The sequence below is a fragment of the Nelumbo lutea genome, chromosome 2 (assembly GCF_056320005.1).
Source record: "Nelumbo lutea isolate HS-2025 chromosome 2, American lotus-T2T, whole genome shotgun sequence".
NCBI lineage: Eukaryota > Viridiplantae > Streptophyta > Magnoliopsida > Proteales > Nelumbonaceae > Nelumbo > Nelumbo lutea.
Window position 1 is genome coordinate 87,456,971 of NC_142685.1, and position 72,089 is coordinate 87,529,059.

The 72,089-nt window shown below is 40.4% G+C and overlaps 2 protein-coding genes across 4 annotated transcripts; one reads left to right on the forward strand and one right to left on the reverse strand.

The window, feature by feature from the left end:
• Positions 1-10,417: 10,417 nt before the first annotated feature.
• LOC148871732 (uncharacterized) lies at positions 10,418-40,276 on the forward strand. Of its 3 annotated transcripts, XR_016107992.1 has the most exons (5): positions 10,462-10,992; positions 16,060-37,107; positions 37,418-37,487; positions 37,649-37,737; positions 39,344-40,276. XR_016107992.1 is itself a non-coding variant. In XM_088973099.1 (4 exons), exons 1-3 carry the CDS (start codon positions 10,803-10,805, stop codon positions 37,689-37,691), a joined length of 303 nt encoding a protein of 100 aa, XP_088829225.1. In that variant the 5' UTR covers positions 10,418-10,802; the 3' UTR covers positions 37,692-37,737; positions 39,344-40,276. The 3 variants fall into 3 exon arrangements, 2 of the variants coding, with proteins under 2 accessions (XP_088829225.1, XP_088829226.1); XM_088973099.1 differs by lacking the exon at positions 16,060-37,107 and having other exon boundaries at positions 10,418-10,992; XM_088973100.1 differs by lacking the exon at positions 16,060-37,107 and having other exon boundaries at positions 10,494-10,992; positions 39,397-40,276.
• Positions 40,277-42,388: 2,112 nt separating this feature from the next.
• LOC148871733 (calcium-dependent protein kinase 2-like) lies at positions 42,389-47,840 on the reverse strand. Its single transcript, XM_088973602.1, has 8 exons — positions 46,796-47,840; positions 45,942-46,085; positions 45,638-45,790; positions 44,880-44,995; positions 43,857-44,024; positions 43,634-43,761; positions 43,350-43,449; positions 42,389-42,827 (listed from the first exon to the last, which is right to left on the reverse strand). The coding sequence occupies exons 1-8, from the start codon at positions 47,484-47,486 to the stop codon at positions 42,735-42,737; spliced, it is 1,593 nt and encodes a 530-aa protein (XP_088829728.1). The 5' UTR covers positions 47,487-47,840; the 3' UTR covers positions 42,389-42,734.
• Positions 47,841-72,089: the final 24,249 nt, after the last annotated feature.

Sequence of the window (72,089 nt, forward strand, 5' to 3'; positions counted from 1 at the left end):
ATCCAAATATCATATTTGGATCAAGAAACTCTCTCCTAATTAGATTAGGAGGCTGATCCGAAGAAGCCTATAAATTGAGGGCGAATTCCTTAGTTTTATACACAGCATTCTGCATAGTTCTCCCCTATTCTTGCCGCCCCTACCCAGTTCGATCTTTACTTGTGGAAGTGATCAAGAAGTGTTCTTTATATTGTTTCTTGGTAGAAGAAGCAATCTAAAGTCATGCTCACCAACCCTTGTTCAATTCTTGCTAAAGAATCCTGGTTCTTGTTGAAGAGCCATCCTACTGATCCTATTTTAACACACATTGTCTCATTTTCAGTGGAAGCAAGTTTTGGTTTTCTCCTTGTGCGTGAATACCTTCATTGGGAGTTACTAATATTTCGTGTCAAGTATTTCCCTCACTTCTTAATGGTTTCAAATCTGGTCTGATTTTGTTTCAAGAATGATCCTTGAAAATGTAGTTTTCTAAAATAAGGAATGCGATTCACAGATGGGAGAGAGAGAAAAGTTTGAAATTTTGTCCAACCTTCTTACAGGGTTTGACCATCCATAAGATGGATCTCTCATCCCTTCAAAGATCCTGAAAGCCGAAGCGCACACCTCGTACCTAGCCGAGACCTTCGACACTTTGCGATGATTCAACATGAAACTCAACCCTAGCAAGTGTGCCTTCGGCGTCACCTCAAGCAACTTTTTAGGCATCGTCGTCAAACAAAGAAGCATTGAGGCCAACCCGGACAAGATACAAGCCATCCTGGACATGGCACCCCCTCAGTTAGTGAAGGAGACTCAGAGCATTACTGGCTAAATAGATGCCCTCAATCACTTCATGTCAAAGTCGGTCGACCGCTGTTTTCCCTTCTTCCGCGCCATCAAGAAACTGAAAGACTTCTAGTGGATGGAGGAGTGTCTGCATGCTTTCAACGAGCTCAAGGCATACCTTGCCTTGCCTCCCGTCCTCGCTTGGCCAGCCCCAGGAGAAACCCTATATCTATACCTATTGGTCGGGGACTAGGCAGTCAGCTCAATTTTGATAAAAGAAGATGGAACGCAGAAGCTAATATACTACATCAATAAGGTCCTCTGTGACGCCGAAACCAGGTATCCTAAGGTGGAGAAACTAGCCTTCACCCTCGTGGTCTCGACTACAAAGCTCAAATTGGATTTTCAAGCTCACACTATAGTGGTCCTAACGAACCAATCCCTTAGGGCTGTCTTGAGGGCTCGGGGCGTTTGACCAAGTGGGGGCCCGCCATCAAAGCACAAGCCCTAGTAGACATCATAGTAGAGTGTACCTTCAACCGAGCCCTCCACCAAGCCCCCGAAGATGCTGAAGGGGACAACCGGCCGAGGAGGCTCACCCCAAATGGAAACTCTTTGTTGATTGTTCATCCAACTTCAAAGAAAGAGGAGTAGGCCATATCCTCCTCACCCTAGACAATGCAATCATAGAGTAGGCACTAAGGTTCAACTTGCCGGCATCCAACAACAAAGTTGAGTACGAGGCCCTCCTCGCTGGATTACAGCTTGCTAAGGACCTCGGCTACCTACACGTTGAAGCCTTTAGCGACTCACAACTGGTGGTGAACCAAATCAATGGTGACTACGAGGCCAGAGAGCAAAGCATGTCCAAGTACCTCGCCAAAGTTCAAGAGCTAGCCCGTCACTTCCATCACTTCTCCCTGTAGTAAGTCCCACAAGCCAAGAACACAAAGCCAACGCCCTTTCTAAGTTGACAAGCACCTCGGATGCAACCCTCAACCGCACTGTCCGCGTAGAGAAACTACCTTAGCCCTCTATAGAAGAGGCTGAAATCCTCCCGGTAGAGGTCAAACCGTCATGGATGGACCTCATCAACAACTTCCTTTTGACTGATCAACTGCCCAACAATAGGAATGAAGCTAGGTGACTCTAGCGTCAAGCAACCCACTACACCTTATTGGAAGGAAAGTTATACAGAAGGTCATCACCTTGCCTTACCTTTGATGCCTCCGCAAGGAAGAGGGCGAGTATGTTCTCCGATAAATTCATGAAGGAATCTATAGTAACCTACTCGGCGGTCGAACCCTAGCCCAAAAAACACTAAGGCAGGGGTACTTTTGGCTGACCCTTAACAAGGACATAGCCAAGTTGGTATGGAGGTGCGACCAATGCCAGAAACATGCCAACTTATACCATCAACCGGCCATAACCCTATCAGCTCTCAACAGCCCTTCGCCCTTTGCCAAGTGGAGGATGGACCTCCTCAGCCCCTTTCCTCAAGTGACGGGGAAGGGGGCAAAAAATACCTTGTTGTCACCATAGACTACTTCACCAAGTGGGTAGAAGCTGAACCCTTGGCTACCATCACAGCTCGAGCAATTTAGAACTTCTTTTGGAAGAATATTATTTGCCGCTTCGGCCTCCCCCACATGCTGCTCACCGACAACGGGAAGCAATTTGATGACGCCAAGTTCCAGGAGTGGTGTGCCTCCCTTGGCACCAAGCAGCAGTACACCTCGATAGGTTAACCCCAGACAAATGACCTAGCCGAGGTCACCAGAAAAACTATACTGGATGCACTGAAGACAAGGCTCGACCGAGCTAAGGGCCTATGGGTTGATGAACTAAGTAGTGTACTTTGGGCATACCAAACCACACTTCGAACAGCCATGGGAGAAACCCCATTCGACCTAACCTACGGTACGAAAGTCGTTATCCCAATAGAGATCGGCCAACCGACACTCTGAATTGAAGCATACAACAAGGCCGAGAACAATGAAGCACTTGGAGTAAACCTAGACATGCTAGAAGAAGCCAGAGAGCAAACACAAGTAAGGGTGGCTGTCTAATAACAATGGGTGGCCCACTACTACAACTCGAGGTTAAAACAAAGGCACTACAAAGAGGGAGACCTCATTCTCAGGAAAGTAATGGTTCTTGATCCAAGTGTGGGTAAACTTGGCCCCAATTGGGAAGGCCCCTACAGAATCAAGCAAATTGTTGGCCCCGACACCTTTCACCTTGAACACCTAAGTGGAAGACCCGTCCTCGGATGTGGAACTCGAAAAACCTCTAGATGTACTACTAATGAATATATTTTCTAATAGACAACTGATGACCGAATAAAGCAAAGTTTCTCTTTGGCTCAACGCTTAGCGTGTGTTCTCATTAAGTCCCTAGGACCCCTTGGCTCCACAACTGACCGAAGTGCGTAGCCTCCCCCGAGGACTATGCGTTCATGCCAGACCAACACCAGGGCACATGGCCAGTGGTGAACACCCAAACTTAACACCTCACCAAATAGAAATACAATAGGACAGCCGAGGCATTGCACGCCTCACTACCCGCCTCGGTAGCGGATGGCCTCTTGGTCTTATACACTTAGCACGATCGAGTAAAGGCAGCAACCCCAACCAACTCGGTGGTTCGCCTCGGCCTGAAACCCCGACCTCCTTAGAGCGTCACCTTGGCCTCACCGAAGTAACCACTTGGGAGGAAGGGAGACAAGCGAGCTACCCCTCTACCTCGGACCCTCCCCCACAACTCAACAGACCTCCTTGGCCTTACCTAAGTAAACACTTGGAAGGAATTAGGTCAGGTGAGCCACACTTCGGTCACATGGCTCCACCTTAGCCTCTCCCTCCTAGCTATCTAAGGCGAGCATATAACGAACTAGTATGAGCTATTTCTTATGCCTTGTGATCTTTTCGAAGGGAGGGGCAGGGACCCCTTGGCAAAAAAATAAGGGAGAGAAAAGAGAAGAGAAGGAAAGAACACATTATACAAAAAATAGCTTGGATTTTTCATTCATGCACTATGAGAATTTACAAAAAATTCACAGCCTCGAAGGCCGAGCACATTTACATAAAAAAAAAAAAAACAACAAACAGAAAGATAAAAAAATAGGAAGAACCCCACTAAGTTTCACCGCCAACCGGGGGGAGGGTAGAGTCCTCAGCATCCTCAGTAGCTCGGGTCTCTTCGAGGGAGTCAGGAATCACCTTCAGCCCCTCGACGTCAAAGTCAGGCATCACCTATAGGAGGACCTTCTTAGTGTCCTTGATGCCATCCAAGTACGACGAGGATGCATACTCCCCGAGGGTTTGCTGGTACTCATGGGACTTCTTGAAGGCCTCCACTGCCTCGGTTGTCGCCTCAGCCGCCTGCTTCTCCATCTCAGTGGCTCGCTCCTCGGCCTGTGTTGCTCACCACTAAGTCTCCATGGCAATGTTGTCAAGGCAAACCCTTTCCTCCTTGAATTTCTTTAATGTCTCTTGCTCCTGGACGAGGCAGGCCTGCGCAGCCTTCAAGTCAACCTCCAGTGTCTTTCGGAGTTGCTACTCATCCTTGTGGGCCTTCCTGAAGGTGTCCCATTTGCTTTCGGCTATGGAAACTACCACCTAGAGCTTCTCATTGTCCTTGAGCCTACCCAAGTGCTCCAGGGTGAGGCCCATCCGGTCTCCCAAACCGACGAAGTGGTGGAGACCTGCATCAAGTATCATTAATAAGGGCTACAATGAAGAAAGAACAAAAAAGACGAAATACGAGGACAAAAGCTCACCTCGGCCAGATGGTAAAGCTCCTCGTCGCAGATGGACTGAGGCTTACTCTGCATCATCTTGAAGTGATCCCTCGAAAGGATCGCCCCGCACACTAGGGCTTGCCCGACCCCTTATTCAGTAATCGAATCCTCCTCGCTGATCGACCACCGGGGGTGAAAGATTTTGGAGGGCTACCCGGTCTCTCCAGCAAGCTCCTGTGTAGATGAGGGCCCCTTGAGATGCCTCTTGGTAGGGGGCCTCTTCGGCATAGCGTCCTCGGAAGGACCCCCCTTGTGAGCTACCTTCTTCAGCAGCTGCTCTCTTAGGGCCTCCTTAGCAGGCCTCTTCCTGCTAGCCTTGGCCCCCTTCATGGGCCTCTTCCTATTACCCTCGGCCAGCTTCTTATTCCCCTCGGTTGGCTTTCTCCCATTGTCCCCTCCGTTGATGGGGACTTATGGATCAGTTCCCCTGGTGGGGGCAAGCGCCCACTCATCCCTCGCGGGCATGTCCTCGGCAAGCCTTCTCGGCGTCTGCCCTCCTGCCTTCTTGCTGGCCTGGGCCTTCTGCTTGGCGTGGGCACTCTCTAGCAACACTTTCTTGGCATTCATCGACACCTTTGCAAAAATAAGAAGCTGGGTCAATACCATCAGATGACGATGAACGAAACCTGTTAAAAAGAAAAAAGAAAAAACTACGAAACCACTCCTACCAAGGAGGGGCAGGGCTGAGCCCCACAAACACCAGGGGAAACTCCTCCTCCACTAAAGGCTTGGCCTTGACTGTCCCCAGCACAAGTAGGTGAGCTACGACAATGGTCTCCTTGCCCCGAAGCAGAGGGGACACTTCTCGACTGTTGTGCAGGCCTCTCCCCACCTCGACCTAAATGACCAACCTTTGAGGCGAGAGATCTAAAAGAATTTGCCCTTCCAGTTGTGGATGGACTTGGGGTTATCGACGGGTCTCCCCCTCCATGGCTAAAGGTAATACATGTTGGCATTAGAAGAATGCTTCCTCAGCACAAACATGGCATGGAATAACTTTGGGGTCAACTCCACGTCCCAAAGTCGAGCCCACACCAACATGGCTACTGTGGTCCAAATGGCGTTGGGGATGAGCTGACTAATCGTAATGTCGTACCACTCCAGCAGTTCCGAGATTAAGATATAGAGAGGGAACCTAAGGCCGAACTTTAAAAAGTGTTGATAGATACAAATTTCCCCCTCCTTAGGGGTCCATGGCCGGTCACCGACATTAGGAATCCCAAGCTGGCAAGACTGAGGTATATGAAACCTCCTAGCTAGGGCTCTCACTTGGGCCACATCCAGAGTGCTATCGAACTCCGAACGTGGAAGGTCGGCCATGGCCACCCCTCGGGCAGTGCTTTCGGCCACCGTCCCCAGGATGGGCTCTAGCGTCCACTCCCCCTCGGCTTGGGGGGACCCCTCTAGCTCCCTTAGTGTCACAAATGCGGTGCTCTCACAGGGAGGGTCATCACTTCGGCAGCTGCCCTCGGTACCCCCGAAGGCTACCCTCTCCCTCAGCACCATCACCTCTCGCTGAGGGGGGACGATAGCCAGTGGACCTAAGGGAGAGAGGGGGGTAGGAGTTTGAGGAGAGCTCCCTTCCGAGCCAGTCGAAAGTTCATAGCACTCAGGCCAAAGTTAGAGTGAGACATGGTGTGAAGTGTTACCTAAAGACGAAGAAGAAAAGGAGGAAGATGAGGTGTGTTGAAGAGTTTAAGGTCTGGGAGCGGTGTTCACTCGATAGCAAAGGGTGCCTAGAGACAAATGACAAAGAACAGTCGTGGCTAAGGCCCCTATTTATAGAAGAATGGATGGCTTAGATCCCACCGGATCTAACGGTTCTAAGCCTTCTGCCTTTGCTGACCATCTGCGGTGTGACACTCGGCCCTCAACCTTGGGGAGACAAAATGACACCGAGCGAATTGGTGCCCAGCCTCAGGGAGACAAAATGACGTCGACCAAACTGATGGACCCATTCACCGCGACCCACCGGTTTGGGAGCATAGGCTTGGTGGACGCATGGACCGGTTCGCCCTAAGTGCCCGTCCCCTTACGGAAGGCTCTCCTCATGCTAGACCCGTATTGGGCATGACCCCAGCGTGTCAACCCGTGAATCATATTGCACATGTCCCTAAACCGCCCCACGTGAATACAAGGCATAGGCTCGGCTCCGTCAAGCCCCCTTCACCTCGGGCTCCCTAGCCAGAGCCAAGGCATCCACAATTTCACCCCTCTTCCACAAACTGAAATCAGGCCAAAGCAGAAGCGAGACGAATACGGCGCCACTACAGGGTACATTCCGCCGAATAAGCCCAATGGCACCTACCGATATTAACACTCCCCTTGGCCGAAGCCGGAGCCCCTTCCGAACCCCCACGTCGGCCTCGGGAGTGGGGGAAAGTGATGTAGGCACATTTGGCTAGCCTGTATGGGGCTGATGCATGTCAAATAGAGGGTGCCAGCATAGGCTCGCCATGAGGACGTCCGGGGTTACTCAATGCAAACTAGGCAAACCCAACCACAGCATGCCGCGTGGCTTTGACAGAGGATCTTAGTCTCTCCTCTAAGTACTTAGCGCTATCTGAGACCTAGTCTGGACCCCACGACTCTAGACTCACTGCTTATCTTGTGTACATACTAACTTGACCGTCAGAGTCTTTGCCTTGGGTTCCCACCTGAGGCCTCTGACACCTTCTCCCTTGCAGATTCGCTACCATGGGAGTCGTATCTCGTCCCTCTTTGGATGCCCTTCTCAGTACTAGCCCTTGGCCTCTACAGTATCTGAAAGAGCAATCTACCTCGGCCTCCAGCCCTCAGCCTCGGCTTATCTCCTCCGGACACTCAAAGCCTTTGACCTTTGATGAGATGAAAAAAAAACCCTATTTTTATCCCCTAATATTCACTCTTTTACATTAATTTGGCACTTAGATGGACTCATTACTCTTGTGTTTCGATTCAGGGCAATAAAGAAGGCAATTGGAAGAAAACAGGGCAAATCAGGTGATTTTGCACAATTTCGGTGACAGTTGGTAATCAGGGTATAACTCTCAATTCCGGACTCCGAATTGGACAATTCAAGAAGCATTAGAAAGATGAAAGGATGGCATACAACTTTTATGTTTTGGTTTTTGACAGATTCAGCCCGAATCGAGTACGAAAACAAGCCCAAATTTGGAGCAAGTTCGTAGTCAAGCCCATTTCACAACTGAAGCCCAACTCGCCAAAAGACCTTGAAACAACCCAAGTTATCAAAGCAGCCCAACTCGAAATCAAAAGTCAAGAGTCCCAATTTCGAATGTAACCTCTTGAGAGAGAGTCTTATTAGATCTAAAATCTTGAATGTAATCCTATCAAGATAAGAAGATTGGATTAAATCACTAGATAAGAGATAGGATAGGATTAGTTCAAAAATAGATTAGGACTTTCTAATTTGAAGTTAATCTCCTAAAAGGAGTTGGAAAACAGCCCTCTCCCTCTGCTATATAAAGAAGGGGGCAGACCAGCTCTAGCATGACTCACTCCAAGATCCAAAAGATCACCAAGCAACTCAAGAAACTCAAGAGAGTAGTTCGGCCATGGAGAAGCAAAGCATGGAGGTTTCGTAGATCATGAGCAGCTAAACTTCTTTTTCTGGTTCAAGGGAGGAGGTTCGATTGTGCCATTGTGAGGTTCTGTAGTTAATTTATTTTTTTGCTTTTTAATTCAAGTATTCATTGGTTCTTGTGCACATTTTTATTGGATGTTAATGTTAATTAGTTTGACAAACTGAATTAATGTTGATTTTCCTACTGCTATCCGTGATTTCGGTGATCCGTAATTGTCACAAATAGTGGTACAAGTAGCAATTAGGTTAATATATTTTTGGGTGAATTGTTCATGATAGCCTTTGACCAATGTATTGACATGGTTTAACCTAAAAGGAATCAATGGAATAAGATTCAATAATTGTAGCTATCTCAATTATTGTTGTTTTGGTTTAACTGTTTTCACAAATCTTAATGCTATCACTGGTTAATATGGAACGCTATCGTACCCAGTTGAGTGGTGATAAGTGTTGATCGAATGCTGGGTTTGGTCAACTGATTTAGGAAAACGCAAGGTTTATTATGACTATCTTAATAAATCTAAGGTTAAATGCTTGAATCGCAAGAATGCTGAAATTTACCTAGGATCGATGGCCAATCGATTCAACCCGAACCCTTGAATCAGAATTTGGCAAGACTAATTTTTTCTTGTTTGTTTAGCTGTTTTCTTATTCTTTTAATTTTAGTTACTAAATTTTCCCACTCAATTATAGTATCCATTCGGCTAAGAGATTATTGTTTAGCTCCTTGTGGGATTCGACCTAGTACCACTTTTACTACAAATATTTTATTATGGGACTAGTACTAATTTTGAGGGCTTCAACAACCTGTCAGCCTTCCTTTGAAGCTTGGGAGCGAATTTACTTTGTTGCCCTTGGCCAATCCAAGCATCAACAATATCCATGCATGTGGAAGAACTTTGTGGCCAATTTAAACCATTAATGATATATGACTTTGCCATATTTCCAACTATATTCTAGGTTTTTTGAATTATTAATAATTCCATAAAGCTTATTTATTCTTCAATTTAACAGTCATCAAAATAGGTGTTTTGAACTGAATTATTTTAACATTAATACAGGGCAACAAGAAGAAATATATGACTCTTGGCATGAGGATCTGCTAGTAACCTAACTATTAGGCTATGTTTGGTTTGAAGGAAAAGGTAGGAAAATGAAGGGAAACCCATACAAGGTTTGTAAAGATTTCCCCATCTTTCTTTTCCTTTCCTTAACTTTTCCTTCAAACCAAACATAACCTTAGCGGGTTCTTTCGTTGCATCTCCAATAAAAATGCATGTTTGGGCATGTAAATATAAGAGTTTGGATCTAGTCCCAACACATGGTCCCAATAGCCATTGGGGTTATGCATTGGGAACATCTCCCTTATCCTTCATGGCAAGATATGTTCTTCGATGTACAACTACAATGGCGATTGGGATTGGTTATTGGGACCACATTTGGATGCAAACAATGTGTACTTATATGCTTAAAGCCTAAAGGTGTATTCTGATGAGCATTTAGTGGTTGATCCTACTAATAGGTAACCAATAAGCCTTAACACCAATTTGTAGCCTAGAACTAAGGGGCTGTTTGGTATTGTTAACATTTCAAGTATAAATGCCACCACATCAGCACCACATATACATAAGGTTCAAAGTATCGACACGTATCGGCTTGTATTGGCCAATACGTATCATGCCGGTGGCTTCATGATACACCCCTATAGGAATTATATCGGGTCAGACCATGGTTCAAAGGGTACTCGAGACTTAAACTGATCCTCTAAACCGATTTAAAAAAAAATAAAACATAAAAAGTACCGATACACGTCATACACCTTTGCATAGACATTTGTTGACTTTGATAGTCGAGGCATTTTTAGTTAAAACATTAATTATAAAACATTTTGCATGAAAATCTAGGCAAAAAAGGTTTGAAAACAACAAATTGATTTTCTATTTCGGAAGTAAAGTCTGGACATGATGTGACACATATGTGGTGTTGATATATGCATTGTTCATCAGGTACGATTTATTTGTGTTTCAAGTCTATAAGGTGTTCAAACTGACTCCGGATCTCCAAAATGTTCTCCGTTGCAATCTCATGTGAGTCGACGTGGTAGAGTTAAATTGCAAGTTGAAACACCACCAATGATACCAAACACCTCTTAATTCCCCACGTGAAAGTTTCACGGATACGGTAAACTATACGACCCGAGTAAAAAACCCGCTCCGCCATTAAAATTCTGACATTATTCATGGGTTCATGAGTCGATGAGTCACGGCCTTGTTCTCTTTGTCAGTCAATGCGAATCATGGGCTAAAAGTCTAAAAACCATGTGGAGAAAACAAAACCACGTGAGCAGTGAGCAAGGGATCCTCATCGCCATTTCGTAAATATATCTGCAGTTAAGCTTTATCGTATAATTCCCACCAACTGCAGGAGCTGTGCTCTGACCTGCATACTCCATATCCATTTTATCCCTTTTCTCCGCTGCACTTTTGACTCAAAATATCTATTCTCAATACTAACTTTTTATTACTAATAAAAACGATCCTACTTTTTTTATTATTACAAAACCCTAGAAAACCAGGGGAGAGATAGAGAATCTCTGTTCCTTCAATATTTTTGTCCCTGACCCATAGAAGATCTCTTCGAGATCAGTCCATGGAACCTTACCCCAAAAGATCCCGTTCTGAGAATGGTGGGTTTCGATTGAACTATAGGAGGGGCGAACAGCAAGAGTGGGGTTATTTCCAGCAAAGTAATGGAGGTGGGGATCTCGAATGTAGGCGGTTCAATACGCCCGAAGGTTGCCCATTTGGATCAACATGCAGATTCCGACACGTCACAGCTGGTAGTTTGATTTTTCCCTAATTTTCTGATCCGTGTGTTTTCTCCCTTTTCTTTGATTTACTATTTACTTTTTCTAGTTTTATGGTGGATTAGTAATGGGAATTAGACTTCAAATTAGAGAATTATAATGATAAAACTATTGCTGATGGGTTTAATTGTAGTTTAGGCTTATATGCCATCTTTGGTGTTTCGAAATGGAAAGAATTCAGTATTTTATAGTTTCAGTTGGGTTGGTACCTGAGGATTGTGCAGCTTCTTTGATGCTAGAAGGAACCAGTGATTTGATGATTTTTGTTCATTTCCGCTGAATTTAATTTGTTTTATCGCTGATTATTTATTGTCTTTGATTTGTTGACAATTTGACATCCTATATTCGATTTTATTTGGAGAAGTTCAACTGTTGTGCTCTGTATAATTGATGTTATTAAGGACCATGCATACGATCTTCTAGGGTCTCATGGTCTCTTAATGTGTGATTAGTGTCTGTTCTACAATCTCATCTGCAAAATAGACTAGCTACTTTTATCCAGAGGTTGAAATCTGTCTTTGAATGGAACTATTATTTGTCCTGTGGATTTAGTATTTACTTTACTGGGACCTCACTGACTCAAATCCATGATCAAAACTCTGGCGGTTCCTTCTTGTGGATTTGTAACTTTTGTCAGTACCATAAACGAACAGAAAGTGGGGTCTTTCTACTTCTACGTCTTCCTCTATGTCAAGGCTAAGGACTATTGTTTTTTTTTTTTTTTTTAAGCATTCCTTTTCTTTTGGCTTGGAGAAGGGTTTCAAGGATGAGAAAGTTGCTGGTGTGAGGTATTAGAAGGTGGAGAAAACCCACCTTTTCTTCTTTTTTTTTTTTTTTTTTTTTATAACTTAAGATGTAATTTTTCAAAATTCAATCTGGAGGCCATAGAGTTACTCATACCATTATGTGGAAAACAGCGCTGATGAGAATAGAGGGAGTTGATCTGCTGAAAAGTTGGACCACTGTTCTCTCCAAAAAACAAGGAAGTTATCATTGGAAATTCCTATCTATCATCCTAAAGTCCAGACTCCTAGATCTGGGTTATAGTTAAATATAAAACCTTGGGCTGACAAGCGTGGAAATGTTGGTTCAAGTCCGAGAGTGGCAACCTATAATGCTAAAACACCAGAAGCTATGTTTTTACCTTGTCTACCCCTCTCAACTCGCAAGGCCTTTGATGGCCAGGACCTGCACCTAGTGGCCTTTCCTAATTTGTTGGAAGATCTGGAAGGTGCGAAGAAGGCTTATTTATAGAAGTGGTGGAACACTAAAAGGACATGGGTTCATTCATTCAGAAGTGACTTGAATAAATGGTAACCTACTTGCATGTTTGGAGCTTTTTTAGCAATTTGAGTAAGCAGATATGAAGGTACAGAGATGTAGCCTTGTGGGGTTATATTGGGGATTCTTTAGTCTACTTTTGGGTCCTGCAATGCAGCTTTTCTTCATTCCTGATAAATTGTGAAAGACTACCATGGAACTATGCCCACACAAATATGTGAGTGTTGAATACTTTTCCTTTAATGGGCTTTAGGCTGTATTTTACTCTTAATTTAGAGAGGATCATTATTTGGGAAGATTCTCATATAATTAATGATTGTATGAATGACAGTCCTCCTGGAGGTTAGATTATCAGGCCAAAGAGATGAGCTCATTGAATTACAGATTAAATCCTTCAGTCCATTGGGTTACAAGATATGCCAAATAAATTGCTAATATACTGCTAGAAAAGGTGTGAGATGGAATATTTTTATTTTTCAGGATATATTGCACAAGGGAAGCTACAACTAGGTCTTGGCAACTCAGATAAGTGTATTATTAATATAATTATCATTACTTACATAACAAAAGGATTTTATGCAATTCACAATGCATCATTGAACAATAATTATTTGCTTGTCTATCGGTGGGGGTAGGTGAAGGACTAGCCATTTCTGTTGTGTAGAGATGGTGAGAGATTGTAAGTCATTAGGTTTTTTAAAGCTTCTTTCACAAGGGCTTCTTGTGGAGGCTGTGCCAAGGATATCTTTAGGTGCATTGGATGATGCTATGCTTGGTTTGAAGGAAATGGTAGGGAAAGGTAGGGAAGGTTTGTATAGGTTTCCCTACCTTTCCCCACCTTTTCTTTCGAACCAAACACAGCCTCAGGGTGTGTAACTAGTTGGAAGAATGATCTTAAGGATGTGCTTTAAGAGTTAATTAGAGGATGGAAGATGGAATTTTGTTGAGGAAAAAGCAAAGGAGTTTTGGTTGCTTTCTTCGATAAAAGTATTAGAAGCTTGAGGGCATCTTCAAAGGAAATGGAAATCCTTATAACTATGATGTCATGATTGTCATTTTCTCTTATTTAAAGTACCAAATATTCTTAAGTTTTTTTTTATCTCTTTTTGTCTTTCTCTTATTTTTGATTGATGTGTTTTTTTTCCCTTTTTCTTTTTCTGGGAGGGGGGTTAATCTTGCTGGTTAGTTGGGATATCTAGTTGTTATAAATTTCATTTAGAATTTGTAATTCTTTATCATCATTAGTGTTAGAGCTAGCCGAATAAGGGTAGATTAGTCATTTTATTTCTGTTAAGTTATGTGCTTATGTGGCAGTTTTGATAGAAACTTCTTGTCCCATACTTAAGTGGGGGCAGTTTAGTCTTTGTACAACTAATTAGAGGCTAATTCATATTATGGTTGACCAATAGGGTTTAGTTATCAGATTTGACTATTCCTTTTCTTTTTCTTCTTCTTCTTCTTCTTCTTCTTCTTCATCTTCTTCTTCTTCTTCTTCTTCTTCTTCTTCTTCCTCTTTTTCGAACTGTTGAAGCCACTAAGCAAACATGGTATCAGAGCAGGACGTTGCTCTTTAAATCTCTGCTCGTGACTACTGCTCCTCTCTGTTTGTGACTTCCTTTTTCTTCTTTTTGGACTGCAAATGGAGAACATTGACTCGACCTAGGTCTGGGAACACTTCGGCCTCTCTTTCTCTGCTCAGAATTTGATTGTCTTTCAAAGAGAATAACTCCAGAAATAAGTGGATGGTCGACTGAAGCTCTCTATCAAGTTTTGTTATCCTTTTTTTTGTGCTGTTGGTGTTTCTGGGTTGGAAAACCCTCACAAATCTACTCGGACTGATCATAACCTAAAGAGCTAGGTTATTTGTAGCCTTGGTTCTTGGCAAAAGGTCCAAGAACAGGTCAGACACACCTGTTGATGTCTTTGGATTGGTAGTGACCTTTGAAAAAAAAGGTCAAACAGACCTGTACCATGTGGGACAGATATGGTTGTGTGGTGATCCTTGTGATGCTCACCCTTTATTGAGCAGCCTCAAGAGGGTTTGTATGTGGCTAGTGAATTTCTGAATTACTGTAGTGGTGATTTATGGCTCTGTGTAATCAGTAGTGGTGTGAACAAGAACAAAAGTTGTGTTTTTTTTTTTTTTATTTTTGGGCTAGAAGGAATGGCCAAATTGCCTACATCAATTTTCTACCTTGTTGGTGCTGTTTGAATGCTGGTTTACCCTTTGTTCTTAATTTGAATGGTAGTTTGTGCACAGTTGTGATTGATTGTGACTTCTTGTGAACCTATCATTTGAGTTTAGAGGCTGCTGTAGTGTTGCCTTGGCTGCTGTAGTATTTGGTTGGTGATTGAGAGTTCAACATTAGAGATAGCAGTGGGGGAATACAATGGCAGTAACGAGAGATGGTTCTAGTGATCAGAAACTGAGTGTGATGATCCCCTCTGACTATTTGGATGTGCAGATGACTTCCATTAAACTTAATGGTGAGAATTATGTGCCATGGGCCAAGTCAGTGGAAGTTTTCCTCAAGGCAAAGAGGAAAGTCAAACATGTGAAGGAAGATAAACCATCAACTGACTCTCCAGGGTTTGATGACTGGGAACAGGAAGATGCCCAAATCATGACATGGTTATGGAATAGTATGGAATCCAAAATAAGTGCCAACTTTATGTTCTTAGATACAACTAAGGACATATGGGAACATGCCAAGAAGCTTTATTCTGGGCAGGATAATACTACAAGGGTATATTAGTTCTATTAGGAGTATTTCGATCTATAGCAAGGGAATAAAACCCTAGAAGAGTACTATGCTAGTATGAAGAACCTCAGAAATGAACTCAATGTCTATCATCCCCTCACTCCAGATGTTAAGGTTCAGCAACAACAGAGGGAACAATTGGATGTTACTAGGTTCTTAGTGGGGTTGAAATTAGAGTATGAACCAGTTAGGGCCCAAATATTGGGAGTCTCTACTCTTCTTACACTTAGAAAGTTTTTGCACGACTTCGCAGGATTTTTTTTGGGATCTACAGAGAATCCCACACCGTCTAATACATCATTTGTGATAGTTAGAGGAGGTGGACGTGGTACTAGATGGGGAGGACATGCCTCCCGAGGAGGTCGTGGTGGTTCCATATTTGGCCATGGTGGTGATCGTGACTTGGGGGGAGGACGTGGTAAAGGAAAAAGTAACTCTACAAGGAATTGTATCCATTGTGGTAGGGACGAACATTCGGTGAATTTCTATTATGATCTCCATGGCCCTCCTTCTACATGGGCTAATCATGTAGTAGCTGGTGGGGTTGATGTCAGTGATAACCAACAGGTAGATCTAACACCTTCCACATCTACATTTGTTTCCGAGAAGGAGATGGTGAGTGTACCGTGTGATGAGTGTGAGAGGTTCCTGTAGGATACTTCACAGCATACTACAACCACCATTGCACACTTAGGTATAGCTTGTCTGGCATCCAAACCCTCTCCTTGGATTATTGACTCTAGAGCCTCTGATAACATGATTGGGACTCCAGGTGTGTTCTCTTCCCTCTCTGAAACTTCCACATCTCAAACTGTTTCCCTTGCCAACGGTTCCTCTTCTCCCATCTGTGGTGTTGGTAATGTTGAAATAACTTATCTTTCTTTATCATCTGTTCTATATGTACCTAAATTTTCATTAAATCTTATGTTTGTTAATAAATTAACTAAGACTCTTAAATGCTCTATTACATTTTTCCCTTTCTTTTTATGTTTTTTAGGATCTCAAGATGGGGAAGAAGATTGGTGGGGGCCATGAGGCTGGTGGATTGTATTACCTTGACGGTGGTGGATCGTTAGTTGCACTTGAGACTTCACTCACTCCTCTACAATGGTATTGTCGACTGGGACATCCATCTCTCAAGGCACTCAAGATACTGGTTTTGTCTTTGAGTCATTTGTTGTCTTTATAGTGTGAGCCGTGTCAATATGGGAAACATTGTCGGGTTCCCTTCAGTCTTAGAGTTGATAGTCGTATGTTGAGTCATTTTGCTTTGGTTCATTCAGGTGTTTGGGGTCTGATTAAAATAGAGTCCTATAATGGTTACAAGTATTGTGTCACTTTTATTGATGATTGTTCAAAGATGGCATGAATTTATTTAATGAAAGAAATGAGTGAATTATTTTCCATTTTTCAAAAAATTCCATGCTGAAATACGTACACAATTTGGTGTTCCAATCAAAGTTCTTCATTTAAATAACGGTCGTGAATACTTTCTTACTTCCTTTCAATAGTATTTAGAACAACATGGCATCTTTCATCAAACTTCATGTGCATCCACTCCTTAGCAAAATGGGGTGGTTGAACGAAAGAACCATCATCTCTTTGAAACTGTTTGGTCTATTCTTCATCATATGAGTGTTCCTAAACGATTTTGGAGTGATGCTGTACTTACTGCTTATTTCCTTATTAATCAGATGCCCTTATTCATTCTTCATGGATGGTTTTCCTTTTCTATTTTGTTACCCACATTGTTTCCCTTTCCATTAACACCTCGCGTCTTTGGCTGTGTGTGCTTTGTTCACAATCCGAGTCCTGGGATAGACAAGCTAGATGCATGCTCTATTAAGTGTGTCTTTCTTGGCTACTCTCGAACCTAAAAAGGGTATAAGTGTTATAATCACATTACTCGGAAGTGCTATGTCTGTCCTGATGTCACATTTTTTGAGTCTGTCCCCTTCTTCTCGGGACTTAAAGTATCGGTATCTCCACCTTTGCTTCCTCTTCCTCTTCTAGTTCGTGATCCCGTTCCGGTTGTTCCAATTGGGGTTGACCCTTCACCTGCTCCAGTGCAGATCCCTACTGAGTGACCACCGATCCGACACGTGTATACTCATTGACAGACATCGGTTTCTCCTCCAACTTCTACATTGTCTGCGGATTCTGTTGTTGCTCTTGTCCTAGAACCTTCAGGACTTGATCTTCCCATTGCTTTACGGAAAGGTAAACGTAGTTGTACCCTCCATCCCATTTCCAATTTTATTTCAGTCTCTCGCCTTTCCACTCCACATTGCCAGTTTGTTTCACTGTTGTCATCTATTTCTATACCTAAGAGTGTCCAAGAGGCTCTTACCTCACCTAGGTGGTGATAGGCAATGGAGGAGGAACTCTCTGCCCTTCAGAATACTCAAACGTGGGAGCTCACTAATCTTCCTCCTAGTAAGCATGTTGTGGGTTGTAAATGGATGTATATTGTTAAATACTTGCTGGATGGTAGTGTGGAGCGTCTGAAGGCCAGACTTGTTCTATGTGGATGATATTCACAGTTGTATGGGGTGGACTATATGGAGATCTTCTCTCAAGTGGCTAAGGTTGGCTTTGTCCGTGTCTTAATTTCCTTGGCAGTTATGTATGATTGGCCCTTGTTTCAACTTGACATTAAAAATGCATTCCTTGATGGTGACCTTATGGAGGAGGTATATATGGAGCAATCACTTAGGTTTGTTGCTTAGGGGGGGGGATGGTAAGGTGTGCATGTTGAAAAAGGCAATTTATGGGTTGAAGCAATTGCTTCGTGCCTGGTTTGGGAAGTTTAGTGAAGTGGTGAAGAATTTTGGAATGAAACAATGTCAGGTTGACCACTCAGTGTTCAGCTATGATTCAGAAGCCAAAAAGATTTTATTAGTAGTCTATGTGGATGATATTGTCATAACTGGCAGTGACAAATTGGGGATTGATAAACCAAAGGTCTTTCTTCAACGTCCCATAACCTATCATCTTTCTTTTTCTTATATTCTTATACTATACAATCATCTAATGGGGTATCCTCTAACTCGTCTTCCACTTCCATTAGTCACAAACCCAAACACAAACCCAAACAGTAGAAGTGAAATGGAACAAGGAAAGCATTAATTTTTAAACTAAACTCAGTTTTTTTGATGATCTAGTTTTCTTGGAAGAAAAAATGTGATAAAGATGGGTCCCGGTAGAAAAGATCTAATAGTCCGACAAATTCACTATTTTGGAATTTGTTCTTTCTTCGATGGGACCAGACCGGACCGTTAAAATCGGAAGAAAAAAAGATTATTCATTCCCTCGCTAGGAGGATTTATTCAATCACATAGTTTGGGATCCTAGAATATGGCGCCCTTGTGGCAATCTATTTGATTGTATCGAAAGGCCCAATGAATTGGGACTTCCCTATTGGGCCTGGTCATTTCGGGGAAAGCGGATCATTTATTATAAAGAGGATGAGCTTCAAGAGAATGATTCGGAGTTCTTGCAGAGTGGAACCATGCAGTACCAGACATGAGATAGATCTTCCAAAGAACAAGGCTTTTTTCGAATAAGTCAATTCATTTGGGACCCTGCAGATCCATTCTTTTTTCTATTCAAAGATCAGCCCTCTATCTCTGTGTTTTCACGTCGAGAATTCTTTGCAGATGAAGAGATGTCAAAGGGGCTTCTTACTTCCCAAATAAATCCTCCTACATCTATATATAAACACTGGTTCATCAAGAATACGCAAGAAAAGCACTTCGAATTGTTGATTCATCGCTAGAGATGGCTTAGAACCAATAGTTCATTATCTAATGGATCTTTCGCTTCAAAAGGGACTCCTCTTTTGATGAATAAATGGAAATATCACCTCGTAAATTTCTGGCAATGTCATTTTTACTTGTGGTCTCAACCCGACATGACTTTCTTCAACCTTGGGACGTTGAAGTATTTCTTGGGTATAGAAGTTGCTAGATCAAAACAAGGTGTAAACTTGTGCCAAAGAAAATATGTTCTTGATCTGCTGGATGAAACAGGACTGTTAGTGCAAAACCGACTGAAACTCCCATGGAGCCAAATGCTAAGTTGAGTAGTGATACAGGGTAAATATTTGATGATCCTGGAAGATACAGACGGTTAGTGGAGTAGCTAAACTATTTGACTATCACGAGACCAGACATCTCCTTTGCAGTCAGTGTGGTGAGCCAATTTATGCAGAACCCTCAGATACCTCACTGGGATGTAGTTCTTAGAATTGTAAGGTACTTGAAGGGAGCTCCAGGCCGTGGGTTATTGTACAAACCAGGAGGAAGACTTGAGGTAATTGGGTATATAGATGCAGATTGGGCAGGCTCTGTATCTGATAGAAGATCTAGTACAGGTTAATGCACATTTCTTGGAGGAAATCTTGTGACATGGAAGAGTAAGAAGCAGACGGTTGTGGCAAGGAGCAGTGTTGAAGCCAAATACAAAGCCATGGCACACACTACATGTGAATCAGTATGGCTGCAGAATCTCCTACAAGAAATCGAGTTCTCCATGGATAGACCTATGAAATTGTACTGTGACAATCAAGCTGCACTCCACATCTCATCTAACCCTGTTTTTCATGAGAGAACAAAGCACATAGAGATTGATTGCCACTTTGTGAGGGAGAAGGTCCTTACTGGAGAGATAAGCACAAAACATGTGGGCTCAGGTGATCAATTGGCAGATTTGTTTACAAAAGGCTTAAGCTCAGGGAGAAGGAACTATATATGTAACAAGCTGGGATTATATGACATATATTCTCCAGCTTGAGGGGGAGTGTTAGAGCTAGCCAAATAAGGGTAGATTAGTCATTTTATTTCTGTTAAGTTATGTGCTTATGTGGCAGTTTTAATAGAGACTTCCTGTCCCATACTTAAGTGGGAGCAGTTTAGTCTTTGTACAACTAATTAGAGGCTAATTCATATTATGGTTGACTGATAGGGTTTAGCTATCAGATTCGAATGTTCCTTTTCTTACTTCTTCTTCTTCTTCTTCTTCTTCTTCTGGTTCAAACTACTGAAGCCACTAAGCAAACAATTAGTATTTTCATTGATAAATTTCCTTATAAAAAAGTAGAGTTCCATTTAAAAGTCTATGCTTGTGTGCAAGATGGGGGGTGGACTTGCAAAGTAAGAAAAAGAAAACAAAAACAATCTAGGAATTAGCACCTAGGCTTCTCTAGCAATTAACACACAGAGGAAATATTAGGAACCAGCACCTAATAGCATCTTGAAGGAATCAATGTCAACAAAATTAGATTCGTTTCAACTTTCAACATTAGAAGCAAAAAATTGACCTTTTTTTTTCTAATATTTAAAAGAGAAGACCTTACATGTATTTATAGGTAAAGAGTAGAAGATTGGTAATGCAGGAGCCAAGTCACCAAATGTGGAACTTCTCTGAATATTATGTATTTTATATTTTAGACAGTAGGGACATTTTTGGTCATTTCATAGATCTTATGTGGGGTCTGGCCTACTAGTTTGATTTTTTAATGTAGTTTAGTTGTGTTTAAAATGTTAAAGACATCAGGTTAGGATTGTTAGTATGGTGAGCAATTCTCATAAACTCTGGAATGATTTTGAGTGTGATATAAAGGGGTTGATCAGGTCTAAACTGGCTGACTCGATGATGAAACAAATAAAAGATTTGGGCCAAGAAAGGAATCTTAACATAGGGAGTTGTGTGAGCCATTCAAGGGTCAAGTAACCTGAGTGTCAAGAGTGGATGTGGACCAAGTGAAGGAGAAAGATTATAAGGGGCGAGAGGGTGGTCAATAGAGAGATGGGTGGTGGGCCCACCATATGAGAAAGCTTAGCTAAAATTTTAAGAATCCCAACTGGACCAAAAGGTTGCAAATAATAAGGGGTTTATTTAGAAAGTTGAACTTGGGGCCAGTTACAAAAGGAAGAAGGAAAAGTAGTAAGGAAACTTTGGTTTTGAAGAATCAAGTCGATGAATGGGTGTGGCTAACGGTGAGATACGAAGTAGGAAAGAGATCATCACGATTAAAGAAGATGACGATCTGCAAAAAGAAAAGAGGAAGCAAGCTATGGTTTAACAACAAACAAGAGTTTCATTAAAGGTGGTTGAGGAGATGGAATCGCAAGAGGTTGACCTAGGTCATGGTTTGGAGGTTCTAAATCCGAGCCAAAATTCTTTCTTGATAGCAGCATAGAGCTAGGAGCCTACCAAAGCTATTGAAGGTGGTAGGTAGAAGGATGAAGTGATCGAAGAAAGGATGGAAGTGAATATCGGAGAGGCAGATCCTCTAGCGACGATAAGTGAAAAGAAAAATGAGGAAGTTGGATCAAGAGTTTTAGAAATCATAGCTTGTCTAAATTCTAAGGCAAGGTCAATTCCCCTTTTTGAATCAATTCCTTGGGAAGAAGGCAGCGGGGCTAAGGGAGGAGAAGGAAATAGGGGCGAAGAAGAAAGAAAAGAAGGAAAAGAAAAAATTTCAAGGTGTGGAAGATAGTGATGGTCAACAGAGCAAAATTTACTTAAGAAAAAAGAACACTACCTATCAAGAAGACAAGAAAAAAGAGGTGGATGTGGGAGACAAGAAAAATGAGTCGGAAAGCTTAGGAATGGATTTAAAAGAGGGGGATGAGGTGGAGGCGTACAATGAGGAAGGGTGGAGATTGAAGCTGGTGGAGAGATAGGTGGAAGTGGGTAAATCACTTGGCCTATTCTTTTTGGGAGGGGAGAGGGTGGTTAGGAAAGCAATAGAGGATTTTGAAAGTAGGAGAGAAGAAATGAATAAGAAAAATACAGTTTGGGAGGGAGGAGAGGAGTGGGATGAAGAAGAGATGGAAAATGATTGGGTAGAAGAAGAGTGAAGAGGGTAGTGGAAGAATCCTTGAAGGAAATTTTAGGGGGATAGTCAAAAGGAGCCTGAATTCTTGGAGTGCTACGGGGTTTTGGAAGTGGTAAGGATCCAAAAGTCTTTGGTTGTGTCTGTTTCATTCATGTTATGGATCCAAGAATAACCAAGTTGGATCCGAGGGTGATTTAGGGGGTCTTTTCGGGTTATTCACTCACACAAAAAGCACACAAGTGCTTTTTTCCACATACAGGAAGGAAATTTGTCACCAAAGGTGTTACCTTTTGTAAGTCATAGTCTTTCTTTGAACCTTTCCGGAATCCTTTTTAGGGGTAGAATTGTGGGTGGAAGAGAATTCCTTTGAAGTTAATCTGTTTGTCTTTGCTCCTACTCTTCCATCCTCTTCTCCTGCCCCTTAGTGTTTTGAAACTGATGGTCCTTGCCCTACCACTCCTGTTACTGTTGCACATGATGAGATAGCTCCTGCTATACAAGATGATGATGTTGCTGCTACTATAGAAGTTGACAATACTATTGAAAGGGAGATGAATGTGTATTTGAGGAGAAGAAAGAGAGGCCTCCTCCCTTTTTTATAAGCCTTAAGGAGCACCACTCCTAATTGAATTAGGAGATTCCTAATCCAAATCTTTATACTATAGAAGTTGACAATACTATTGAAAGGGAGATGAATGTGTATTTGAGGAGAAGAAAGAGAGGCCTCCTCCCTTTTTTATAAGCCTTAAGGAGCACCACTTCTAATTGAATTAGGAGATTCCTAATCCAAATCTTTATTTGAATTTGAACTCTCTAAGTTGATAAGACTTATCTTCTAAACCTAATGGGTGCTCCATACCCTTGTCCAAACCCATATTCTCCCAAGTTAAGCAGTCATGTGACACGCTGATTAATCCAATTAATCATGGGCTTTAGGCCCATTTAGAAAGTGGCTCACGTCCCTAGGTAGTTGCTGGCCCATTTAGGTTCAATTTGTATGGCGTGGGACCCCAACAATGACCTTACATAATCCCACATGGGTTCATCCCAGCCCTTGTGAAAAGGCCTAGCCGAATTCACTGTCAAGTATAGTGAACCCCTGAGTCCATCAGTATGGGCTCTTAATGGGCCCAACATTTACAGTAAATGATCATTGAGTCCAACCATCCTATGAAGGCCCAAGGACAATGGACTTAAGTAAGATATAGCACATCAGGTAAACATCCCTTAATGGTCTCTTACACTTAACCTCTCAGCCCATAATGATCAAACACTACCCAACAGGGAAGGACCTCTCCCCTGGCGGCAAGGTGCAGTGTTGCACTCTCTGCTCCGATGGGTCTCGGGAATTAAAACCTTTTGCAAATATTTTTCTTAAAAACATAATATATATTATCATATAAATATATTTTGCAAAACAAATCTCAAACATGGTTGGAGTCAACTTTCGGCAGTTCTGGTTTCCATCAGAGAGAGTGCAGTCCCGATCATTCACTTTGTTCGACAAACGGGCTGATCCTGTCACTATGATCACCCACTCGAGTGAATTCTCAGATTGCCCCAATATACCCAGGTTTTGACTCCCAAAGGATCTAACTGATCGGCATATCAAAGACAGCCTGACCCGACATTCAGTGCAGTACCATAATCGAGTCTAGGGGTTATGTGTAACTTTCCAGTTTTGCTCATCAGTCTCCAAGGTCCAGGGCATAACTGGAAATCGGTCCAGGTTCAGTGTTTCAAACATTCACACTACATGTGCTTCGGGTCCAACCCTGGCAGCTGAGACAGGCTGCCCCAACCTTCTTGGCAGCACATTAGTGTCAGCATTGGCAAGATAAATTCCCAAAGTCTATCCAACGACTTAGAACATTCTAAATTAACACGAGTCTCGTAAGCGTCCAATTTAAGGGGTAATTACACAGAAACACTCCAATTATAATATGAAACAATTATGTACTTTTTACTCATTTACAATAAATGTATTAGTACATCAATTTGATTGGAGCTAAGGTTATATACTTTCTAACAACTCCTACTTGCACTTAGGTCCAATCTGGTACAAGACTCAGTGCCATAATGTCCACGTGTTTCTCAAACACTTTCTGTGTTAGTGGCTTAGTACATGATACTTCCTCTTGATGTGCTTTGACTTTGAGTGGGATCTTGGCTTCTTAGCCTGAGCAATGGCTCAAGTGTTGTCTTACAACAGTGGAATGGGTGATGTACTGGATGGAACAACTCCTAGTTCGTGAATGAACTTCTTCATCCACATTGCTTCCTTGGCATATTCATTTGCGGCAATGTACTCGGACTCGGCCATGGAATCTTATGTGGACCCTTGTTTGCTGCTTTTCCAGCTAACTGCATAAGACCCCATCGTAAAGATGTGATAGATGTAGACTTTTTATCATCTGGGTCTAACTGGAAGTGGCATCAGTATACCCGACCATCTGTAGTGAAGACAAGACAATACTCTTTAGTCCTTCGAAGGTATTTGAGTATGTTTTTCACGGTAGTCCAATGATCATGTCTTAGGTTTGACTGGTATCTACTTACCACACTCACTGCCTGAGCAATGTTTGGCCGAGTGCACATGGCATACATGATGCTCCCTACGATTGAGGCATAGGGAATCTCTTTCATGCCCTCAATCTCCTTAGGAGACTTGGGAGATATACCCTTGGAGAGAGTGACTCCGTGTCTGAAAGGGACAAGTCCCTTCTTAGAGTTCTCCATGTTGTGTCTGTTGACAATCTTGTCAATGTAAGTGGATTGGGATAATCCTATTATTCTTTTTGTTCTATCTCTATAGAGTCGAAGTCCCAAGATGTAGAAGGCTTTTCAAAGATCTTTCATGGAGAATTGCTACAAAAGCCATACCTTCACCGTAGTCAACATTCTTACATCATTCCCAACGAGCAGAATGTCATCTACATACAAAACCAGAAACGTAACCTTGTCTCCCATTGATTTCCTATAAACACAAGGTTCATTCGGATTTTGCTCAAAGTCAAACGGTTTGACCATAGAGTCAAATCGGATGTTCCAACTTCTAGGAGCTTGATTTAATCCATAGATGGATCTATTCAGTTTGCACACCATGTGTTCCTGACCAAATGCAATAAAGCCTTGCGGCTGCCGCATATAGATATCCTTTGTAAGATTTTCATTTAGGAATGTGGTTTTGACAATCATATGCCAGATCTCATAACCGTAGTGTACTATTATGACTAACAGAATCCTAATGGATTTAAGCATGGCCACAGGCGAAAAGATTTCCTCATAATCGACTCCTTTCTAAGTGTACCCTTTCGCTACAAGACGAGCTTTATGTTAGACAGTGTATGCCCTTAGTTCCAATTAGAATGATGTACATTATGACATTTAAAGTAAATGAATAAAGTACATATTTGATTCATGTTATTATGGTGTGTTTCTGTGTAATACCCTTAAACTGGACACATATGAGATTTGTGTTAGTTTAGAATCTTCACAGCTGTTGGATAGATCTAGGGAGATTTGTCCTGCCAAGGCTGACACTGATGTGTCGCCAAGTTGGTTGGGGTGGCTTGTCTCAACTGCCAGGGTGAGACCTGAGGTACATGCAGTGTGGGTTTTCTTGAAACCTTGAATCGGACCAGAATTCCAGTATTGCCTTGGACCTTGGAGATAGATGGGCAAAATTGGAATATTACACTTGACCCCTTGACTCGATTATGATACTACGCTAAGTGTCAGATTGGGCTGTTTTTGATATGCCAATAAATGAAATCCTTAGTGGGGGTCAAAACCTGGGTATGTTGGGACAGTCCGAGAATTCATCTGAGTGGGTGATAATAGTGATAGGATCAGCCCCTTTGTCGGACATAGTGAACGATCGGGGATGCACTCTCCCTGATGAAAACTTAAACTGTCGACAGTTGATTTCAACCATTGAAATTTGTTTTGCAAAGTATATTTATATAGAGATATACATATATATATATATATATTATGGTTTCAAAATGTTTGCAAAATGTTTTAATTCCCGGGATCCATGTGAGTAGAGAGTGCAACACTTTACCTTGCAGTCGAGGGAGAGGTCTTCTCTTGTCCGGCAGTGTTAGATCATTATGGGCTGAGAGGTTAAGTATAAGACCATTGAGGGTAATACCTGATGGGCTAATCTTGCATCTGTCCACAATCCTTGGGTTTTTATAAGGTGGCTTGATCTAAGGACCATTTAGTGTAAATGTTGGGCCCATTAAGAGCCAATGGTGATGGACTTAGGGGTTCACTGTCTCCTACTGTGAATTCGGCCAGGCCTTGTAACAGAGGCTGGGCTGAACCCATGTGGATGATGTGTAGATTAATGTTTGGGTCCTATGCCAAGGATATCCAACTGGGCAACAGTTTGGAGGGTAAGTGAGCAGATGGACTTAATGGGCCTAATGCCCAATTCAAACTGGCTTAATGAGATTAATTAAAAGAGGGCGGTTCTGGGATTTAGATTAGCAGATTGGATAAGGGATTGTCCCTATCCACTCAAAGAGTCCAAATCCAAATAAAGATTTGGATTAGGAAACTCCTAATTAGATTAGGAGGGCTGATCTTTATCTGTAGATAAGATAAGGGATTATCCTTATCTCTTAAGGAGAGTCCAGATCCAAATCTTAATGGGATTAGGATAACTTCTCTTTAAGGTTATAAATAAGAGAGCAGGGCGAATCCTTAGTACACAACAGAAATCATTTGACTGACTGCTGAATTCTAGAGAGAGACAACACGGTTTGATTGCACTGTCTTCTTCTCTCCTACTCTTGCCACCATACCAGTTCGATCTCCACCTGTGGGAGCAATCAGGAAAGGTTCTTGATTTTACCTTTTGGCAAAAAATGTAATCTAAAGTTGTGCTCACTAGCCCTCCATCAGATTCTTGCTGAAGAATTCGGTTCTCGTTGAAGAGCCGTCCTGTTGATTCTGCTTCATCCTGCACCGTGTCATCTTTGGATTTTTCTTTGGGGGTGAACACCTTCATTGGAGGTTATTATTACTTCGTATCGGGTATATCCCTTCACTCCTTTTTGGTTTCAGATTTGGTCTGGTTTGGTTTCAAGATTGACCATTGAAAATGGAGTTCTCTAAAATAGGGAATGTGATTCTCACATGGGAGAGAAATTTTTGAAATTTCGCCCAACCTTCCTGTAGGGTTCGGCCATCTATGATGGACCTCTCATCCCTTCACTTTATAGGTCTCAATCTTTCCATCATAGCCCTTCTTCCTCTTGTAGATCAATTTGCAACCAATTGCTTTCACCTCAGGGGGTGGGTCTCTGAGAGTCCAGATTTCGTTGGTTTTCATTGAGTCCATCTCGAATTTCATGGCATCTATCCACTTCAAGGAATCTATGTCCAACATAGTTTTCGCATAAATCATGGGATCTTCCTCATTGATTGTGGCTTCCATCATGTAGCTTTCTTGATTATAGTCGTAATGAACTAGAGGCCTAGACACCCGGGTAGATCTTCTAAGTTGGGTATTATCTGGAATCTGTGGGACATCTCCCACTACTCTTGATCTCTCCTCATCAAGAACAATTTCCTGACGATGATCGTTCAAGATATAATCCTTCTCCAAGAAGTAGGCATTTCGACTACAAAACACTTTTTGTTCTCTTGGGTCATAGAATAGGTCCCTATAGAGCTCTTGGGGTAGCCTATAAATAGGCAACGACTGGTCTTGGATTCTAATTTGTCTGCACTTGTTCTTTTAACATGTGCTGGACAACCCCAAATCTTCAAGTGTCCTACACTTGGTTTCTCACTAGTCCATAGCTCATAGGGAGTCTTAGGAACGGATTTGGTTGGAACCCGATTCAACACGTATATAGCAGTCTCCAATGCGTGTCCCCAAAAGGATATAGGTAGATCTGAAAGGATGAGAAGTGATCGGATCATATCTAATAGAGTCTGGTTTCTCCTCTCTGAGACACCGTTTAATTGTGGTGTAACAGGAGACAACTGTGATATAATCCCATTGTCCCTAATGTAGTCCCTGAATTCATTGGAGAGATATTCACCTCATTGATTTGATCGAAGGGTTTTGATGTGTCTCCCCAACTGTTTCTCGACATCTTGTCTAAACTCCTTGAACTTTTCAAAGGATTCATACTTATGTCTCATTAAGTACATGTAACCATACCGAGAATAATCATTGGTGAAAGTTATGAAATAACAATGCTGGTTGCGTGTTCTAACATTCATGGGACCACATACATCAGTATGTATCAGGTCAAGTGTGCCTGTAGATCTTTCAGGCTTACTTGTAAATAGTCGTTTTGTCATCTTACCCTAAAAGCAAGGCTCATAAGTTGGCAGATCTTCTACAGTTAGAAAATCCAAAGGACCATCCTTCACCAATCTTGTGATACGATCTATGTTAATATGACCAACTCGGTAATGCCACAGGCACGTGGGATTAACTGTATCACATGTTCTCTTTTTGGGGATAATTTTCGACGTTGTTTCGGTTATATTCATTTCTAGAGAAGGACGGAGGACATAGAGACCATTCTCAAGTTCTCCATAAGCAAGGAATTTATTATTCAATTTAATAGTGATCTTATCACTGAATAAAGCAAAATATCCATCCTTACATAATTTGGAAACCGAAATCAAAATTTTCTAAGTAACGGTACATAAAGACAATTTTCAAGTGTTATAATTCCTTATCTGAAAAATAAATCTACTATTCCTATAGCAATAGCTGCAACTGTTGCAGAAGTCCCCAAGTAAAGCACCACCTCATCGTCATTCAACCTTCTGCTTTGCTTGAACCCCTACAATGTGTTACATGCATGAGTGGAAGCCCAAAGTCCATACACCAGGATGCAAAAGTGACCAATATATTGGTCTCTATGACAAGAGATTCGAAATTACATTCTTTGTTCTTGCGGGATTCCAGATACTGAGGACAATTCCTCTTCCAGTGTCTGGTCTGTTTGCAGAAGTCACATTCATTTGATGATTTGTTTTTCTATTGCCTTTTCGGCTTGCTTGCTTTCTTCAGAGGCCTCTTCATTCCCTTCCTCTTTCTTTTTCTAGATTTGCCACCTTCAACAAGCATGGCTACTGGCTTATCCTTCTTAATTAGTTCTTTAGCCCTCTGCAACATATTGCTAAGTTCCTGAAGGCTAACATTTAGCTTGTTCATTGACGGGTTTGTCGAAGCCCTCAAAATTAGTACTAGTCCCACAATAAAATATTTGTAGTAAAAGTGGTACTAGGTCGAATCCCACAGGGAGCAAATCAGTAATCTCTTAGCTGAATGGATAAAGTAATTGTGTGGGAAAATTTAATAACTAAAATTAAAAGAATAACAAACTAAGCAAACAAGAGAAAATCAGTCTTACCGAATTTTGGTTCAAGGGTTCGGGTTGAATCGATTGGCCATCGATCCTAGGTACATTTCAGCATTCTTGCAATTCAAACATTTAACCTTAGATTTATTAGGATAGCCATAATAAACCTTGTGTTTTCCTAATTCAATTGACCAAACCTAGCATTCGATCAACACTTATCACCACTCAACTGGGTACGATAGCGTTTCATGTTAAACAATGATAGCATTAAGATTTGTGAAAACAGTTAAACCAAAATAACAATAATTGAGATAGCTGCAATTATTGAATTTTGTTCCATCGATTCCTTTAGGTTGAACCATGATAAAGCATTGGTCAAAGGTTGTCACGAACAATTGACCAAAAAGATATCAACCTAATTGCTACTTGTACCATTATTCGTGACAATTACGAATCACCGAAATCATGGATAGCAATAGGAAAATCAACATTAATTCAGTTTGTCAAACTTATTAACATCAACATCCAATAAAAATATGCACAAGAATCAATGAATACTTGAATTAGAAATCAAGAAAATAAAGCAACTATAGAACTTCACAATGACACAATCGAACCTCCCCCCTTGAACCAGAAAAAGAAGTTTAGCTACTCATGATCTGCGCAATCTCCATGCCTTTCTTCTCCATAGCCGAACTGCTTCCTTGATCTTCTTGGCCTCTTGATGATCTCTTGGATCTTGGAATGAGTGATGCTAGAGTTGGTTCGCCCCCCTCTTTATATAGCCAAAGGAGAGGGCTGCTTTCCAACTCCTTCTAGGAGATCATCTTATCTTTAGGGAGTCTTGATCTTCTTTGAACTAATCCTATCTTATCTCTAATCTAATCCCCAACCTTCTTATCCTTATAGGATTACATTCAAAGTTTATATCTAATAGGACTCTTTCCCCTTTTGGGAGATTACATTCGAATCAGGACTCTAGACTCTTGCATCCGAGTTGGGTTTCTCTACTACTTGGGCTGCTTCCAGGTTCTTCTGCGAGTTGGGCTTCAGCTGTTAAATGGGCCTCGCTTTGAACTTGCTCCGACTTCGGGCCCGGTTTCGTACTCGATGTGGACCGAATCAGTCAAAACCCAAAACACAAAAGTTGTGGGCCTTTCTTTCTTCTTTCTAATGCTTCTTGAATTGCCCAATTCGGAGTCCGGAATTGTGAGTTAGGCCCAGATCACTGACTATCGCCGAAACTGTGCAAAATCACCCGAATTGGCCTATTTCCTTCCAATTGCCTTCTTTATTGCCCTGAATCGAAATATAAGAGTAATGAGTGCATTTAAGTGCTAAAGTAGTGTAAAAGGATGAAAATTAGGGGACAAAAATAGGGTTCTTTTCAGTCTCATCATTCATGTTATAGTTTATGACAAATTGATTGAAGGAGGGAGGCAGAGAGTTTAGGACGACATCAGTCTTTGTATCATCGTCGAGTTGGGATCCAAGTGCCTCCAGTTCGTTTATGTACCCCATCATCCGCATGACGTGGTCATGAATCGGTTGGCTCTCAGTCATCATCGTTGTCATCAACAGCTTGAGGACCTTTTGTTTGGCAGAACAATTCTGCTCTTCATACAAAGTCTTTAGACTATCCGGAATATCTTTACAGATTTCGATCTTATTGAATTGTTTCTGGATTGAGTTGTCTAAAGATGCTACAACGTAACACCGAGCAAGCGAGTTCTTCTCCCATTCCTGATATTCCCTCCTATGTGCTTCAGAAGCCTTGTCACTTGGACGTTCCAAAGCTGGGTTCTTGGCAACCTTGTTCAATTTCTCGGACGTGAGGACCATATTAAAGTTATGGTACTAGCCAACATAATTAGGTCCCTTTAGTTTGTTGTTGTCCAACAATTTGGCGAATTGTCCATGTGCCATTTCTGATAAAATGTTTAATGGACAGCCTCAGTAATGGGCGATTAATTCAGTGTTTAATGGACAACAACAGTAATGGGCGATTAACTCAGTCTTCCTATCAGTGTTCTTATCTTATCTGTTAGCTAGATACAGTGTCCCTATCCTATCTTATCTGTTTCTATCTTATCTGTTCAATGTTCTTATCTTATTTATTTCTATCTTAGCTAAATTCAGTGTTCCTATTAATTAGGCAGTAGTATAGATAAAGGTTATTAGGAAGTCTTCCTAAAAGTAGGACTCTTATCTTCTTGTAATCTACTATTTAAAGGAGCAGATGATATTCAATGAAACCATCGATATTTCAGTCAAGATATTTCTTATCTTATTTGTTAGTTAGATACAGTGTCCCTATCCTATCTTATCTGTTTCTTTCTTATCTGTTAAGTGTTCTTATCTTATTTGCTTCTATCTTAGCTAAATTTAGCATTCCTATTAATTAGGCAGTAGTATAGATAAAGGTTATTAGGAAGTCTTCCTAAAAGTAGGACTCTTATCTTCTTGTAATCTTCTATTTAAAGGAGCAGATGATATTCAATGAAACCACCGATATTTCAATCAAGAAAGAGCGGAGGAGAGTTGGTGGTCTCTTTAACAAATCACCATTAAGGCGCTAAAGATAGGTTCCTCGAGAAAAGGGAGAAACAAGGGAAAACAAGAAGTTTTCCCTGTTAGCCGACCCATGACGAGATCCCATTCGCGGGCCCATAACAATTTGGTATCAGAGCAAGGCGTCATGGGTGACTTTGAGCAATTGAAGACTAGGGTTCATGATCTGGAGCACAAACTTGTGGAAAACAGCAAGGAGGTGCGCGAGATCAAGGACGACTTCCGAGAATTGAGGCGCTTGATGGAGTTATATCTTTCCAGCAAGGACAAGAGTTCAGAAGGGGCTGCAACCATAGATGGCCACCGACCAGACATGGCAGAATCGTCCGACAAACAGTAGGTCGTTGCCTAGGGAACCGCGACCTTTCCCAAATACAGCAGGCTGGAATTCCCTTCCTATAATGGAGCCGGAGATCCTTTGGGATGGCTGTACAGATGTGAGCAGTTCTTTTGCAACCAACGGACAGAGAACAGGGACAAGGTAGGCTTAGCCGCATTCCACATGACAGAGGGGGTGCAACTTTGGTTTTATAAATTGGAGCAGGAGGAACCTGGGCTCAGTTGGATCCAATTCAAATCCTACTGCCTCCTCAGATTTGGGCCCCCATTAACAAGCAATCCATTAGGCGAACTAATCAACCTCAAACAGACTGGAACTGTGGCTGAGTATCAACGTCAGTTTCAGACCCTCCTTGCAAGAGCATCTTCGGTATGTCCAGAACAACAGGTTGACATGTTCACTGCGGGGTTAGCGGAGACTTTGAGGGTGGATGTTGAGATGCAAAATCCCCCCAATCTGGTTATTGCTATGAATTTGGCTCGCGCCTTCGAACGCAAATTGCAACTCAATCGCAGGAGTATCAGTATAGGGCGGCCTCAATCAACATGGGCAGCCCCAAAGCCACTTGGAATGGCTCCATCTTCAGTAGCCAGCCAAGAACAGAAACCACAGACGAGCAACAATTCCAGATTGACATCCAGTGTGGGAAGCAACATTGTTGCACCCCCTATTAAGCACTTGTCCAGGGCTGAGATGGCGGAACGCAGGGCGAGGGGACAGTGTTTTAATTGTGATGAACTTTACTCAGCAAGGTAGAAGTGCAAGAGACTTTTCTGCCTTTTGGTGGAACAAGAGGAAGATGAGGATGAATCCTCTTCATTGGAACCCGATCCCGGAGGGCAAAATCATTCCACCTATCCTGGATTCCTTTGACTGTGTTTCAAGACACCTATCCTGAATTCGAGCTTGAGGACAAGCTCTTAGTCCAGGAGGGGAGTAATGTTGTGGATGCTTTTACAGCCGCAAACAACAACAGTAATGGACAACAGCAGTAATGGGCGATTAATTCAGTGTTTAATGGATAACAACAATAATGGGCGATTAACTCAGTGTTCCTATCTTATCTCTTAGCCAAATTCAGTGTTATCTTATCTCTTAGCTAGATTTAGTGTTCTTATCTTATCTGTTAGCTAGATACAGTGTCCCTATTCCTATCTTATTTGTTTCTATCTTATCTGTTCAGTGTTCTTATCTTATCTGTTTCTATCTTAGCTAAATTAAAAGTGTTCTTATTAATTAGGCAGTAGTATAGATAAAGGTTATTAGCAAGTCTTCCTAAAAGTAGGACTCTTATCTTCTTGTAATCTCCTATTTAAAGGAGCAGATGATATTCAATGAAACCATCGATATTTCAATCAAGAAAGAGCAGAGGAGAGTTGGTGATCTCTTTAACAAATCACCATTAAGGTGCTAAAGATAGGTTCCTCGAGAAAAGGGAGAAACAAGGGAAAACAAGAAGTTTTCCCCATTAACCGACTCGTGATGAGATCCTATTCGCGGGCCCATAACATAAAAGGCAATTGTTATTAGTCCACGACTTAAAATTGTTTCATGTTATCTCACATAGAACAGTCTTTTATCTATTTTCCATCTTCATTTATTCATCTTCGAGATTTCCCTCCTATCTCAATGACGAAGACACTGCACATGTCCCTGGAAATGTGGGAAATCACATAGGTGCATGGAGCCAACTGTTTCAGTTGCAAAACCCCACCACTTTCTGTGAAGGATCAAGTATCCATTTATCCAATGAGCTTTCCCTTTGGCCTCCATCAGACAAGGTTCATTGCCATTTTAGGTTAAAACTTTCTATTTGGTAAGTGCTAACCCGTTATATCGTGGACCCCAAGGTACCATGAAAGTCTTCCATTTTAGGATAGGCCTCTCCCACCTCGGTCTATGACGTCCCTATCATCTTATGATGCAATCCCACCGACTGGACCAACAAAATGGATAGCCCAATTTTATGGTGCATCTCCACCCACCGATTCAGCCCGTTTTCATGCTAATGACAGAAGGCCTTTAGAGAATTCATCATATGATATTCTCTATCTCTTTGCACTTATATTAATCCGAAGGGAACGAAAAACAGTCCCTAGGTCTGATTTAGGTCATACCAAAGTGGCTCCCACTGACTTTCATAAAGTCAGATTCGAATGGGCCCAAAACGGGCTAGGGTTCCATGGGGTTCCTCTTGGGAAGGAAGCTGATTAGGGGGCCCATTGAAAAGGGAGATCATGCAATGATCTAAGGGCATCATGGCAATGATGTGCATTCAGCCATGATGTTCGCAGAGAGCCACACACGTCTAAACATGGGCCAAGCACTTATGGCCCATGAACGAATCACATTCAACACATCACAAGCACAAGCACAACCACAAATTGATCCAATTAATCAAACTTTCTTAATGTGCATTCAACCATTAATTTTTTCTTGATCAATAACACAATTCATTATCCTAATGGGTGCTCCATACCCTTATCCAAACCCATATTCGCCCAAGTCACATGATTGCTTAAGTTGTCATGTGAAATCCCGATTTATCCAATTAATCATGGGCTTTAGGCCCATTTAGCAAGTGGCTCATGTCCCTAGGTAGTTGCTGGTTCATTTAGGTTTAATTTGTATAGCGTGCCCCAACAATGACCTTACATAAGCCTACATGGGTTCGACCCAACCCTTGTGAAAAGGCCTGGCCGAATTCATTGTCAAGTACATTGAACCCCCGAGTCCATCAGTATGGGCTCTTAATGGGCCCAACATTTATAGTAAATGATCATTGAGTCTAGCCATCCTATGAAAGCCCAAGGACAATGGACTTGAGTAAGATATAGCCCATCACGTAAACATCCCTTAATGGTTTCTTATACTTAACCTCTTAACCCATAATGATCAAACATTGCTCGACAGGGAAGGACCTCTCCCCTGGCTGCAAGGTGCAGTGTTGCACTCTCTGCTCGGATGGGTCCCAAGAATTAAAACCTTTTGCAAACCTTTTTCTTAAAAACATAATATATATTATCATATAAATATATTTTGCAAAACAAATCTCAAACACGGTTGAAATCGATTGTCGGCAGTTCTGGTTTCCATCAGAGAGAGTGCAGTCCTGATCATTCACTTTGTCCAACAAAGGGGCTGATCCTGTCACTATGATCACCCACTCGAGTGAATTCTCATACTGCCCCAACATACTCAGGTTTTGACCCCCAAAGGATCTCACTAATTGGCATATTAAAGACAGCCCGATCCAATACCCAGTGCAGTACCATATTCGAGTTTAGGGGTTATGTGTAACTTTCCAGTTCTGCTCACTAGTCTCCAAGGTCTAGGGCATAATTGGAAATTGGTCCAGGTTCAGTGTTTCAAACAAACACACACTACATGTGCTTCGGGTCCAATCCTAGTTGAGACAGGCTGCCCCAACCTTTTTGGCAGCACCTTAGTGTCATCCTTGGCAAGATAAACTCCCCAAGTCTATCCAACGACTGAGAACATTCTAAACTAACACGAGTCTCATAAGTGTTCAGTTTAAGGGGTAATTACACAGAAACACATCAATCATAACATGAAACAATTATGTACTTTTACTCATTTACAATAAATGTATCAGTATATCAATTTGATTGGAGTTAAGGGCTGTGTAGCAATTTAGCTAGATGAGAATGCAAGAAATCAATCAAGGGCAGTTTTCCATAGAGTTTGCATAAGTGATGATTCAAATGGTCCATTCATTCTTGAAATTTCCGTCATGGTAGGAGGAAAGCACCAAATCTAGAATATGCTATATGAAAATATTTACAACTTGTGTGCAGTATGTGGTAGATGGACTCTTGTAAAATGCTGAGGAGAATGGATGGACTGTTGTAAAAATAAAGCTCAAGAAAATAATAAGTAAACCAATAATCTTCAATAAGAAAAATGACTGGACTCAAAGTGAGGTCTGTTAGAGGTTTCAGAGCAAACTTGAACTGGGACATTGGGTAGTGGCTGTTTTAACTGCCATAGGTAGGTAGGGATGGGGGGAGGGTGCCAAATGGCTAGTATTTGCTCAGCATTTTTAAACTGTCTAGGATTCATGTGACATCCCTGTCAGTTTACTTCTTCAATTGGATCCTTTGTAAGTGTATTGAAGATTTTGATAGAAGAAAAATAGTGCTGTAGTTTGCTGGTTTTTTGCTCAGCATGGGAGGGAGATTTCGAACTTGATACTAGGTTCTCTAGAATTTGCTTGACATATTTTCCACCTAGTTTCTTCTTAAACCACTTCAATTGGGTTGTTTGCAAGTGTGTTCGAAATATCGATGGAATAAATAGAGCTTTAATTTGCAAGCATTTTAATCTTGAGTTCATCCCGTCTAGAAACAATTAGGCTGAGGTGCTAATGCAGTGAAGCTTGAGGAAAATGTTCTGTTGCGTTCATTATTATTTCTTTTTTATATTGTTGGATAAAGATGGGTTATGAACCAAGGAGGCAGTATCAAGTATCAATACTAGCAGAGTTTTAACAAGCTAGCTCTTCTTGATCTCCATGAAATTAATGGAGACATGTTATGATGCTTGCAACTTTTTTTATCATATTTCTGGGTTTTGTTTTCATTGATTATTTAAACACTATTGTCCACTTAAAGTATGGAGTACCATAGCTAGTCCAACCCAGAAGGCTTGGCTCACCTGGTGGTGATTGGTATTTTTGTGATTTTAAATATAAAACATGAAAGAGGGTGAACTGAACAGGTCCAGAGGCCTGGCCTGGTCTCCTAGATGGTGTTGTCTCTTATTTATTAGTTGAACAGGTTTAATCTTCATGCATGTGGGATGGAAGTTTGTGTTCATGAAGGTCACGGAAGTTTCCTTTGTGTGGCCTATTGTTAAGTGCTCATGAAGTGCTCTATTTGCATAACCTATTATGCTTTGACTTGGAGATTCTGGAGTGTTCAATTGGTAAGATATCTCTTGGATGTGTTGTTTTGTGAAGACAATTCTCTGCAAAAAAGTCATTACCTTTGATTAGTTGTGTTACCAAGTTATTTTCATGTCCGATCCTTGTTTTGTCTCTTATTGATCTTGAACAGTCAAGTTTGGTCATTGATTGTCATGCTTGATTGCCATCCGAGTAAAGTTCTATAAATGAAATGGTTTCAACAATGTGCAAAAGAATCGTGTCTATGGAGTCAACCTTAAACTAACATAAAATCTTTTTGTCCTTGAGTTTTTCTTTGGTACTGTTTTTATTTGTCCGATGTCATTGCAGATGGCCGAGATGTGGGGCAGCAGAGCCTTTCTTCTGGAGGAAAACCAAAACCTTGTATGAAGTTCTTCAGGTTTGCTCTTTGGTTTTCAATAATCTATTGTCATCTATTGTGTACATGTAAAAACCATAATTAACCAATTGGGAATCCCTCCTCGTACATAAATTGGGCTTAAAGAAAAAGGACAGCTGAGCTTGAAAGTTCTTGAACCAGACCAGTATTTTGTCTTTCAGGTCTGGCATTGCTATCAGGGCAGCAGTTTCACTCTCACATTAGCTTTCGATGGGTTGGAAGTGAAAAATTGCTGCAGCCGAGTCCTCAGGTACAGCTTAAGGGGAGGAATCTTGAATGGATGGATATTTCTTCTGGCCACAGTAGTTAATTGTCTATGGATTTCAGGGTCTTATCTATAGAAATTAGTCCTGCTTGAACCACATAAACACCTCCATCCACAATGTCTTCAAATCTCCTATCACATTTTTCTTTCTCTATTTATTTAGTGTCAAGGCAGGTTTATATGTCTATGGATGAGAGTAAGATTACCTTTGTGGTAGACATTTAAGGTTTCTTTTTAAAGCAATGAAAATGTTGTACATGCCTGATCCTCAGGTCTTAACTGCAACCAATAGATGTTACTCATGAGCATAGTTTTCAAGGTGCCAAGGTGAGGCTAGGCGATAGGGGGGGTGCCTTGTCACCTAGTTGCCTAGGCGATGGATTTTTTCAAGTACAAACATGTATCCTATGGTAGTTCCCTAGGTTTCATAATCATATTTCCTTAATAAATATCCATAATTTTCATAAGAAAAGTATAAACTTCATGTTAAAGTATAGAAAACCAACATATTCATGAGAAGAAAAAGAAGAAAGAAAAGAAAATTAAAAAAATATAGGGACTGAACCCCTATTTCTGTTATAGGAAAAGAAGAAAAGAAAAGGTGGAAGAAGAAGAAGAAGAAATTAGTATATAAACACACAAAATTAGTAAAGAAAAATAAGAAAATGTGTTGATTGAACAACATTTTATGTTCTTCCTTGCTTATTGGTTCAGGTTTTGAAGTCTTTGAGGGTTCAATACAGCATTTAGCAATGTTTGTGTTGATTAAACCCTAACAAATAAGAAAATAATAAAAAGAAATTAGTATATAAACACACAAAATGAATATTTTAGTTTAAAAATGTCTATTTTATAATTATAACCTCAAAAAATTAAGAATATATATGTTTTTTATAACACGCTATAGAAAACTACTTGGCAATTAGGCAAGGCGAGCCTCCAAGGGCGCCTTGTTGCCTAGGCGTCGCCTTGACAACTATGCTCATGAGCAAGCTGGCACCTTTTACACATGCATGTTCTTCAATTACACATTGGACTAACTGCCCAAAATTTTACCCAATCATAGTTGTGACCTGTAGTCTGTTCCATTATTTGGGATGATAAAAAAATGACACATAGTAAGGAAAGAGTAAATACTTGATGATGATGGTGATTTGATAGGGGTCTGTTTTGATTTAGTAGATATTTAGTTGGCTTGTCGACTATGAACCATGTTACATAGGTATGACATTGGACACAGGTGGATAGGATGTTGGGTACTGAATTTATACTAAAATTGAAGCATCTGACACAATATGGCCCCCTTGTGTGTATCTGTGTACTTAGCTATTAGCTACATCCTACATGCCTATGATAAATTGATTCCTAACTTATGAATCAGGTTTACCTTTTTTTTTACATACTTTTTTGATCAGTAACAGAAATTTTGTTGCTTAAGATTTAGAACTTTATAAGGGTCATGTACAAGCAGTATATAAAATACATACAAAAGTAAAAGCAAACCCCAGTCACGCATAAAAAATAGTCCTTACAGTAGATGACCTTTTTTTTACATAATTTGTATATTTATTATTTTCCGTCTCTTGGGCAGTACTTCTGGTTGTCCCTTTGGATAATCCTGCCACTTTCTACACTATGTACCAGGAGGCCTCAGTTCTTTGGGTCTAGCCCCGGTATTGTCTCTTTCAGCTGCTGCCTCTCAGCGGAAATCAAGCGGGCCAGTAGGGGACCCAAGTGTCACGGTCAGTGGCTACAAGACAAAACTTTGCAACAAGTATAACACTTCTGAAGGCTGCCGGTTTGGGGACAAGTGTCATTTTGCACATGGAGAGAGTGACCTACACCTGCCAAACAATGTCTCGAGGGAATGTTCAACGGGCTCCAGCAGAAGGACCAAGAGGATTGGGTCCTCCAGGTTTTAATAACAGCGGCTCCAACTTCCCAAACCCAACAACATACATGAACATCTCAAACTTCAATTCTCAAGGCTATGGTGAGCCAAACGCACCTGGTGTTCCAACTGCTAGTTATGAAGCTGGGACCGTTGGTGAAAATGTACAGGTTTATTAATGAAGAGGGTTGGGTGGTCCTTGTGGTTGGATTTGTTGGAAAAACTTGCATTCAGTAAATAGAACTTCTGGCAGAGTGATGATCGAAGGACCATACCAGCGTTTGGTGATGCTCCATTGTCCGTCCGCTAAACGTTTATTTTGTATCTGTTCTATAGCACCTGTTCTATTTAGCTTCTCCAGGAGAAATTTGGAACAATATGCCTTGGGCAGATGCAAGAATTTGCTTCCGATCATTCCTGCACTGGGTCCAAGTCCATGCCTATTTATGAATTTTCTTTAGCAGTCCTTTTCAGTAATGGTGACAACATAAGGGGACAAAGGGATGGAAAGATCGAGATGGTTATATTCTTGGTTTTGTAATGAAGCTCAATTTATATTTGAGAGAGTTAAAATATTCATATGGTAGGAAGTTAAATTCAGCATCAGAATCATTTAAATTTTCAGTGTTCAAATCAAGGGAAGATTTTTATTCTCAAAAAAAAAAAAATCAAGGTAAGTTTTTGACTTTCGTAGTCAGATTATAAGGGTTTGTACTTCCTGCAAGCTGTGTATGTCTTCTATTAGATTCCATGATGATCATCACGACCCCATTTTAGTTCCCTATGCAGATTGAAGATGTGAATGCCGGAGTTGCTTAGTTTGATTTATTATCGATAAATAAGATCATATAATCCGAGTGATCAACAGCAAAAATGGTTTAGAGATATTTCACGTGTTCCAGGTTACTTAGGCAAAATTTTGGCTGTCTAAATTCAGCATCTTGTCCTTTTCAGCAGGGCTTTCCACAGAGTTCTACCCACGTGGGGGCGCCCCACAACGTTCCACAGCACATCCCAGCGGTGTATTGGGAACATTTCCGTACCAGAAATGATGAAACATCAAGGGAAGATGTTCCCAATACATGGCCGGTTGTGCTGTGGGACGTTGTGAGACGCTCCCTTGTGGGGGGCTGATTTGAACTCTTCCACATATGACGCACTTCACACCTAGGTTCAAAATATCACAACTTACCGGTATGTATTGTAGGTTTTGGAATCCACCAAAAAACCTCATCCTGAGAGAAAATTAAGTCTTGTACGTTATAAATGTGTGAAAATCAATTTTTGCATTTTCCGTATATTGATACTTTTGAATTTTGATCCCAAGGACATGATATTAGGGCTATATTTTCAGGCCCTGTTGTAGGTGACTCTTTGAGAGTTGAAATCCTTGTGAAGGAATTCAGAAAGTCAAGGAGTTAAATGTTTCCAAACTGATAATTGAAGGAGAATCAAAGCTTGTTTTGGTTGGCTCAAAAGGAGATGGACTGGTGGGAATATATAAATGAAAATAGGCAGTTCAGATATTTGGCTCAAGGAATGGAAAATCAGTTGAACTGGATTAAGAGAGATGCTAATAGCTTAGCTGATTCTTTGGCTAAGCAAGGGGTGGGAAGAAATGATTTGTTTTGAACTATGTGTAATGTTTTCTTTTTTGGGGGGTGGGAGCTAAGAGAATTTAGCTCTCCTCTTCTTTTATTTGGTTAATTATTTCTAAGTGCAATCTATTCAGTTATTGATCAAAAAGAAAAAAAAGGGCATGACAAAAGGATTCCTAATCAATCAATCAGTATTGTAGCCAATCAGGTAATATTTATCATCAAAATTCAAAGGATGTTGGGGGAGAGGGAGGGGGGGGGGGTGGTGTTGATTGGCCCATTAACATGTGGGGGTCTATTCCAGTCACGGCTAGCGGCTAGCTTCTTCAATTTGCAAAACAGGACACACTCAGAGGCCTATAAATGAGCCTGATTCTATTACACCCCTCTACGCATGCAAGTGAGCAAGTCTATTAGCATTTCTATTTGCAAAACAGGACACATTCAGAAGCCTATATTTGTCTATTATGTCTTAACACAGGAAGTAAGCATCCCACACCATATCAGCTCCAACTTTGAACCATGATGCTTCACATACTCCTTGTAACAGTATCGGGACAGCACATTTGCAGTTGTCTGTCGCAGAACTGCCTTGTGACATCTAAGTTAAACATGAACACACTCATGATGGAAATTAATAAACATTTCACATCATGTTTAGTGGGAAAGGGGGGGGGGGGTTGCAAGAGGTGCTGTGATAGCATACGTGAATTCAAGTATCAGTGCTACATGCTTTGTAGGATGAACTAATGTATCACGCAGAGAAAGCCCTCTCCTCCTAATAAAGCCTCTTGTGGATGGTTATCTAATTTTGGCATGCATAAAGGAGCAGCTTTGCAAGGATCACGTCTAGAATGTCAACAAGAGAAAAACCTACAAGCGGTGGTGATGGTAAATGGAATTGATAAGATTGTAAACATGCTGATCTTTGAGCTAGATCTCTTAGGACATGTTGATGTGGTTGGCCTGCCATCTCTGATGTGACTGTTACTACTGCTCAGGCTTTGAACGATAACTTTCTTAGACGTTGGCAGAGAAAATTATGGAAGATCAAGGGGAGTTTGCTTTTGCTGATGTGGCAGTTATTTTTGTTTAAGAAAACAAAGTCATACACATTGGGAAATACTACTAAATGGGGCCTCCTATAAAAGAGTAAATAGGGTTAATCTATTCTCAATTATGGAAAAAAACATCCTAAGAATTACAGTTACAACAATATATTCTTCGGATCCACTTAAAATGTTCCCAAAAATAGGGAACAGCCCATAAATCCCCACAAACTCAAACCCCAGAAACAGTCCCTGCTCCCATCATCACCTCCCATTCTTTTCTCTTCAACAGATAGTGTACATGAGTTTATCTGCAAAAGTCTGATGGATGCTTCTGAATATACACAGTCCTCAACTGCTGCACCATAATGGCATTGCAGCAAAATTTCAAGCAGGAAAAATTTGTAATGTGATCATCCCTTCTTGGTATTGGTTGATACCCAATCAAACAAATACATCATGCCGCTTCTTTGGGTTTGTTTCAGGGTTCCCTTTTCTGATCATTGCTACAAACTCATCATAGTTGATCCGTCCATCCTGTAGTTTTTGGAAACATTCATAGCATTAGCAAACCGACTACTATTATGCCCCACAGTTCATTAATTATGGTTGAACCTGATAGACAAATCTTGACATTCCTACACAACTTGATTCAAGATGGAGATGACAAGTGACAAAAAAGAAAAAGATCCTGTAGTTTTTAATAATATTCCTACACAACCTGATAGCCTTTCCTCATGAAGGCTATTCTTTGCCCATTCTATGCTATGAAGATAGGATTGGATAGTCAAAAGCCCAAGTATTTAGCAGTAAGCTCTATTTTCTTTTGATATTTAAAAGAAGAGGGTGCCCATGGGGCATGCAAATACTCAATACCTTGTCAATTGAGATATATTACAAGATTGTAAGCACAATACCAAAAAGGATATTGGTATTTGCTTTTTGATTTTCACTTATGATGATTCTCACCAAATTAGAGAACTCAGTAACCAAAATATGTTTATAGTGTATGCATAAATATATATTCAATATTTCAATCTCCTTCTGTTCTCTGCTTACATTGTCAATGTCGACTTCAGAAAGTATTTCCTTTATATCCCTTCCATCATGCATTCCAAACTCTCTTAGAGCCTGATCTAGCTCTACTGTTGTAATGTACCTGAGAAAAGAAAAACAGACAAAAAGAAGATAGGTAGTAGGGAATAAGTACCATTGGTTGTTCTGGAAATTATATTAGATCAGAAATTAATTAAAAAAAAGGAATTTCTAATTAATCAAAAAACCAGTTAGCATTTCCTATATTGATCTAAGGATGTAATTAATGCTTTGACCATCATACTTACCCACTGTTATCTTTGTCAAAGTATTGGAATGCAGTGTAAAGGTGTTCTTCTCTGTCCATTCTGTTCATGTGCATTGTTGCTGTGATGAATTCATCATAGTCTATGGTCCCATTGCCATCTGCGTCAGCCTATTTTCAAAGTATACAATAAATTAAAGATATAATTTTGAACCACACGATGTTCTTAAATAATATTATTCACTTTCTATATTTCAGAAACATACAGCTTCCATTAGTTGTTTAACTTCATACTCCGATAGCTTTGTCCCTTGCTTGGAGAGTCCTTGCTTCAGCTCTTCAAGTGTTATTGTGCCACTGTTGTCAGTATCCATGTTTTTGAACATTTCCTTTAGTCCCATGATTTCTTCCTCCGAGAGACATCCTGCAATTACCTGTCCACATGAAACAAAACAAAATAAGTTGGGCTTCCTTTAAGCCATATAGAAGTTAGCATGTGGTTAGGATTTCAGTTTCCCAAACAAAGCTATGTAACTGATTAGTTGGGAAATTAACATATTATTGAGTTATGTTACACACAGTCTACACTGTCACTAACACAGTAATCATTGTTAAAGGATGGATTCAAAAGTAATTTACAATCATGTAAAGCCACTAAATTTATTCTGGCATTCTGTCTTTGGAGAAGATTGGGAAACCGCCATTGTTTGTCATCTCATGACACTATTACTCTAATTTTAGGCATTTTGGAGCACCTAGTGGAGATAATTTGACATAGGAGGCTTCTCAAAATATGTAGGAATTAGCAAAATCAAAATTGACACCTGACAAGTAGATAATTCACTGAAACATAGCACATAAATTTGATTGTCAAAGTTGTAGTTGATTAGGAAGTTAGGTCATATGATTGACATTGACTGATGGAGCACCTAGTGGAGATAACTTGACATAGGAGGTTTCTCAAAATATGTAGGAATTAAAAAAATCAAATTTGACATCTGCCAAGTAGATAATTCACTGAAACATTGCACATAAATTTGATTGTCAAAGTTGTAGTTGATTAGGAAATTAGGTCATATGATTGACATTGACTGATTTAAGGCCTTTCTTGATTATATATAAGGTTGTTCAACAAATGGATCTTGCTTGCTAGGGAAAATTATAATTGCATCATATATTTCCTGTTTGTCTTAAATCACAAAATTGTCATGTAATTATGCATAATAATGAGAAAATACCGTTTTGAGTCAATTAAACATTTTTTTTGGAAAGGTTATAATGTAGCATACCCGAAGAGCAACTTTCTTGAACTTGTTCATTGCTCTGAATTGTTTGAGCCTATTGAAGACAGCATTATCAAGAGGCACATCAGGTGCTTCTCCATCTTCCTTGATCCATAGATGATCTGGAATTTAACACACTGTTAGAAAATGTGTACTATCAATTCCAATTAATGACTCACAAAAGCTCATATTGGACACAGAATGCCTCATGGGGCTTCTTGATCATGAACAAAATCAAGCCAATAGTGTTGATGGTAAAATTAGGTATGTCATAAGAGCTTCAATGAGTTTTTCCAAGGTATGGCATATGGTGAAGCTTAAGAGTAAATTAAGGAAGCTTCTGAATGATAATCATTTCTTTGGAGAGTTTATAGCTACAGAACAATGAAACCTGTGATACAAAATAAATTGTTCCAAAGTGTGTTATGAATGTCAGAATTATACACCTCTGTGATATTTAATACATAATATACACTATTTAGAGTTAATAAATTATAGGAGACTTCATGTTAGTCATAAACCACGGCTTACTTAAGCTTGCATGCAATTTAAGAATACAAGGGCAAGGAAATGAAATAACAAAATTATTTTGTTTACTTTCTCTTACATTTCGTATATTTGGTAATAAAAGAAAGCAATGGAAATCTACATGCGTAAAGCATTACTAGTAATTGGTCATGTTAGGGGAGAAAGGATGCTAATCCCTACTTTCAGTTGGTAAATTCATCTGAAGCAAAAAGCACTGAAGAAAAAGTTATACTTACTGAGAACTTCGACTGCTGTCAACCTCTGCTTGGGGTCTGCATTTAGCATCTTTCTGACAAGATCCTTTGCTCCAGCTGAAATTGATGGCCATGGGTCGCTTGTGAAATCAATGTGTCCACGTAAGATTGAATTGAAAATTCCATGCTCCGATTCTGTCAGACCATTTAATTCTTTCATAATTTAATCAATTTAAACATTTATTTCCATATATTTGTTCTTTACTGATGGTGGTTGTGTTTGTAGTTATGACAATATGAGGTAAACAAGCAAGGAAAAAGAGCTAATAAAGTAAGAAGAAATTACCAGCCCAAAAAGGAGGAACTCCACAAAGAAGAATATACAACATCACTCCTACACTCCATATATCCACTTCTGGTCCATATTTTCTCTTCAGGACTTCGGGTGCAATATAATATGCACTGCCAACAATATCCCTGAACACTTCACCTGTTATAGGGTAAACAGTTTGATGCCTAGCTGAGTAAGTAAATAGCAACAATCTTGACTGGAATAGTTAAACTGAATCAAGAAAAGGTCAACTAAAAACTCTGTAAAGCAATAGCTAGCTAGAGTTTATAAAAAGGTGGCGGGCTGAAGAAAGAGAAACATAACTTCTGAGAAGATTTTTTTTTATAGATTTTGTAGTCTTTTAGCAACTGAAGGATAAGATGCGTATGCTTAACCATTATGTTTTTGGTGGAATGAAACTTATGTTATAGGGAAAAGTTATTTTAGTCATTTTATTCCCCCATTCTCATCAGAGTCTACTAGAGGGACCATTGTTTAGACAAGCTACAAAGCTGATGAAAAGTTTGGTGGTTTAACAGAAAAATTCTGAAGAGAGGAATGAAGTCTGAAGAATCCATTTAGTGTTAGATTCTTGCACTGATTCTTTAAATTTACATAGACATTTGGGGACAAAATTAGTACATAAATTCTCATATTTCATCTCTAGTATTTCACTTTTGAAGGTAAAATTCTAATTTCTCCTAAAAATATTTTATAAAAACTTCAGGTGTATCTTTCAATATATTAATGACAGCAATGCTAAAGTTTGATAAGAATTCTGTCGGCATGAAACCATATTATTTATTGAAATCCTCAGACAGAAAACAAGATTAACTAAAAGATCCAGATAATGGGATTAAGTTTTTGACCTTGCTTGAAAAAGACGGAAAGACCAAAATCTGTAGCCTTTAGAGGGGCATTCTCATCCTTGCTCAAAAGGAGGAAATTCTCTGGCTTTAAATCCCTGTGTACAACTCCCATAGAGTGGCAAGTGTGAACAATCTGAACAATTGTCCTCAGCAGGGATGCAGCTTCACGCTCCGAGTAATACCCCTTTGCAATAATCCGATCAAAGAGCTCTCCACCAGCACATAATTCCATCACCAAATGCACAGATTGTTTATCCTCGTATGCACCCTTCAATTCAACAATGTTGGGTTGGCCAGCCAGATGGTGCATGATCTGAACCTCTCTCCTAACATCCTCAATATCCTCTTTGTTAGCCAGTTTCCGCTTGGCTATCGTCTTACACGCGAATTGCTCACCAGTAACCTTGTGGGTGCACAGATGGGTGACCCCAAATTGGCCTCGTCCGAGCTCCTTCCCGATCGTGTACACTGATCGAACATCTTCCATGGGTCGGTTCAAGACGGTTCCCATTTGGGAAGACTTGGAAGACTTGGTGGGTGGACTTGGGGTGGTGGGAGCAGTTGAAGGCTTGGGTGGGGAGACAGTATCCGAATCTGGGTTTTCTCCATTAGCAGACTGGTCTCCTGCATCCTTGTTATCGGGAGCCTTAGCGTCCTTATTGTTATCGCCATGGGAGAAACAGTTGCCCATGGTAGAGTGGAAGGATGTGGGAGGGGACGCTGGCCCAGGAGGAGGAGAGGAGAGGAGAGAGGGAGATGGGGTTCTGGGGTTTTAAGAAGGGGTGGGAAAGGAGAAGGAGATGCATGTAGAGAGAGAGGGAAGAGAGGGAGAGAGAGAGAGAGAGAGAGAGAGAGAGAGAGAGAGAGAGAGAGAGAGAGAGAGAGAGAAGGGAAGCTCAAGGAGGGGAAAGAAAGAGAAGAGGTTGGATGGTTGATGAATATAGAAAGAATATCGATGGTGAGGGATTGTAGGGGAGGCGTAAATTTGAATTCGGTTTGAAAGAGTCGTTGGGGGCAGAGTTGAGGTAGGAAGGTTCAGAGGAACTGGCGGGAAGCAACGGTTTTCCTCTTTATTTTTGTCTTGTGCGAGTTGGGATCAACGGCTGCGGACAGCCGGACAGGGTGTGCTTGGGCTTACGGGTGGTTTTGAGCCTAGCGGAATATATTCGAGCTCGGTTCGGCAGGTAAACATCAAATTCGTGTTGTGCTCGAGTTTTAAACATATTAGTCTGAATTTGGCTTGATTTAAAAGTTCTTAGGTTCGATCTCGGATTTGCAAATCCATAGAGTCAAGTTTTCTATAATAAAAAATTATTTATAATATAAATTTCATTAAGCTCACAAGCCTTACGAACTGAATTTTATTAAGTCGAATTTGGTTTATTAGGCTTAATTTGGAAGGAGTGCAAAATCTTGTATTTTATATTATTTTATACCCATTTACACCCTACATATTTATATTTATACTCTTTCCAAACTAAGCCTTAGCAAACAAGTTTTCATGGGCTTGATTCAGCAGCTCAAAGCTTGACAAGCTTTAAATTGAATTGAATGGATATGTATCCGCCCCTACTTAGGCATTCTAGTGAGCTAGCTGTTTTGGCTTGTGCCATTTTCTGCTCTCTAGGTGACTGAATTGTCCCTAGAGGTTGATGAAATTTACATGTAGTGGCACGTACAAGGGCATTTCCATCTTTTTATTTGTGAAAAAAAGGACAATACACCATGAATCCCATTGAGAGATCAACGAAGGCATCCTTCAAGTTAAAAGAAAAGGCAGCTGAGATGGGAACTGGCATGGGTCCAAGTGGGTTTCAGGCATGCACGGCAAAATTTAGTCCAATAATAAGCTCCTTTATATTATTCCTTTATTGGCCAATTTAATCAGCAGCTCCATTGCCTAAACGATTAATATGGATCTACAAAATAATTGTATGCATGAGACTTGCTGTCAAGGATGGAAAGGCCACAACCAAGGGACCTCAGGGCTTCCTTGCAGAAACTTGATTACTAGTAGAGAATTACCTTCTATCACTATAGAGGGGTAAGATGTATGAGATAATAACTGGCCAGTTTGTGGGCTTTGAGGGCTGCCCACATCTCAGCCATTATAATAGAAGTTTGGGAAAATTCTGGATTAGTATTCTGTACTTTAGGTCTAGTGTTACTTTGGTCCCTGAACTTTAAAATGTGACAATTCAATACCTGAATTTTTAAAACGTGCCAATTTAATATCTATCGTTAATTAGTTGTTAAGTGGCATTTAAAAAGACACAAGTACCCTTCGAGTGTCATCTAATTTTCTTTATCAATCATCCAAACATTGATAAAAGAATGAAAAGTCCCAAATTCTTGTCTCTTCTATTCAAGAAAGTTGAGGTCACCAGAATGCCCGTTGAGGTGTGACCCCAACTTTCTTGAATAGAAGAGTCAAGGATTTGAGACTGTTCATTTTTTGTCAACATTTGAATGGTTGATAAATAGAATTAGATGACACTTGAGGGGCATTTGTGTCTTTTCAAATGCCACTTAACGGGCTGGTTAACATTAGGTACTGGATTGACATATTTTGAAAATTCAGAGACTGAATTATCGCATTTTAAAGTTCAGGGACCAAAGTGACACTAGGCCCAAAGTACAGTGTACTAATCTAGAAGTTTTTCTAACAAAGCCCATTTTAGCTTCTACCCAGTTTGCTTCAATTTGCTTATTCGTGTATGACCAAGCCTTGGACACTATCTCTTGGGGACAGGGACATCATGAGGTTCTTCTTAAAAATCTTCTCATTCCAATTTTCATAGGAGCCAAAAAATCGTAATTATTCTTTCAAAACACCACTTATTTACCCGATTGGCTTTTTTATCTAGGGATCCTTTCCACCAATCCACTAGGACCCAGTTTGGGTGAGACTAAGGATCAAAGTATCGTACCGAGTATTGTATTAGATAAGTCAGATATGGATATGAATATGCTTTGAAATTGCATGGATATGAATGAAGTTATAAAAATGCTTAGATACGCTAGGGAAATGCATACAAATCACATAAATACATTAATAATATTAAACCAAAAGCTGAATTATCTATTGATAAGGTATAAACACATGAGAAATTCATACTCTAATAGGTTATATGAAGAGAAACATTACGGTAAACAATACCGGGACTCTAGAACATTCAAACATCATACAATAATTATCACTCTATCAATTTTTGTAATTATAATTTTCAATTTTTATTAATTTTTGGGAATATTTATTAATTTAGTATTTTATATAAATAGCAACTCCTTTTATTAAATAACAAACATGTTTTAATTTTTAACATATAATGCTTTTATTTTACATATATTTGTAAAATAAAATATATAAATCATTTAAGGTAGATAAAATAAATTATTTATAATTTTTGGTTTTGATTAAATTTTTGAGGAAATTAAATCTTAAATTATTCATTTCAATTTTTATAATTATACTTTTTTTTTGTATTCCATTAATTTTGTTGGGAAACAATATTTATTTATTACCTTTATATAATAACTCAAATTTTCAAATAATAACTATTTTTCATTTTTAACATATAATTATGTATAAAATAAAATATATAAATCATTTATATCTATAGTAGATGTTCGGGTTTATGGTTGAGTTGGCTCCGGATGACATGTGGTGCCTACGTGACCACCCCATCTTCTCGGCCATGTCAACACCACATCATATCCGTGACCTACCTTATCTCATCGACCACGTCAGCACTACGTTACCTCCATGGCCCCACTCTGCCTTTCTAGCCACGACGACTCCACATCATGTGGATAGACATGACCAAGACAAAAGAGTAGATGGGGACAACTCTGCTGGGGATTATGTCTTATCCCGAAGACCTTGGTAGTTAACCTCACCCCGACAACACAGAAAGTCTAATCCGATCAGGACACAAATCTTCGGCTATAAAAAGGTACCTCCCTCTCAAGGTAAGGGATCCAACTTCTGACTCTTATATTGCTATCTTGCTCGGACCAGCACCGTTCTCCAACTAGTTGGCCTGACCACCTACTACCTCCTACTGACTTGAGCGTCGGAGTACCTACTCGGGGATAACTCCTCAGGCCTTTGACTAGTTTCTTGCTCATAGATCTCATTGCGCGGCTTCATCCTTCCACCTCGGCTCTTCCTAGATGACTGTGACCTCAGTTCTTGCACTACCTAGGATCGAGTAGCATCAAATTGGTGTCGTCTGTAGGAATCGCACAAAAAGCCTTCCCTAAATCTCTCTCACCATGCAATCAAGAAGCAATCAAGATGCCAAGGAACCACTCTGAGCGTTTGATAGCCCGATCCCCATCTCGGGAATCCCAGCATCGTAGCCCCCACGCCAAGAAACCTAGCAACCACAACCAGCCATAGTCGACCCCATCCAATTCCACGCAATGCAAGAAAAGGTCGACCAAATCTTGGCAATGATGCAGTTGCTAGGGTCTGTGGCACCGCCCACTCAAACCGTCCCCTGAAAGAATGGTAGGATTCATCGTATGGACGCCAAAAAGGTTGTAGAATGGGTGGGCGAATTTCAAAAATTTCCTACCTTTCTTCCAACTGGGAATCACATTCCCTTATTTTAGAATCAAATATTCAAGGATCTACTCGAACCAAACCAGACCAGGTCTGAACCAAAGATCAGGGGAGGGTTATACTTGATATGGAGAATCAAAATCTCCCAACGTCGGTGTTCACCCCCAAAGAAAGATCCAAGATCTGCTCCCACTGAAGATGACACAACGATGGTGGGGTAGAACCAACAGTGCACATCTCACGTACCGAACTCTTCACAAGAACTCATTAGAGGCTTAGAGCACCGAACCAAATCAGCCTTTCAGCAAAGACTGATATCAAGAACAGATTTCTTGATTTTCCCTTCAATGGAGTTCGAACTATGTAGCAAGGTGGCGGCGGCTGGAGGAGATCCCTAAGGCTGAAAGAGGCATGAATGCAATTTTCAGCTTAAGGGAGAGGTGAGATCCTATTCAGATTGCAGAGAGTGTAACTGCAAAACCCTAGGTCAAATTCTTCTAATTCTCTTTTAGGGTTTCCTCCTTTCTTAGTGATTAAGAAACCTCCTAATCTCATTAGGAGTTATCCCAATCCAAATATGTATTTGGATAGGAGATAATCTTAGTCCTATCTACAGATTAGATCAGCCCATTCCTGATCTCATCAGGAGGTTAATCCTATTTGCAGATTCGCCCCCTTAAGTGGGTGATCATATCAGCTCAGTTCGAAATGGGCTTTTAAGCCCAAGAAGTAATTAGTGCTTAATAAGTTTCCAAACTACTGCCTAGTTGGGCTTCTTTGTATGGCGTGGGACCCAAGCATTGATCTCCACATCAGCCACATGGGTTTGGCCTAGCCTTTGTTACAAGGCCTATCTGAATTCACTAGAAAGCCCAGTGAACCCCTTGAGCCCATCACATGGACTCTATGGGCCCAACACTTACACTAAGTGGTGAAAGAATGGTAGGATTCATCTAATGGATGCCATGAAGGTTGTGGAATGGGTGGGCGAATTTCAAAAATTTTCCTACCTTCTCCCAACTGGGAATCACATTCCCTAAATTTAGAATACAATATTCAAGGATTCTACTTGAACCATAATCGAACCAGATCTGAACCAAAAAGGAAAAAGGAGGATTATACCTGATCCAGAGAAACAATATCTCCCAAAGTTGGTGTTCACGCCCAAAGAAGACACCAAGATCCGCTCCTGCTGAAGATGACACAGTTGTGGGTGGAACAGAACCAGCAGGGTGCATCCTACACACTGGATCCTTCGCAAGAACCCTCTAGAAACTCTAAACACTGAATCTTTTTCAGTCTTTCTTGCAAGACTAATGTTAAGAACTGATTTCTTGACTTCCTATTGCTGCAAAGATCAAATCTTGCAAGAGGGAATGGCGGTGGCTGGAGGAGAACTCCTGGGATGAAGATGGCCGAACTGCTTCTCTTCTCTTTGGAGTCTGTATGAGATCTAATCTCTAGGCGAAGGATAATTTCTTGCTATCTCAAAAACCCCCTGTTCGAAATCTGATGTGTTTCTCTTAGGGTTTCTCCTCCTTTCTTCTTGATTAAGAAAACCTCCTAATTAGGAGTTATCCCAATCCAAATCAGTATTTGGATAGGGGATTATCTTAATCCTATCTACAGATTAAGTTAGCTTACTCCTGATCTTATCAGGAGGTTACCAGATTCAAATCTGATTTGAATTTGGTCTCCTAGAGTGGCTAAGGTTAAAGGCCCAATCCTTTTACTAACATCAATCTCAGATTCGCCCCATAGATGGGTGATCATATCAGCCCAGCTCGAAATGGGCTTTTGGCCCATTAAGTGTTCAGTGTTTAACAAGTTTCCAATCTACTGCCCAGTTGGGCTTCTTTGTATGGCATGGGACCCAAGCATTGATCTACACACCAGCCACATGGGTTCGGCCCAGCCTTTATTACAAGGCCCAGTCGAATTCACTAGAAAGCTCAATGAACCCCTGAGCCCATTACATGGACCCTATGGGCCCAACACTTACATTAAGTGGTCCTTGGGCCAAGCCATCTTATAAAAACCTAGGGATTGTGGGTAGGTGCAAGATTAGCCCATCAACTATTATCCTAAATGGTCTTACACTCACCTTCTCAGCCCTTAATGACCAAGCACTGCCCAACAAGAGAGGACCTCTCCCTCGGCTGCAAGGAACAGTGTCACACTCTCTACTCACATGGATCCTAGGAATTAAAACCATTTGCAAACTTTTTGAAACTGTACATACACACACACACACACACACACACACAATATATATATATATATATTGCAAAACAAAATTCCAACGGTTGAAATCAACTGCCGGCAGTTTGGTTTCCATAAGAGAGAGTGCATTTCCGATCATTACCATTGTCTGACAAATGGGCTGATCCTGTCACTATGATCACTTACTCAGATGGATTCTCAGACTACCCCAACATGCCCAGGTTTTGACCCCCGCTAAAGATCTCACTGATTGACATATCAAAGACAGTCCGATCTGACACCTAGTGAAATGACATAATCGAGTCTAGGTGTCAGGTGTAACTTTCCAGTTTTTCCCATCTGTCTCCAAGGTCCAGGGCAATACTGAAAATCTGGTCTGGTTCAAGGATTCAAGTAATCCCATACTGTATGTGCCTTGGGTCTTACCCTGGTGGCCAAGACAGGCCATCCCAACACTTGGTGGAACACCGGTATCAGCCTTGGCAGGATAAATCTCCCTAGACTTATCCAATGGCTGTGAACATTTAAAACTAACACGAGTCTCTATGTGTGTCCAGTTTTAGGGTCTTACACAGAATTATGCAAAACAACATGAATCAAACATGCACTTTATTTATTTACACTAAATGTCAAAAGTACATCAAATTGGATTGAAGCTAAGGGCATACAAAATTGTCTAACAAGTGGTCCCTAGGCCAAGCCATCTTATAAAAACCTAGGGACTATGGGCAGATGCAAGATTAGTCCATCAGGTATTATCCTATATGGCCTTACACTTAACCTCTCAGCCCATAATGATCAAGCACTACCCGACAAGAGAGGTCCTCTCCTTCGGCTACAAGGAACAGTGCTGCACTCTTTGCTCACATGGATCCCGAGATTTAAAACCATTTGCAAACATTTTGAAACCATACATATCTATATATCATATAGAAATTTTGCAAAACAAAATTTCAACGATTGAAATCAACTGTCGGCAGTTTGGTTTCCATCAGAGAGAGTGCATCCCCGATCATTACCTTTGTCCGAGAAAGGGGCTGATCCTGTCACTATGATCACCCACTCAGATGAATTCTTAGACTGTCCCAACATGCCTAGCTTTTGACCCCCGCTAAGGATCTCACTGATTGGCATATGAAAGATAGCCCAGTCCAACACCTAATGCAGTATCATAATCGAGTCTAGGGGTCAGGTGTAACTTTTCAGTTTTGCCCATTTATCTCCAAGGTGCAGGGCAATATTGGAAATCTGGTTCGATTCAAGGATTCAAGTAATTCTACACTGCATGTGCCTTGGGTCTCACCCTGGCGGCTGAGACAAGCCACCCCAACACTTGGCAGCACACCAGTGTTAGTCTTGACAGGATAAATCTCCCTAGACTTATCCAATGGCTGTGAAGGTTCTAAACTAACACGAGTCTCATTAAGTGTCCAGTTTAAGGGTCTTACATAGAAATATACCACACAACATGAATCAAACATGTACTTTATTTATTTACACTAAATGTCAAAAGTACATCAAAACTGATTGAAGCTAAGGGCATACAAAACTGTCTAACATCCCCCTTGTTGCCTCGATGCGTATGAAGGCTGATCCTCACCTCATAGACCCCAAAAGAAGGGAGCGCGGTCTGACCAAGAAAAGCAAGACATCGCAAGAAGATCCATCTCCTCTGCCTAGTCCCGTGAATCCGATAGTCGTAACAGGACCCACCAGACTACTCGGATCCTAGCCAAGAAAAGACTCAGCAAATGGATGCCACCCCAGGTGGTCTCTGTTGCCGAATCCAGTTCGGTTAAAGACCGCCCAACACGGCCCAAGAAGGAAAGGGCCACACATGCTGTAGCTCCAGATGACAGGGATGTAGACATTTGAGAGCTCCGACAGTGCTTGACCAAGTTGGAGCGTAGCCAAGCCCAAAGGAGCGCAACACCACTTGTAGATCAGCCTGTGCAACCAACTGGCCAACCCGTCAAGGATCCCCCTTCGTCCAAGAGATCATGGACGAGATTCCCCCTGTAGGGTGGCAGGCACTATAGTTTGACAAGTATGATGGGAATACCGATCCCAGTGACCACATCGAAGCACTCATGGCCCAATGCAAATCTCTCGTGGCCACCCTCAAAGGCCTAGCCTTGACGTGGTACTCGTCCCTTCCCCTGCACTCCATAGCATCATGATAGTAGCTAGAGAGCCAATTTTTGGTGCAATTCACAACAAGCCAAAAACACTGGAAGACTTTGGCTAGCCTCATGCAGGTGTAGCAAAGGAAAGGAGAATCTCTCAGAATCTACCTGGCGAGGTTCAAAACTGAAGCACTGCAGGTCTGGAACCTGAACCAATTTGTGGTTGTCACAGCCATACAACACAGACTCTGCCCTTTGCCATTCAACTTTTCTATATCCAAGAACCCTCCTTAGACATTAGCCATACTAATGAGACATGCCTAGAAATACATCAACGTGAAGGAGGCCCAAGCACAACTAAGAGATGAGGAGAAATGACCTAACAAGAAGAGAAGGGACACCGAGGAGTGGAAGATAGAGAGGGTGGACGAGAAAGCAAGCGACATGACCGCTGACCAGAGAGGAGGCTGTGCACACTGCCTCTGACCTTCAGGATTCTCATGCCGCTAATTGCTCTGCAGTCTGAAATCTTGATGCAGATGCGAGACAACAAGTATGTCTAGTGGTACAAAAATATGAAAACCCAAGCTAACAAAAGAAATCATGACAAGTACTGCAATTTTCATTGGGACCACGACCACGAGACTGACAACTGTCTCGATCTCAAGCACCACCTTGAGGACCTAATCAGGCGCAACTACTTGGTGGGCTTTGTTGACATAAAAGAAGACAACACCCCTAAGGTGGAGCCGCACCCTAGGCCTCTAGATCGAGCTCCCCTAGCCAGAGTTATAGCAGTGATCTCGGGGGGGGGATGGCTTTTGAGGGGGAGAGCAGCTCAGGCCGGAAGAGGTATGCACGCTTGATGGATATCAACAACAGGGAGTAGAAGAAGAGAAAAGAGGAATTGGTCACATTCACCAAAGACGATCTCAGGGGTTCCAAACCCCGCACGATGATGCCATGGTTATCACAGTTGAGATTGCAAACTATGAGGTTCAGCGCATCCTAGCAGATATTAGGAGCTCAACCAACATCCTGTTCGGAGATGCCTTTGATTAGCTCGGCATCAGTAGAGATTGTTTCACACCGGTCAACACTCCCCTGATGGGCTTCTTCAGGGAGTAACTTATGCTAATAGGAAGGATCACTCTGCCCCTGCTAATCGGAGATGGTGAGATCACTTCAACAACCATGGTGGATTTTACCATCTTTCGATGCCTATCTTCCTACAACGCCATCCTCGGCCGACTGACCTTGAATGCTTTGTGAGCCTTTATGTCTACCTTCCACTCGGCCATGAAGTTCGCGACCCCATATGGAGTGGAAGTGGCCTGAGGAGAGTAGAGGGCAGCACAGTAGTGTTACCTGATGTCCTACCGAGGAAAGCAGCTAGCTGCAGAGACCCTTACGACCGAGAGTATAGATTTGCGTGATGAACTGAGAACACAATGCGACCAATCTGTTGAAGACCACATCTAGGTGCCTCTTTCTGAGGAAGACCCCGAGAAGACGGTCTAGGTTGGCTTTCTCCTAGACAACCGTCTATGTGAAGACCTCATCCTGCTTCTTAGGGACCATGCTGATGTATTTGCATGGTCGATGGCATATATGCTGGGGATCGACCCCAAGGTCATCACCCACCGCCTTAACACCAACCCACGCTACTGACCAATCAGGTAGAAGAAGAGGAGCTTTGCTGCAGAATGGTGGTAGATCTTGAATAAGGAGGTCCAGAAGCTATTTGACACCGACTTTATTTGGGAAGTAAAATAACTGAACTGGCTGGCCAACATGGTGATGGTGAAGAAGGTGAATGGGAAGTAGAAGATCTGTATCGACTTCACGAACCTGAACAAAGCTTGTCCCAAATACAAATTCCCCCCGTTCACTTCATGTCTGAAGTTATGGAGTCGCCACCCATAAGGAATTATTAATGGGGAGTGATGGGTCTCCCAGATTTAAATTTCACAAAACTTTCAGAATTAACGACTCCATATCAATCGGCCAGGATAAGGGTAATTTGGGTAAGTTGAGAGAGAGAGAGGGAAGGGGTTAGTTACCCCTCTCTCTGGGCAGTGTGAATATTGGATTTCCCTTCTTTGCCTTCAAAAAATGGATAGGAAACTAGGATTCTCTGGTAGTTCGAAAGAGTGCTCCCTTCTGCATTCCCAGACCAATCCACTTTTGGATGTAGGGGCCTGAGCAAAAGGATGAGAAATTGCTTCCTCACCCCTTTTCTATTAGAGCCCCCACCTTAAGACTCAGTGGAATGGTTTGAGAAGAGAGGGAGTGTGAACCTCATAAACTCTAGAGAATCCTCAAGCCTCGAACTGAGAAAAACGAATGCAATAAGCAACAATGACAATAAAGAAAGCAATGAAAAAAAAATATATAGAGAGATAACACTATGTGAACTGTTAAAATACCTCAAGCAAAAATATGAAGACTAAACTAACTTCGAATTGCTAAAACACCTCAAGCAAGAGGATGAGGTAATGAGTTATACCTCTTGTGGTCTTCACAAGGATCAAAGGTATTGGTATTCACAGAACTGGTGAAGCTTGGGTTTAGAGAGCTTGATGAATGATGTGGAACACCTAACTCGGCAGTTCGACAGTAGCAGTGGAAGTAGGTCGATGACAGAGAAGTGATAGGTGGAGGTTTTAATGAAAATCAACTAGAGGCCGAAGTTCGTCCGACGAAGGATGATAACGCGGAAGGGAGATGGGGATTGTGGGTTTTTCTTTGAATCAATGCTCCCCTCTCTCTTTCAAACTTTCCGCACTCACTTTCTTAGTTTTCTCTTTCTAAAAAAAAAACGAGAGAGCTCTTTGTCCCTTGAAACTCTCTCTCTCTTAAGGCTCAAATCTTCTCTCACCCGACCCTTTTCTCCCTCTTTCTATCACTCATTTTGGCAGCTTCTCCAAAGGAAAACAGAGAGAGCTCCCCCTTCCAAGCTCCTCCCCTCATTCTCTCCCTCGAGCTCTTCTTATAAAGTAAAGAAAGGGGGATAAGAAAACTTTAGCAAAAAAAGGAACTGATTTGGTAAATTATGTTTTGGAGAGGGGTGGTACGAGCTAGAGGGGGTGTTAAGTTGATTCGGGTTTGAAAAGGGTATTTTAGGAATTTGGGAGTTTGGGTGTTAAGGGTATTTTGGGCATTTGGAGAGAAGGGAGAAATAAAGGGTATTTTGGCATGTTTGAAAGAAGGGGTATTTTTGTAATTTTGGAAGGAGGGGTAATTTAGGAATTAGGTCAAGGGTATTTTGGTAATTGGTCAAAGAGGTAATTCATGTAATTATGGTCAAGGGTATTTTGGTAATTTTGGAAGGAGGGACACTTTTGGGAATTAGGTCAGGGGTAATTTGGGAATTGGTTAAAGGGGTAGTTTGGGTCATTTTGGTCAAGGGTATTTTGGCAATTTTGAAAGGAACAATATTTTGGTAATTTTGAAAACTTAGGGTAATCTAGGAATTAAGTTAGGATAATTTGGGAATTGGTTCATGGGATTTTGTATGTTCTAGGTCGATTGGTGGGGTTAGATTGGGCCACATGGTCTTGGATCGAGATGATCTAGCAAGGGCTTGATTTGGTTAATCTAGGGGCTCTAAATGGAATCTTTGCTTGATGGATGGGTGAACGAAGGAATTTTGAGTCTAAATTTCATGGGTAGGTGTTTTGGGAGGTCTTGGGTCTGATGGTTGTGTCTGACTTAATGGTTAAGGTGTTAGTGGGGGTCAACTATGGCCTTCAGATAGGTATCAGGTAGGTTTAATGGTGGATCTAAGGGTTCTTGGGGTGAAAGCTAGGATTTTGGGTTTTTGGGTGTTTCAGAGAGGTCAGGAGGGTCTAATCGGGTGTTTAGGGCAAATTGGGGTACAAGTGGCATATTGAGAAAATTTTGGGTGCTGACAGTTGCCCCTCTTTGTTGTGAGGTATGAAACTACGAAACACTAAAGACCAAAAGAAGCACACAAAGATTTTTGCGAAGGGTAAGCTTGGAAGAGGGGTGAGACAAGAAAGGAAGATTGAGACAAAACGATTCCTGTGCAACATCGTTTCATCATGTTCATGCCAATTTTATTATTAAAAAAGTGGCTTTTCCTAGGTATCAAGAACCTTCAAAATCAAGGCCCATTTGCCGTAAAAGAAAAATGAAAACTATTCACTTTGGAGAAAAGAGACCCCTCCTAGGTTTTAGAAACCTTGCAGAAATAGGGTACATTTGTCGTAAAAGAAAACAATAAAAGCAAACGATAATATGAGAACTACTCATTTAAAAAATGTCCCCTCCTATGTATCAAAAACTTTGTGTGCGGAATCAGGGTACATTTGCTGTAGAGGAAGACATTAAAAGCTTATCAAAACAGAATACTTAAGTTTATCACAAAGACAATCACAACATGAACAAACATATTCTTTAGAAAACATTTTAAAATCCTTGGTAAAATATTTTGGAAACTTGACAGAGGTCCTATGGATGATATAGCGTAACTACTCTTTTGATGGGCGAGAGACATCCTTCCATCTAAGAGTAGTCTACGCTCGAAAATTTTGACGAAACACTCGATAAATCAAATGATAATGCAGAGTGTTATGTTTTCAAGTGTGATAGATTTCAATTTTAACACAATATGATATCCCTAGCTATTATTTTCCTTTGCACACCTTGCCGAATGATGGGGAATTTCAACACAATAACAAAATCATCAAAGGTTATGACATTGTTGGACATGCTACTTTATATCTAGAAATGAAGGATCTGTTATCAAGATTCTTGTTACCAAAGTTTTTTTCTCTTTTCTCTTTTTTTTTTGATTTTTTTATGTGTTGTATTACATTTTGATTGGCAAAAATGTGTGTTATGCCATGGCTTAAAGAGTAACTTGCTGAAGATTGGGAAAACAACAAGATTTATGCTATGCGGTGATGCAAAACAATGTTAATTACTTCGCCACAAGGGACTTTGGTGCCACAAAGGACTTTAATGTTGGAATGGACTTTGGTGCCATGAGGGACTTTGATGCCACAAGGGGCTGTGATAAAGATTTAACATAGATGAATGACTTTAACAAATGATTTTCAAATATGATAGGTGATAAGCCGCGATGCAATTAGCAAAGTTCATGCTATGCCTTGATGCAACTATCCAAAAAACTTCAATATTTTGCTACGAGGCACTTTGGTGCCATGAAGGACTTTAATGCCGTAACAGACTTTGCTGCCACGAGGGACTTTGATGCCACAAGGGACTTTGAAATAGATTTAAATAAGATGAATGATTTTAATAAATGATTTTTAAATTTGATGCCCGATAAGCCGCGATTAGCAAATGTCATGCTATGCCATGATGCAACTATCCACAAAACTTCAATATTCTTCCATGAGGGACTTTGGTGCCCTGAATGACTTTAATGCCATAACGGACTTTGCTACCACGGGGGACTTTGATGTTAGATAGTGTATGCCCTTAGCTCTAATCAGATTGATGTACTTTTGACATTTACTATAAATGAATAATAGTACATAATTGATTCATTTTATATCTGGTGTGTTTCTGTGTAATACCCTTAAACTGGATATTTTTGAGACTCATGTTAGTTTAGAATCTTCACAGCCGTTGGATAGACATGGGGAAGTTTATCCTGCCAAGGCTAATACTAATGTGCTGCCAAGTCGGTTGGGGTGGCTTGTCTCAGCTACCAGAGTGAGACCTAAGGCACATGTAGTGTGGGTTTGGTTGAAACTTTGAACTAGACCATTTTCTAGTTATGCTCTGGACCTTAGAGACAGATGGGCAAAACTAGAAAGTTACACCTAACTTCTAGACTCGATTATGGTACTGCATTAGGTGTTGGATTGGGCTGCCTTTGATGTGCCAATCAATGAGATCCTTAGTGGGGGTCAAAACCTGGGTATGTTGGGGCAGTATGAGAAATCACGTGAGTGTGTGATCATAGTGACAGAATCAGCCCATTTGTCGGACAAAGTGAATGATCGGGGACAATAGTTCAACACTCTCTCTGATGGAAACCTAAACTTCTGGCAGTGGATTTCAAACTTGTTTGAGATTTGTTTTGCAAAATATATTTATATGTATTATGTTTTATGAAAAATGTTTGCAAATGTTTTAATTCCTGGGATCCATCCTGAGTGGAGAGTGTGATACTGTACCTTGCAGCCGAGGGAGAGGTCCTCTCTTGTTGGGTAGTGTTTGATCATTATGGGCTGAGAGGTTAAGTGTATGACCATTTATGGCTTATAGAACTGATGAGCTAATCTCACTTAGGTCCATAGTCCTTGGACCCATGGGCCATATGGCTTTTGTGGAGATCAATGTTAGGGTCTAACGCCATACAAAGAGAGCCAAGTCAGCCAGCAAATTAAAAGGGAAGTGAGTCTGATAACTTAATGGGCCTAAATCCTATTTCGAACTAGGTTAATTTGATTAATTAAATATGGGTGAATTTGAGTTTAGATCTAGTTATGGATTAGCAAGAGGATAAGATATATCTTATCAACATAAGAGTTCAGATCCAAATCTTTATTTGGATCAGAGAACCCTTTCTTGATAGGATTAGGAAGATGATTTAGAGAGGTTATGATTAGAGGGTGAATTCCTTCTATCAAACACTTTTACTAAATCCAGTTCTTTCCTCTATTCTTGCCGCACTATGCTATTCGATCTCCAGAGTCTTGGACTGATCAATAATTGTTATTGATTCTGATTTTTGCTAGAAAAATCAAATCTGAAGTTGTGCTCACATCCTCTGTGTGATCCTTGCTGAAGGATTGCAGTTCTTGCTGAAGGTCTATTTTGTTGATCCTGCTTCACCTTCAGCTGCATCATCTTCCGTGGAGGCAGGATTTGGTGACCTCTTTGGGCATGAACACCTACATTAGGAGCTACATTTGTGGATTCCGTATTAGGTACATCCCTCCCTTATTTTTGGTTACAGATCTGGTCCAGTTTGTTTCAAAAATGAACCTTGAAAAGTGTGGTTTTTCTAAATCAGGGAATACGATTCTCAGAAGGGAGAAAGAATTTTTTTGAAATTTCGCTCAACCACCCTGCATGGTTCGGCCATCCATATGATGGATTTCCCATCCCTTTAGTGGTATCAGAGCCAGGTTCAAGTCTTGAACCAAATTTAGACCATATCTGAACCTACGCAAATGAGTAGAAACAATTTTACCCAATTTGCATAAACTAACAGTTTTCTGAGAATTCGATTTTCAGTTTTGTGTGTATGATATGAAAATGAATTCTTTATTATTCTGTTATGATTATGGAATTGTTCTATGATTGTTTCTTGAATATTCGGGCTGTATGTTTGATGGAGATCAAAATCTTTTATGGCACCAAGATTTGCGTACCCTGCAATCTTTATTCTATTATTTTGGTCTGTAAATATTTTTTTTTTATTTTCTAGACAAAATGTATAGGATTGATCTGATGTAATTAATAGAAAACTATGGTTTTCAAATTTTTTTACATTGGGAGAAGTGCTGGTTTACACGGAGGAGAAGATTTTTTACAAATACAAGATCTGCAATCTGCGATTTGTAGGAATTGAATATTCTATCTGCGATTAATATTTTTCTTGCAAGTTTGCAAATTGTCCAAGATAGCCCCATGATTATTTTCTTGTTGATCTTTGTTATCTCTGAATCAAAAACCCCCAATTTCGAACTCACCTTCTCTTCTTGCTAGCTTGACTTGAACTCCTTCAGCCCTTCTTCTTCTCTTCCTTGCGCCTAGCCCTTCTTCTCTTCTCTTCTCTTCAAGGTGTTCGAACCTCTAGGAGTGGGAGAGCCTTGATCTCAAGCAAATGAACACCTTGCCCCTTCTTGAAGCCTCTAGAATGGGGTGTACTACACCCCCTTGTTGAACTTTCTAGAGTTCTCTCTTGAAAGCCTTCTAAGGGTTAGTGCCCCTAGCTCTTTGGGCTGCTATTTGGGCTGCACTTAGGCTCCATCTTAGCACATGATAGCTACACTCTAGGCTGCTCTTTTGGGCTGAGAATGAGCATTTTTTGATGGGCTGAAGTTTATTCTTTGCTAGATTTTCTTTTCTTGGGTTTTTTCAAGGAATCAACTTGTACTTCTTGGGCCAATGTGTGCTCTCTTGCTTCCATAATCGGGCTGGGCTGAATTTGGTTTTTTTGGACATTCTTTTCTTACATTTTGCCTTATTTTTCTTGGATTAATTACCCCTGAAATATTTTCTTAGCATTAAGCTAAATTAGGGCAAAATTAAATAAAACTGGCATAATAATCCATGCAAAGTCCTCATAAATTATAGATAAATTGTATGTTCATCAAATACCCCCACACTTAAGCTTTTGCTTGTCCTCAAGCAAAGGCATCAGCCATAAACTAAACATTCCCCCCTCTATTCTCACCATTTATCAGGTGAATTTTTTTTAAGATAGAAATGCATTGAGTGGTCGGGGAACTTTTGTAAGTGTTCAGCTCCTATTCTTATAAATTACCATTTTAACACATGTATAAGATCTATGAAAAGGAGAATATGAATTTCATCAAAGTCTAGCCTTCACTCCTAATCCATATATAAATCAGCTCCTTAATTATCAAGGTTAATAATCAAATTTCACTAAGTTTCACATTTGTAACTATATCTCAATGAGAGTTCAACTTTAGTGTGCCCCTTTGAACCTCAGCTGTCACCATAATTACTTAATTCTAGGGGTGAGTGCATCTTATGCTCCATCTCACCCTTTTCCTCTCTTTCCGGTGTGAGTGCATTTTATGATCCATCTCACACACTTTTTCTTCTTATTCTTCTCTCTCTTCTCTCTCTCTCTCTCTTTTGTATGAGTGCATTTTATGCTCCATTTCACTCTAGTCACATGCTTGAGGTAGATGACAAGACTCATGTTCTGAGCTGCTAGTTTTACTATTCATCTCAAAATAGCGGAATCAATTTGGGCTCAATTATTGAACCTCATGTATCAGCACTTCAGATGTGCATTAGTTCTCTTGACAATTAACAATGAAATCAAGTGCTTTCATACACATGAAGGTAGTTAGGGCTAGTCATGCTGAAAGGCATATTCAACTTCCCTTTTCTCATGCATATATTAAATAGGGTTATTCACAAGAATAAAAACTAAACAAATACATTGGTCTCCCTCAACTCATTGAATTCCTTCTAAAAAAAATCACCAAATAGATAGCAATGAATCTTAAGGGGTACCAGTCTTCTTGGTTATGTCATTGCCTGCATATGTGTGTTGGGGTGAATGAGGTGCATGGTTTCAGTCCCCATACCCTAGCCTCAGGCTCACTCCTCCACACTTAAGGTGAACATTGTCCTCAATGTTCCTAGTGTTAGGGATTCACAAAAAAAAAAAAAAAAAACAACAAGACCAATACCAAGTAAAGAGAAGGGTAAAGATGACTCCCTGAAGATTATTTTCAAGATATGCAAGGGTTCTTTTGGTGGGGAGCCTCTTCTGCTAGAAATTACTTGCAAGAGAGATCAGGAGCTTTGTTCTAAAAATAATTTAAACCAAGAGAGATCAAAAGAATGTAAGTAATCCTAATCTAGCAGCCATTTACAAGTTAAAGATTACTATACAAGAGAAATTTACAAAACCAAGAAGTCTAACTTCTATCCAACAAGAGAAACTTCAAAAATAAGATCAAAGCCAAACAATAAACTGATAGAAACTTCAAAAATAAGATATGCAATTTGATTTCAGCAATGTAAGTGAGTGTATGCATATCTGATCCACAAATTTTGTAGACTAGAAAAATAGAGCTCCATTACTGAAACTTAGACCAGCATTCAAGTGTGAAATAGATCATAAATGGAAAAGAGAGCTAGCTAAATTAGCAATGGAGTTTATTACATACTATGAAAAGAAGTAAACATATCTAAAATCTACTGTAATCAGATAAAAAATCATTGCTAAAATTAGGATCTTTAGGCTGCTCTTCATGCTCTTATAGAATCAGACCCGAAGTCTTTGGGATCTGAATTCAGATACAATTTAACTTAGTTCAGACCTGCAATTCTTTTGGTTTGTTGGTGCAGAAAAATTAACAAACAATAATAATTGGAGTCTGAATTGAATACACACTTATTGGAACTATTGCACACTATTTCATATATCCATTCACATCTGCTAGACTGAGGGTTGTGATGAGACTAAAAAGAACCTTTTTTTTTTATCCCCTAATATTCACTCTTTTACATTAATTTAGCACTTAAATGGGCTCATTTCTCTTGTATTTCGATTCATGGCAAGAAAGAAGGCAATTGGAAGAAAATAGGGCAATTCAGATGATTTTGCACAATTTTGGCAACAGTCAGTAATCTAGGAATAACTCTCAATTCCGGACTCCGAATTGGACAATTCAGAAGGAATAAGAAAGATAAAAGAAAGGCCCACAACTTTTATGTTTTGAGTTTTGACAGATTCGGTAAGCATCGAATACAAAATTGGGCCCGAAGTCGGAGCAAGTTCGCAGCCAGGCCCATTTCACAGCTGAAGCCCAACTCGCAGAAGAGCCTTGTAGCAGCCCAAGTTTTTAAAGCAGCCCAACTCGAATTCAAGAGCCAAGAGTCCCAATTTCGAATGTAATCTCCTAAGAGAGAGTCTTATCAGATCTAAAGTTTTGAATGTAATCCAAGAGAGATAAGAAGATTGAGACTAGATCATTAGATAAGAGATAGGATAGGATTAGTTCAAAATAGATCAGCACTATCTAGCTAAGGTTAATCTCCTAGAAGGAGTTGGAAAACAGCCACCTCCCTCAGCTATATAAAGAGGGGGGCGGACCAGCTCTAGGCATCGAAGAATTCATCAATCAAGCATCAGCAATTCAAGCTACCAAGAAGATCAATTCGGCCTACTAAGAAGCAGAGCATGGAGGTTTTGAAAATCATGAACAGCTAAGCTTTCCTTTCTGGTTCAAGGGGGGAGGTTCGATTGTGTTATCATGAGGTTCTTATTTAATTCAAGTTCTTGCTTTTTAATTCAAGTATTCATTGGTTCTTGTGCATATTCTCATTAGATGTTAATGTTAATTAGTCTGACAAATTAATTAATGTTGATTTTCCTACTGCTATCCATGGTTTGGTGATCCGTAATTGTCAAGAATAGTGGTACAAGTAGCAATTAGGTTAATATCTTTCTGGGTCAATTCTTCGTGACAGCCTTTTACCAATGTATTGACATGTTTTAACCTAAAGGGAATCAATGGAACAAGATTCGATAATTGCAGCTATATCAATTATTGTTAATTTGGTTTAACTGTTTTCACAAAGCTTAATGCTATCACTAATTGATATGGAATGCTATCGCACCCAGTCGATTAGTGATAAGTGTTGATCGAATGCTGGGTTTGGTTAGTTGATTTAGGAAAACACAAGGTTTATTATGGCTATCCTAATAAATCTAAGGTTAAATGCTTGAATTGCAAGATTGTCGAAGTCTACCTATGATCGATGACCAATTGATCAACCCGAACCCTTGAATCAGAATTCGGTAAGACTGATTTCTCTTGTTTGTTCGTTGCTATTTGCTTCCTTGTTCTTTTAGAATTTTTAATTATTTAATTTTCTCAGTCTATTATATTGCACATTCGGCTAAGAAATTATTCCCTAGCTCCCTGTGGGATTCGACCTAGTACCACTATTACTAGAAAAATTTAATTGTGGGACTAGCATTAATTTTGAGGGCTTCGACAACTTGTCAGGTTGCTTATCAGAGCTGAATTGTCAATGTGCCTTCAGAGGACCTAAATTGAGCTATAGCCAGACTTGAGCCTGGTTTGGGTTCAGGTTTGTAAGCTATGCAAATGTATGGCTTCATAATCTTGAAGAATTCTATGATCTGAAATCAGGTCTGATATGTATATGACCTGTATATGCTGCTGCTATTGAAAGCCATTCAGTTCACATTTAATCTTGGTTCAGACTCCATACAAATGGCCATAAGCCAAAATCATCCATATCAACCCATAGATTACAAGAATATGTAAGATAAAACATTCATTCCACACACTTTCAAATTCAGGTCTGCTGTATTGTAAGCTATAGTGCAGCAGTAGCAGATCTGAATTGAATCCAAATCTTTAGACCTTTTGTTCATTCACAGCTGAAATCAAAGCTAGCTATTTTGAAAATTTTCAAGGATCACCCAAGGAACATCCACAATGCTAAATTGGTATTGCTAATTCTAATAGATACCTGTCCTGATTCAGCCCTTTTGTAGCAGGTCTGCTGTAGCAGCCCTGCTACAGGTCTGAATTTAATAGAAAAATCTTTTGGAAGTGCTCTTTTCATTAAATCTCTTGAGGCAACAAAATTCTCAACCCAAACATGCATTCCCTCAGCTAAATTAGCTCAGGTAGAGCAGAGTACAAGTTATCGAAAACTACAAAGTATACCATGCATCCTGCTCTGTTCTCAACCACAGTTCAGATCTGTGTCATTTCAGATCTGAATTTCATCACCCATGGCTAACCAATTATTCTTGGGGGATAGCATATGTATCATAGGGTGAATTAGGGTGGTGATGATCCCTAATTCCCCTCAAATTTGCATAAGTTCAGGTCTGAGTTCAGAGGAACTCAGATCTGAACTGTTGTAGATCTGCTATAGTAGAACTCAGATCTAAACTCAGATCTGAGTTCTGATCCGAATCCTCACTCTCCCTTCTTTTGTTTATATGATTCTTTTTTTTTTCTTTTCATTTTCTATTTTTTTTTTCTTTTTGTAATGAAAGAAAAAAATAATAAAGGGCTGAAACACAGCTAAATCTTTTCGGCTGAGTGCTACAGGTCTGAGTTCTGCTGATCTGAGTGCCGAATGTAACTCAGATCTGCAACACTCATGTTTTTGTGATTTTTTTTTAGAAGGAAATAACTTCAAGATAGAAAGGAAATCAAGTCTACCTTTATTAAAATGAAACTGAAACAAGAAAATGAAAGTAATCTACTAAAGAAAGAAGAAACATAACTACAGTAGTACAACAGTTGCATTCAAAGCTAAAATGTAAAATTAAGCAAATTAAACCAACTATGAATGCAATGCTGAATGAGACCAGATTAAGAATGCTCATTGTTTCCCTAAATCCTTGACAACGATGCCAAAAACTTGATGTGGCTCATTGTGACACTAGCAAGTGCACTAGCCGTTCAAGTAGTAAAGTAGTGAATAAAGTATCGTTCCCACGAGGATTTAGGAAACAATTACCAATACTAAATTGGGCACTTCTTATCTGATCAACAATATATCAAAAATTCATTCAAAAGCTAAAAATCTTAAAATAAAATCTATCTAAATTATTGGCCCAATTGCCTTCAATTCAGGTTAGAAGAGTAAGCAATTAATGTTAATCTCAGAATTCAGCAATCAATCAAATTGAATCGTTTGAATAAATTGTGATTGATCCTTAGTTTGGTATAACCCCAAGGTTATGAACAACCTCTCTCAAGTGCATGTTCATTCTATGCATGAGTGACGGTTCTTCTATCCCTAGCAAGAATCTAATCATTCATGCATGCATTTCTTCAAACACATCTAAGGCATCAATTCAAATCTGAATTGATCACCAACTGAACTATGCAAGTTATCTCTAACCTTGCATGCAATTCAGTTCTTGAATAGTAGATCTGAATTCCTAGAGTCTTTCTCAAGCATTCTAAGAATTCCAAACTTTAGATCAAATTGGCCAATCTGAAAATTGCAGATCTGAATTCTCTTTCAAGTAATTCAGATCTTGCAATCTCAGATCTGAGAATTCAGATATGAGTTTTGAAAGTTTAAATTGACTAAATTAATCTAAAATTAATCCCTATTCAAGAAACTTCAAGAGAAATTCACACCCATTCGAATGAATAAAAAAGAAATTGATTGCTGATATGAAATTTTACAAACTTAATTACATCAAGAAAGAATGGAAGATGGAGAAAGAAAAAAATTACAACAAGGAAGTTGAATTCGAATTTAAGGAAAATGAAACTAGAATGGAATTATTACAATATACCTCTGAATCAAAAACCCCCAATTTTGAACTCACCTTCTCTTCTTGCTAGTTTGACTTGAACTCCTTAAGCCCTTCTTCTTCTCTTCCTTGTGCCTAGCCCTTCTTCTCTTCTCTTCTTTTCAAGGTGTTCGAATCTCTAGGAGTGGGAGAGCCTTGATCTCAAGAAAATGAACACCTTCCTCCCTTCTAGAGGCCTCCTTAGATAGATTTTCAAAGGGGCTCTTGCCCCTTCTTGAAGCCTCTAGAATGGGGTATATTACATCCCCTTGTTGAACTTTCTAGAGTTCTCTCTTGAAAGTCCTCTAAGGGTTGCCGCCCCTAGCTCTTTGGGCTGCACTTAGTCTCCCTCTTAGCACATGATAGCTACACTCTAGGCTGCTCTTTTGGGCTGAGAATGGGCCTTCTTTGCTAGCCCAAATTTTATTCTTTGCTAAGCTTTCTTTTCTTGGGTTTTTTCAAGGAATCAACTTGTATTTATTGGGCCGAAGTGTGCTCTTTTGCTTCAATAACCGGGCTTGGCTGAATTTGGTCTTTTTGGACATTTTTTCTTACCTTTTGCCTTCTTTTTCTTGGATTAATTATCCCTGAAATCTTTTCTTAGCATTATGGTAAATTAAATAAAATTGGCATAATAATCCATGCAAAGTCCTCATAAATTATAGATAAATTGTATGTTCATCAAAGAACTCATCAATATGTTGTAGGGGGTTAAAGAATTGATAAAAAAGGATAGACCAATAGCCATGCTTGTTGAAAGTGGCAAATCAGGCAAAAAAAAGAGGAAGGATAAGAAGAAGCCTCAAAAGTAAGCTGACAAACCTAAAAAGTAGAAAAAGGATAAGACATCAAATGCTAGTCATTTCTACGAGTAGACTGGCCATTGGAAGAGGAATTGTCCTCAATACCTAGAGACCAAGAAGCAAGGTAATTTTGAATCTTTTATCATAGAGACCAATTTGTTAATCACTTTTGCATCCTAGTGTATTGACTCCAGGGCTTCTACTCATGCATGTAACACATTGTAGGGGTTCAAGACAAGTAGAAGGCTGAGTGATGGGGAAGTGATGCTCTACTCAGGGACTTCTTCAACAGTTGCAGATACAACCATAGGAATAGTAGAATTGTATTTCAGAGAAGGAACAATTACACTTAAAGATTGTCTTTATGTACCAAATTTGAGAAGGAATTTAATTTCTGTTTCAAAATTATGTAAGGATGGTTATTCTATTTTGTTTAGTAATATGATTACTTTTAAGTTGAATAACAAATTCTTCACTTACAGAGAATTTGAGAATGGTCTCTATGTCCTCCATCCTTCTTTGGAAAAAAAAACCTAAATGAAACTATGTCGAAAATAATCCCCAAGAAAATAACACGTGATACGGTAAATCCCACATGCTTGTGGCATTACTGACTTGGCCACGTTAATATAGATAGTATCACAAGGTTGGTAAAGGATGGTTCTTTGGATTTTCTAACTGTAGAAGATCTTCCAACCTGTGAACCTTGCCTTTAGGGTAAGATGACGAAACGACCATTTACGAGCAAGATTGAAAGATTTACGGGCACACTTGACCTGATACATACTGATGTATGTGGTCTCATGAATGTTAGGACATGTAACCAACACATTTATTTCATAAAATTTACCGATGATTTCTCTCAGTAAGGTTACGTGTACCTAATGAGACATAAGTTTGAATCATTTGAAAAGTTCAAAGAGTTCAAATAAGATGTTAAGAAACAGTTGGGGAGACAGATTAAGTCCCTTTCGATCAGATCAAGGAGGCGAATATCTCTCCGATAAATTCAAGGACTACTTAAAGGACAATGGGATTGTATCACAATTAGCTCCTCCTGTAACACCATAATTAAATGGTGTATCGGAGAGGAGGAATCAGACTCTATTGGATATGGTCCGTTCACTTCTCGTCCACTCAGAATTACCTATATCCTTTTGGGGTTATGCATTAGATACTACGATTTACGTGTTGAACCGGATTCCACCAAATTCGTTCCTAAGACTCTGTATGAGCTATGGACTGGTAAGAAACCAAGTGTAAGACACTTGAAGATTTGGAGTTGTCCAACACATGTTAAAAGAACAAGTGCTGACAAATTGGAATTTAAGATCAGCCGTTGCCTATTTGTAAGTTACCTTAAAAGCTATGTAGGTTACTTATTCTATAACCCAAAAGTGCAAAGGGTGTTTTACAGTCGAAATGCCAATTTCTTGGAAGAAGACTACATCTTGGACAATCATCATCAGGCAATTGTTCTTAATGAGGAAAGCCCAAGAGTAGTGGGAGATGTCCCATAGGCTCCAGATAATACCCAACCTAGAAGGTC

Bases quoted from the DNA above. Each gene is read 5' to 3' on its own strand.
- LOC148871732 (XM_088973099.1), top strand. From the start codon at position 10,803: ATGGAACCTTACCCCAAAAGATCCCGTTCTGAGAATGGTGGGTTTCGA. The intron at 10,993-37,417 runs GTAGTTTGATTT...ATGTCATTGCAG, and splicing joins ATTCCGACACGTCACAGCTG to ATGGCCGAGATGTGGGGCAG. The intron at 37,488-37,648 runs GTTTGCTCTTTG...TTTGTCTTTCAG, and splicing joins CCTTGTATGAAGTTCTTCAG to GTCTGGCATTGCTATCAGGG.
- LOC148871733 (XM_088973602.1), bottom strand. From the start codon at position 47,486: ATGGGCAACTGTTTCTCCCATGGCGATAACAATAAGGACGCTAAGGCT. The intron at 44,025-44,879 runs GTATGCTACATT...TCATGTGGACAG, and splicing joins TCAAGAAAGTTGCTCTTCGG to GTAATTGCAGGATGTCTCTC. The intron at 43,450-43,633 runs GTAAGTATGATG...TTCTTTTCTCAG, and splicing joins TTTGACAAAGATAACAGTGG to GTACATTACAACAGTAGAGC.